Source organism: Boleophthalmus pectinirostris, unplaced genomic scaffold, assembly GCF_026225935.1.
Source record: "Boleophthalmus pectinirostris isolate CB_2022bp ecotype Guang Dong unplaced genomic scaffold, ASM2622593v1 HiC_scaffold_18, whole genome shotgun sequence".
Classification (NCBI taxonomy): domain Eukaryota; kingdom Metazoa; phylum Chordata; class Actinopteri; order Gobiiformes; family Gobiidae; genus Boleophthalmus; species Boleophthalmus pectinirostris.
The window spans coordinates 11,679,270-11,751,358 of NW_026571133.1; the positions used below are offsets into that span (position 1 = coordinate 11,679,270).

Sequence of the window (72,089 nt, forward strand, 5' to 3'; positions counted from 1 at the left end):
TCCACTTCTGTTATACGCACATGTGCACTCAACTAAAGAAGATATTAAATGGTCACAGTCCTGAAATGCTCTATTCACTTTTAGAGGGTACAAAGAGGAGACAGCTGCGTGTTCATTTGCTTCAGAAAATATTCTGTTATTTATTTATTTTGTTTAAGAAAAAAGGTTGGGTCTGATAACGCTGGATGACATATCTTAATTAATAATTTATGTGTCAGCTTTTAGATGTTATTTTTTAAAGCCACTGTATGGAACTTTTATTTTTTATTTTTTTGTCAAAAATGGCCCAAGGCCACATCTGCACTAATACATATTCAAGTTGTTTTCCTTGCAGATGCAGTGTTCGTCCCCACTAATCGGTCATGTGATGTTATTGTGGAAACATTTTAAACAAACAATTGACAAACAGGAAACAGCGTAGCTAGAACTACTTGCTAGTACACGTCCACGAAAAGACTATTTTCACGCTTGCCATCTTCCTTGACTCGAAATCGGCTGCTGCAACTTCAGACACGATGCTCCACTTCCTTGTGAAGACATGACGCCAGCCTAGTCATGTGACTAGCATTTCAGGTGGTTTCACATTACTGTGTGGAGGGAAGGCTTTGATTGTAGACGCAGAAACAACGTGTCTGGACGCAGATTGTTTCTGATACGATGATACAGTGATTAATTTCAGTGTAAACAGAACCTAAAATAAAAGAATGCACTGTGTTTTTTGGGGGGGGTTTTGGATTTTTTTAATGCACTGAAAAACGTGCATTCTTACTCTGAGCATGCTTGTATCTCCACAAACCTGACTCTTATTTGGCTCCTTGTTTCCATGGAAATGTTGTTTCCTGCCTACCATCTTCCACAGAATGGCATAAAACATGATCTATCGCCATGGAGAATGTCCCATGGTATGGTTTTAACTTTCTACTTCCATGCAGGTGACATGCTACCTATAGAAGTTACTTACTTAATGTACCTTTAGTTGTTTCCCTTACATTTCTCCATAGTGAATGTTCGTATAATTATGTAGTTAGTTTGTTACATAATACATAGAGAACATTGCTTTTTTCCTATTTAATTACACTGCCAATTGTTGAACACCAAGGCAAAGAGCTGAACCCATGTCGTAAACCTGCCTTGATTGCAGCTTACTTCTCATTTCTCATAATCCTCTTTCAGTTCCCACAGAGCCACAGCACTGATCATCACAGCCCGTAATAATCAGGTAAACAGAGGCATGTCTCCAGCCCATACCTGAGTGCACTGTGTCCTGGTGAAGAAGAGACCTCAGCCCCCTGATGTGATTCCAATAAGACACCGAAGACCCAAAAGGTGCAGGCAGGTGCAGACAGGAGCTGAGGTGAGATGAGGTGAGGCAGGGACAGGTGCTATAAAGAAAAGTGTTTGAAGAGTAAGACATCCATCGACAGCTTCAACTTTTTCAAAACAACATTCACAAAACCATTACCATCACCCAAATCTCTTCAAGGATTTATTCAAAAGACTTTGCTTTGAATTTTGAGTGTTGGGGTTACAAAAGTTTTTATATTTGTGAAAAGCTGAGTTCTTAAGGACAGTGGGAGTTCAGACACACCATGTACTGAGGCGAAGTCTATGCTATAGGTTCAAAGTAAGATGTGATGTTCCATATACTGTCCGATTTCAGGCTTAGTGAAGTGGGGGAGACATCTCAATGCTCGCACGCAGGGCTTTGAAGATGGAACACTGAATTTTGAGTTAGTACTAGAGTTATTCTGTGGCCTCAGATATGTAATTAAGTCATATACATTAAATAAACATGGTACACATTTAGCAGTATTTACCAGTATTTATTAGGGGTGTAACAATAACCAAAATATTGTGATATTGTCAAAAGTCTCTCAATAATATCGTGGGCCATCACAATATATCGAATTACAAGTTTCTTTGCTTAAATTCATTGTTATGGTGCAGCTAAACTAACAGCTAAACAACAGCTAAAAAAATAAAACAGAGGGAACTACATCGACCATGATGCTTTGCTCCGTTTTGGTATAAACTACATGAAGAAATAGCAGTTCTAAGCACTTCTTAGTTCTTAGTTACATGTCCTTAGTTAATCTTAGTTCTTTGAATTGACAGGGTATCCCCAGGTTTGACTACCCCAGATTTAAGACTTTTTTAAGACAGCAAAGGAGAAATTAAATTTGTCAACTGGATTGGACAATTCAGTTTGTCTACTTGGACAGCTGAGGGATTTTTCACACTTTTTAAAGACCTTTTTAAGACCACTTAAATGAAAATTAAGACCAACTTTGCACCCATACCAGCTTGTCAAAGCCTGATCCTGTCAGATCTCAGAAGCTAAGCAGGCTGGGCCTGGGTAATATTTGGATGGGAGACTGCTAGGAATTCCAGGTGCCACAATGGGGTGGCAGAAACTGTGTCCTTAGGCAAGACACTTCACCCACATTGCCTAGTATGAAAGTGGTGTGTAAGTGTTGGTGGTGGTCGGAGGGGCTGATGGCGCAGATTGGCAGCCTTGCTTCCGTCGGTCTGCCCCAGGGCAGCTATGGCTACAATAGTAGCTTACCACCACTGAGTGTGGAGTGACTGAATAATGAACTGTAAAGCGCTTTGGGTATCTTGAAAGGTGCTATATAAATGCAATCAATCAATCACCCATTATGCGGGCGAAAAACACCACATCCAATTCTAATAATGACCAACCAACTACTATCTCTAAAAAGAGCCACTGTGGATTAAACCTACACTTCCCCATGATCCATCCAACATCTTCCTCCACTGCACTGATTGTACTAATTTCCGCCGGCGCCAGAAACCCAAGTATTGTTATAGTATTAGACGTTCATTCACATTATGTGATTTCCTTCCTCCATTTAACATTGCACTGCAGCCCAGTTGAGTATATAAATATAAATCATTAACAGAAAAATCATTAACAAAAAGCCACGCCCCACAGGGGTAACTTAAATCAAACTGAACAAAACAAAACTAACCAAGAGGACCAACTAAAACTGAACACAAGAGGGGAGAATTACACTAAATAATTAACTAAAGCTACTAACTTAATCAAAAGTAACATAACATAATTATAATACAGAAAATAAGTGTTAAGTGATAAGAAAGTGACCTTAAACAAACTAGACCAGAGGTGCTCACACTTTTTCAGCATGCGAGCTGCTTACAAAATGACCAAGTCATAAAGATCTACCTAATACAAAGCCAAGCAAACTGCACCTCACCCACAGTTTGAGAAGCCCTTCTTTAAGAGAACTTCCTCTGGCACTTTACACAAAACTGTGAAAAAAGTGAAGGAAGATTTTTAAACCTGTTTTTTAAAGTTCCAAACTGGAGTTGCATTCTTTTCTGGTTTTGCAGTGATATTTACCAGCCTCTGCACGTTTACCAAACCAAACGCACATCGTGACAAACACAGATGCATTTGTGCACTGTTGTTAGACAAACTTCAGCCAAATGTGGCAGTAGGTCTGTTCTGTAGATCTGCTCTATGCTGTAGACCTGCTTTGTGCCAACACTGGAACACAAATTTAGACTCGTTTTTGCTACACGTTTCGTGTTGCTCTTCTAATCAACGCACTGTGGAAGGGGCTTGTTTTCGCTGTACGCAGGAAGGAGCGAGAGCGTGAAAAGGTGAGGGGCGGCGTGCTGACGTGAGGCAGATGGACAGTTAGGATGTTTAGGAAGTTTAACCTGCCCTGTGATGCAGGCTGGTACACGAGGGCACACGCTGTTGCAGACGAGCCGTGCATAGGGAGCGTGTGTATTTGTGATGTGCCGTAGAGTCTCCGCGGGTTTCAAATGAGACGCCCCACACGCTCCTGCACCCCGGTACAAGTTTATTGCCAACAGCAGCGGCCGTGATGAAATATGATCGCACTTGTTGAGTGTCAGACCTTGAGTGAGAGACAAGACCGAGTCCAAACGCAAGTCCGAGAGGAGACACGGCGATCTAATCACACCACCTTGGTGATCGACTGGTAGATCGCGATCGACGTATTGAGCACCCCTGAACTAGACAAATGAACTTAGTAAAACAAACTAAATAGTGCTCCCCCCTTTGTTCGGCATGGATGGTCTCTGCCGAGGATCCTCCATCTGGCCACTCGAACAAAACAATTCAGACTTATATTAACTAAATGTGTGCACCCAAGTTAGAATATAAGTCTAAATAAAGGAATTAAATGATGTGCTGTAATTAACATTTGATGGACCCGCTAAAAAAGTTACATAATGCACCTTTAAGCATACTGTAGAACATTTCCAAGCAAAACAATTACATCTCAAAAAAAGTTATATAGTGCAACTTTAAGTAAAATCCAACAGCAACTTCTCCCTTCTGTTATAACACACTGGAGGAGCACTTTTACTCGTATTATATCGAAACAACAGATGCGTATTACCAAACAGGAGCTCCTCTGCCTCCAGCCTGAGCTCAGCCTCGTCCCATCTCAATCCGGCTGTGACAACAAAGATAATTACACTCGCCCTGATCCCACTGAGCTAGCTGTCTCGTTAGCCTCCCATTGACACTTTTAATTGAATCGAGTGCATCCACATCATCTGGCACAATCACTGTATATTTCTAAGCGTATATACAAGCCAAAATCCATTCCGGTAGCTCTCCTCCATTTAAAAATCAGCACAAAAAGTACAAATTACACTTAACATTTCTCTATGTTTGTATTTGAATGTTCTCACAGTTTCCAGGTAATCAGCCAAGCTTTGTCGTTTCTTTTAGAGACGATAAGTGCATGGACAAACTGATACTTTTTCAGCATAATAGAGATCAGCTTTTGCACAATAGCTCCAAAGTGGCACAGATTTCCTTCACATTTTTATCGGATTGAACAGAAATAACTTTGACGCCTGCACTGATGCTGATAATGTACAAGGACATATAACAGAACTGCAAAGTCTTGTATTAAAATTATGAACTGGAACAAACTGTGATATCTTTATTTCAGTTTAAAGGTCCTATATTACGCAAAATTGACACTTGTGAGCTTCAAGTTGTGTCATAATGTTGTTACCTCATCAAAAACAGACCTAGGGTTGTGTTTTGTTTCATTCTCACATGTTTGAGGAATCCTTATTATTAGTCTGTCTACATCTCCAAAGCTCAAAATACTCCACCTTGTGATGTCATGTAGCTTTCAGGTTAACAGCTCCTTTTGCCTTTTGAGTGTTTTCTGTTTGAGAGAAGAATTTTGCCAGGGTTTGTGTGTTAAACATGTGTGAATGAAACACAACACAACTCCAGGTCTGTATGATTTTTGAGATGCCCAAATAATTGAATAAATACTTAAAATCATTCAGTGGACAGCGAGTTTTGGATGGATGTCAATGAAAACATTAAAGACTTTATAAAGTAGAGGAGAACCTCACCAGAGGAAACTTTTGTGTTTATAAAGGAGTTTCTGTCTCAAAGGGAAAATACAATGAAACTAAAAGATAGAGCAAAAACAAATCAAAAGTCTGAATTACTCAAAACAAAATGGATATTCTGCTTTTCGGAAGATAATATATATATATTTTTGCAGTTAGTGCCAAGTGCCCTTGACTGTTTCTTTGTCCAAAAATTTATATAAAAAAAGAACTTTCAGAATTTTGCTTCTTGACTGTTTCCAAAGATTAGCTAGACTGGGGCCACCGAGTGCCTCCGCTCATTTCTCTCCAGCGACTAGGTCAGGAATCAGAATACACTAGACGGTTTTGCAAGAATCTCGGAAGTGAGAGTCCAGGCACCAGTCAGTCAGCGAAGAGCCATATATTCTGTGTTGGCAACGATTCCTGAGATCGAGGATTTAAAGCCGAAACTTAGAGAATGTTTGGTGAATTTTATCAAGGGGAAAGACGTTGTCCTTCTTCCTATGGGATTTGGGAAAAGCTTAATATACCAGTTAACCCTGTTAGTGGTGCATTACATATGTCACGAACAAACAGCAGCGATAGGTTAAATAAAAAAGTACCCCCCTACTGTCGTGCGAACGAATCCTAATGCTGCAAGGTCAGATGGTTTCCACAAAGTGAAACCGGCTGATGAATCAGGCTAATCAAGAGATGCCCTCTCACCTTTAAACACAGATGAGCTGATGATGCAGTCTTCTGAGGTGTAACAAAACCTACAGGAGCCTACAACGCCAAAGTCAAATGAACAAAGAAACAGTGTGACTGTCTGCCAGCTCCTCCTGAGTGTGTGGACATCGTGGAGAGCGTCACGTGACTGAACAGCTCCTAAAAACGTCTTCAGTGCGTGTAATTTCACATAATGGCTTTGACATTTCAATGTCGAACACGCCACATCCACACGTGCTGCAAAACAGGGTGAAAGTTGGAGCGCTGTTCTTGTTGCGTGAGTAATCGCTGGGTCCGGTGTCTGTTCTGGGAGAGGAAGAGAGAGGCAGTTGTGACTCAAAATACATGAAGTAAAGAGTATACTGTATTTTAAGATTATAAAAATACAGACCACTATGATTACTACTTGTAAACAATTATAACATGCTATAAAGCTCTGAAAAGTCAATTTTGCATAATAGGTCTGCTTTCTGCATTCTTTACTGACATAAGAAATAGAAATTTAAGCCATTTGTATAATAGTTCATCACCTTTCTTTACGTAGGTTTTTCTGTAAGGACAATAAAGGTGTTCCATTCTATGTCTTGTAGCTGTCTACTTTGAGACGCTTAGGCAAGAGGTAATCTGGGGTCCCCTTTGAAGGAAATATTCAATTGTTGAGGACATCTTGTTTATAACTGTTACTTTTTCAGTCCTGTTGATAAGAAAGTCATGTCCTATAGAAGCCTCTGCAGCTCCTGACCCTAGAAGATGATTGTCACATTTCTCTGTCCCATTGTGGTGACTTTCAGTGTTACTTATATATTTGACCTTCATCATTTATTCAAACAGAGCTGTATCTGGAGTGATCTGTGCATGTTTGAGCAATATTGCTCATCAACCCCCATTTTCCTCTCCACTGGCATACGTCCGCTGCTTTGCAGCCACTTACTTCATTCTCTAGTGTGGTTTAATCTGTGATACATGCAGAATTTGGCAGCGTTAGGTAGACAACAAATGAACAAATGAAAAAAAAGCTTCTCGCCAGCGACTTGTTGTTGTGATCAGGGGTATAGTGGGCATGGTACGCAGGGGTACGCAGTCCACCCACTTTTCCCGTTGTGAGATATAAAAAAATAACAAATATAAAATAGCATACCACTTAAATGTCAAACTGGAGCTACTGGCAATGGTGAAAACAACCTGCACTGGCTCATGATATCTGCAGTACTGTTCTTTAGTGAGGGGACCAGGACTGAACCAGGACTAAACCAGGACTGAACCAAGACTGAGTGTCAGGACGGGCCCGGAGGTGCACCCGCGTAGACCGTTGGGTGATCGCGGGAGAAAGCTCCACGCCTCAAGGGGCTAAGAGCAGCTGTCTACCGATCATGCTTTGTGGACACCCTGCTCCGTGAGCTTGGGGTTCTGGGGTTCTTCCTCTCTCTCTCTCAAGTCCAATATTAGTCCTGATTTAGACCTGGTTTAGTCCTGGTTCAGTCCTGGTTTTGTTGGCATAATCACATTTTTGACCCCCTGAACGTTGATGAAAAGTCGCCAAACCGGTATCAAAATTCGAAAAAAAATTGAAAATATTGAAATGAATGGGAGACTGAAACACCAATTTTGGTGTAAGTTCACGAAATTCGTAACAGTGATAGAACTCAAGGAGACAAGCAAAAAAGCCAGTCACTGTGCAGGCCTATGACAAACTGGAAGTCGGCCATATTGGACCAAAAATTCACCACCGTTTTGACTTGGGTGTGTAAGTAATGAAATATAAAATCTAATAAAAGTGAACTCTATAGCGCTCCCTAGGAAAGACATGAAATGTCAACATTAGCGGATTTGTATCAAATTTGAGGATTAAATTCTACACATAATTACAAGCAAAAAAAGTCGATATGGACATGGGGCATTTTTCACGGTTGGCCAGTAGGGGTGCAAAGAATCCCCCCAAAAATAGTTAAAAAAATATTTTACACACAGGCTTAGTCCAATTGTGCTGAAATTTTAATCACTAATGCGTGATTTTGGTCTGATTATAATACAATATAAAGTATATGAAAAGTGAACACTATAGCGCCCCCTACCATAAACATTAACGTCAACATTATCTGACTTGTACCAAATTCAGGGATTAAATTCTATGCATGATTATGAGCAAAAAAGTATATTATGGATATTGGGCATTTTTCACGGTTGGCCAGCAGAGATGCTGACTCCTTGGAAGCATTTAAAGATGCATTATGTAATTTTTGTAATGGACGAGCTGTCGGCCTGCTCGGCTGTTGGGGAGAGGGAGTGGGGTGGCGGGGCATTTGCGAGTCCCTGGAGGTGGCGTGGGAGGGGTGTGTGCACCAGGGCGAGGGCCATCATCGCTGCAAGCAGCTTAAATTCTGTTTTAGCCCTGGTTTAGTTCTGTTTTAGTCCTGGGTCAGTCCTGTTTTCATGAATCGTGTACCTCCACTTAAAAATCCCTGTGCTCCCACTGGGCAACGCAGTTTTCTAATACTGTCATTGGACTTTTTTTATTAAGTCGTTTTAAATTAATATTGAGATTTAAAATGTGCAAATTATTACACACATGATCCACAGGTGTCATAGATTACAGCTATATAACAGTCACAAGCACTGGAGGTCTTCTTTAAAAATATATCCATTTCATGACTATGGCCACTACAAAACTGTATCATGCTAAAGAGTGCTCCTTTGTGAGTTTTAAATAAAAGTTACCATCTCATCACAAGTTTTTCAATCTAAACCCAATGCCCTTTACACCTGTTAGTGCAATTGGTTCAAACCAGCACAAAGCATTTTATGAAACACACATTTCTGTTTTTAAAACCAGTACTCTGTGTTCTCGCCCTTGTAAACACTGGACATCGGTGCGTCTGCTCTCACAGCCCTTTGCTCCACGGGCCATAAAAGCTAATGTATTTTCTCAAATAAATTGCATGCAAATGACAAGCACATCACTTTGGCTGTATTAGAAGGTAACGCCCCATGACAGGCTGTAATTACCCCAAAGACAGGGGCCTCAGCTGGGGAGGAAGAGCCAGAGACGAGGGCAGAGGATGGATGTGGCTCTATGCAGTATTTGTGTGTCTGTCTGTGTGCGTGTCTATATGTATATGTGTGTGTGTGTGAGTGAGTGTGTGTATAGGCTATAGGTTATCTCTGACTCAGCATCATAAGACCTCAGAAGGCACTTTTATTACCTAATCCAGTTTAGGAGATGAATCTAACCCACAATCTAATAATCTCAGAGATTATTCAGATTACACAGTGTACATGAAACCTGTTACCCACATGTCAGTAACAGAGCAACAGAAACACAACACAGAAAACACAGATCTTAAAGCAAACATCATATTTTAATTTTAAAGGTTAATTTGATGGAATACTGCAGCTTGGTCTCTGTAATCATGCCCCGTAGAAGAAGAAGAAGACGCTGCAAACATCACCACATCAAAGAGTCGGATCTCTGATGGATAGCTGCAGATCACTTTTGCAAACAGCACATAGTTTTACTATTTGAACCAACATAACGACACAGTGCTGCTGAATCCTTTGTGTTTCACTGATTAAGAAAATTGAATTATAGAATTAAATAAGTACAGAGCAGAGGTTGTATGCCGGTGGCCGTGAAAACCATACCATACCTTACCAACTTTATTTATAAAGAAGTTTGAAAACTTTACAGCTGGCCAAAGTGCTGTACACAAACACAGGACAGACAAGGACAGTCGCAGTACAAGACAATACACAATACAAACACAATACAACTACTAAAAACACAGACAACAATATGATACTCAACAACAAGAAATGTACATGTTACTTGTTAAAAACCAGTGAAACAAGGCACGCTTTTAGGAGTGATTTAAAAACAGGTACAGACTCCGCCCGTCTAATTTCTAATGTCAAATATTTCCAGAGCCTTGGAGCAGAAACAGAAAACGTACATTGCATCTCCATGAAGCTTGCATTTAGTCTTTGGGATGGCGAGTTGGAGCTGTTCTGCTGACCTGAGAGTGCGAAAGGGGGCATCAGGGTGGATCAAGTCAGTGCACTTGGCCATGCAAATAATTAAAAGTAAATAAAATAATTTAAAAATCAACTCTAAAAAACACTGGGAAAGAGCTGATCCGGATGAGCAGAGGTGGGACCAAATCTTTGTTTTGCAAGTCTCAAGTAAGTCTCAAGTCTTTGAACTCAAGTCCGAGTCAAGTCTCAAGTCAGATAAAGTCAAGTCCAGGTCATCTGCTTTGAGCTTCAAGTCAGTTCATGTCTTTAAACAAAAGTACCAAATATAGCTTACATTTTTGCAATTTATATGAATTTCAAGATAAATTGTACTTAAAAATCATAGTATATTTGTAAATGAGCATTTATAGAGCATATAAGAGTTGTAGAAATTAATTTAGTTAATTTTTCCTTTTCAAATGTTTTGTCAAAATATTTGTGTGAATTATTACAATCAGAATAGAAAGAATTCAGTTTTAAAAGTGTTTCTCAAGTCATCTCGGGTCGCAGGCCTCACATCTCAGTCAAGTCCCAAGTCATTGACCTTCAAGTCCAAGTCGATTCCCAAGTCTTAGTCCATTTTATCAAGTCCTAAAAATAGTGACTCAAGTCTGACTCGAGTCCAAGTCATGACTTGCAAGTCCCCACTTCTGCTGATCAGTAATATGACGTCTTAAAAATAAGTGATTAAAGATGACACAGACATGCATGAATCACTCCAAATACAACTCTTTCAACATGTTCTATTGTATTTATTGACATGAGCCTGTAAATCCTATAAAATGTATTAAATGTATTGTAATATTCCTAAAGTGTGCACAAGCTTTATCAAGAGCTACATTGTACTTGCAGTTACAATGACACACACATGAGCAAACACAGACAAAAATATTTTAAGATTGTCTGAAAACTCAACTGGGACACAGGTGTAGGTTTGTTTTCTCACCCCTTTCTGGTCAGATTGTGTTAAAATAAAGTTTAAATTAAGTCTAACAGAGCTTCTAACAGAGCAGTGCCCATAGTTTGCTTCAAATCTCCAAAAAAAATGTTCATCAGCTGCAAAGTATCAACAAATTCATGCTTAAAGGTGCACAGTGTAACATGAAAATCTCAAAAATAAGTGATTAAAGATTACCCACACATGCATGAATCACTCCAAATACAATTTCAGGTGAGCAAATGGCGTATTTTAATATTTATTTTAAACTAAAATTTCAAAGTAGAACAGGTAACAGTGCGTAAAATCCTGTTTGTGAGAAGCCAAGGATTTTTTTGTTACCATGAACTCCTTCAACTCATCACACGTGTTCTATAAAGCCTGTAAAATGTATTAAATGTATTGTAATAATCCTAAAGTGTGTTCAGAGCCTCAATTTACTACTTCTAAATCAATAACATGAAACAAAGCATGAAAAACTGCAGTCAAAGCACACCTTTTTATATGTATTTCCATGCACCTCTCCTTGCGCATATGTTTCATTGGGTCTGTCCATCTCTGACTCAGCACATCGGGCCTTAGGGAGCTCTTTTATTACCTAATCCAGTTTGGGAGATGAATCCTTCCTATAATCTAATAATCCCACAGCCATATACATGAAAGTCTGACCTTAGTTTTAACACGGGGCAGAACAAATGAAAATAACACCCACGTATACTCTATTATTCCTGTCCCAATAATTGCTGCTGTGAAAAGATCAAATTACCTCTCACACGTCTGCCTAATGGGTGGATATTAAAGGTGTCCACTCAGAGTATTTTAACGCTGGTTCTATGAATAAACGCTCGGACAAGTATTGTATTGTGTTGTGTTGTATTATAGTCTGAAGTCAATGTTCTGTTCTTATTATAGCAGCAGCAGTATGAGTCAGACCATCACAGTACTGTAGACATGTCCAAGCCCGCTCTGCACCGCCAAGTCATTTAAATGGAAAAATGTCATATACTGTCTTCATAGATTATATTATAGACAAAGTTTAAATGTCACCATATACACAAATTAAAGACCATTTCTCCAGCAATAAAACTTAAAATACTTAACTTTCTACTGTATATCTAGCCAAAGAAATGATGTGTTAGAGTTTGTGGTGCTTGGTCCTGGTTTGGTACCAGTTTAATCCTGGTGTAGATCTAGTTTTAGTCCTATATACTACTAGGGATGTAACAATATCGTGATATCGTATTGTCAAAGTTCTAACAGTAATATCGTGGACCATCACAATATATGGAATTACAAGTCTCTTTGCTTAAATGAAGAGTTATGGTGCAGCAATAGCTAAAAAAGACAGAGGGAACTACATAGACCATGATCCTTTGCTCTATTTCAGTGTAGACTACAAGAAGAAATAACAGCACTTTTAAACCTTAGTTCACTAGCCAGAACCACACCAACAACGATATAGTGCAAAGAAGTTTGTTGATAATGTACAAGCGGGGCAGAGATGGTTGGGTTGAGACTCTAGGTGGGGGCTCCGTCTCAGTCTTTAATTGGCCCAGCTGGAAAGGGACCCCCCTCGTAGGGGGAAAGACGAACAAAATAGGGGGTGGGTGGGATCGAGTTAGCCGAGACAAACTGGGATGATGGGAAAGGCTGCTACAAATAGGCTTCTGGGAAATTAGCGGTGTGGTCGAGGTGAGTGTATTCGCTGGTGAGAGGAGAGGGCGGTTGAGGCGTGGTCCTGCTCCTGAATCTCAGTCAATCATATTAACTACATTTGTTTGGATTAAGTCTTGTCAAAGCATTTTAAGAGGAAAAAGTAGCTTATTCACAGTTTTGCATCCACAAAATATCAAAATAAATATTGTACCGCGAGATGTACATCATGAAAATATCGTATGGAGAGATTTGGATATTGTTACAGTCCGAATCGTGAGCCTCCCCACCATATCATGAGCTTTCCCACGATATCGCAATAAATCTCGTACCATGAGGTTCATACTGTGACGATATCGTATCGTGAGACTTGGATATAGTTACATACCTAAATATTACTACTACTTGTATATTATAAAATGTCACTTTTTCTAACTTTCCATATCTAACCAAGGAAGATGCTCCTAGATGTGCTGGAATTTGGTCATTTACGGAGCGCTCACTCCTGCTCTGCTTGGTCCTGGTTTGGTCCCGTTTTAGTCCTTATATAGAGTAGCCACGGATTAGTCTTGATCTAGTCCTGGTTTAGTCCAAATTTGATCATATTACATTATAAGAAAGGTAAACATGTAAGGTAAATGGTCGCATTTTCATTTATTGGTTTTCCACCTTGAAGACACTCAAAGCGCTTTACATCAAGGAACTACTCACCCACCACACACACACACACACACACACACAGATTCATACAACAGTGTACGCAGACACTGGGGCAAGGTGGGTTAAATGTCTTGCCCAAGGACGCAACAACAGCATTCATCAGTGAGAGCATTTATAGTATGTTCACTGATGTAAAGTAGTCGTGCTTTAGTCGTGCTTTTAATTTGTTGAGTGAGCAACTGTCTTGTTATAGCCTGATTCATTAGCCGGTTTCACTTCGTGGAAACCTCGCAGCATTAGGATTTGTTCGCTCGACAGTAGGCGCACACTTCTTTTTATTTAACCACTCGCTGCAATTTGGTTGTGACGTATGTAATGCGCCTTTAACGGGGCTATAGCTGGTATATTAAGCTTTTCCCAAGTCCTGTAGGAAGAAGGGCAATAATGTCTTTCTCCTTGATAAAACTCTCCAAACATTCTCTTTGTTCCAGCTTTAAATCCTCGATCTCGGGAATCATTGCCAACACAGAATGCATGGCTTCATCTACATCCATCTCGACCTCTTTGTTTACTGTTGTGCTGTACCACAAAAGGGACCCAAATCATGGCTTCACAGCTCTTTGCCGATTGGCCGGTGCATCGTCTACAAGTTCTGGGGTTCTTGGAAATCGTCTAGTGTATTCCATTTCCTGATCTATTTGATGGAGAGAAATGAAATTCAGCAGAGGCACTAGGTGGCGCCAGCCTGGCTAATTGTCTTACCCTTAGATAAGAAAAACTGATTCCTGTTATGGTCATTTAATTATGATAAAATAACTTTATTGAATGCAGTACACATTCAACAGATCATATTGTAGTTTTAATACATGTTAGTAAATGCTTTTGTAAATTCTGTTCTTTAGTTCTGTTATCCACTTGTTTATTTTGTGCTTTTCTGGAAAGTCAATATTAGCCCTGAATTTGGCTAATTTAAAAGAACATTTTGTACACCAAATATGTTCATACCAGGGACAAAAAGTTGAGAATCATTGTCATAAAAACGCATGCAAGATTGATTTCTCTCCTTTACACAATTTCACATCTCTGAGCCATTGACAATCCTAATATTTGACATGTGGCGCTCCAACACTGTCTGTTTACCCTGGGTCTGTATCAGCAGCCATATTAAATGAACTCACTGAAACACCATGGCTTATTTCCACTATCTCCTACTGTAGATACATTCTCAAACAGACTGTTCTCATGCATAATTCCTGTGAAAAACTTCATACAAACATGCCAGGCTTTTGAGTTGGTTTATTCCCAAAGTTTGCCATTTTTAGACAACATTTCTTCAGGCAAAATGAAGAGGATAGGAAAATAATACTTAAAAGTAATAAAAAAAAAAGAAAAAAAAAAGGCAGCAGTCACCGTAAAGATATGTGGTGCAACTTTGCAAACAAAACAGAAAAGAACAGTCTAGATCAGATTACAGGGTCAGTATAGCAGTAAATTGGTTTCCCTGCAGCTTGATTGTCAGTGATAATACACTGTAGTAACATAGGGTGTCATTGACGTGTTTTGTTAACATGCAGAACCACCCCGTCGTTAGATTTTCAATGATAAATGGCTTTTAAAATGCGATACGAAAATATCCCTCAATTTAAGAAACAGTTCGACATTGTGGTTTGTCGGTGTGGTTAGCAGAAGGGCAGAGGCATCCGTGAATCATGTCCAAAAGCCATTTAAACAGTACCATAGAATAGTTTTCCTTCCACTGGACTTATCAACAACTACATATGTCTTGCAGTCTTTTAATTGATACTTTGCAGTGACATCACGCTGGGGGCGTACATCAGTTACAATGATGCAGACATTAGCAAATACAGACAAAAATGTGTTAAGATTGTCTGAAAACTCAGCCGCAACACAGGTGTACCGGTAGGTGGTTTAGTCTTAACATTATGTGTGAGACTTGTTTAAGCTCACAAATCATTTCCCCGGTTTCTCACCCCTTTCTGGTCAGATTGTGTTAAAATAAAGCTTAAATTAAATCTAACTTGAGTAACAGAGCTTCTACCAGAGCACTGCCCATAGTTAGCTTCAAATCTCCCAAAAATTTTCATCAGGTGCAAAGTATCAACAAATTCACATGTAACTTTTCTGTTCTCTCTTTCTCACCTGCTTGTATCCATGTCTGATTACGTTATTGGGTTGCCTAGAATGTTCCAGAGTATGGCATTAAACTTTATGGTAGGTGATGTCAACAGCGCAAATTACAGGTGAGACCTGTGGACAGGCGACTCCACTAATACAAAGAATGTATATTTTTCCAAGGTATTGAGAGCAATAAAACGTTTATTGCCATACTGTGGATCATTTCAGGAAACGCAATAACGTCCCAGTACAGACAAACAGGTAGCAACGTCCAAAAAAAGTTACACATTGCACATTTAACTTATATAAACCTTGGCGCAAATATATAAAACTATAAACAAAGATCAGTAAGGCACTTAAAGGCAAATTAAAACAACCTCACCCACCCATCTTTATATTATACCATAACTAAGAACATGGATAACTCAAAGGAAAAACAAGTAATGGTTACAACAGATTGACTTTAAATATTTCCCAAGTATGTTAACAGTATACAACACTATACAAGTACACATCAGTAAATTGTAATTGTAATTAAGGAAAAGTTATTTCAGATCAATTCAAAGAATACTGTGAAAATATTGAATATAAATAATTTTCAATAGAAATATTTAATACATTTTAATAGGAATATCAGGAGAAGAAAATTTGTATTTGATCAATATTCAATACTGATATTTTTTCCGCTGCCAAATTGTCTGTGTGCCGTTTCTGAACAGACTAATTAGTCAAAATGGAAATAGAAGAGAGTTATACGGCTGTAAGTTTATACAAACATGTAACTAATTATTTTATATCTCAGCTGCATCTTGTCATTACTTTTAGAAAAGTGAAAAGTTAATGTGTGATTTTATTTCAATTTAAGATAAAGTTTTGGGCCTTGCTACATTTTAAAAACTAAATATCAGTTACTGGCCACAGCAGCAAACTAAAAATCTGATATCGTTTCAAATAATCCATAGCGGCTCATCTCAAAGAGTTCATTCACAGTTGCACATCGACTACATCCAAGTTGGATATAAACAGAGACTAATTTTAGGACTAACCTTGGACTTAACCAGGACCAAACCAGATCTACGATCTGACCAACTGACTAAACTGGGCAAGACAAGAACAAGTGTGAACGTACCCTAAGAGATGCTCTACCATATGGGTTAATAAACTGACTATCAACATAAATGTACTTAATATAATAATCTGAGCGTTTAATCCATAATTTTAAAAAAATCTACTGAAATATAATAACTTTTCAATAATAATTCAATCATTTACTGACGTGCACCTGTATGTAACATGCTCTTGTAACATGTATTGTACATAGGCACAGTATACGGCAAAATCAAGTACAAATATGCATACCTTAAAACCAACTTTTACATTCTCCCTTTTGTGAAACACATTTTTAAATATTACTGCAATTTTTTCCCAAACGTTTTGTTCAGAGTCTCTTTATTGTCTATGAATGCACCAGCTTGATGCCCAGGCCAGTGTCCAGTGCAGCGGGCGGGAACCAGGCGAGCTTACACCTCCGAAAACATCTCAGACACACTCCACACAGCCAGAACAGATTCAGCCCGCAGCACCAGTTGGACAAGTGCACCATGGGATATGTAGCCTTCGGAAAGTGGGTCTTCCAGTGCTTGGCGACATCACTTCCTGTTGGCAGGTGCAGCGTGTAGTCGCTCCAGCGCTTGGACACACCGTAAATGGCGGAAACGGAGCGAGCCTTGTCTGACCACTGGCAGTTGGAATCGGGGTTGCAGTTGAACTCTACCCACTCAGCGGTGAAGTCTCCGAGGCATGGGATCTCGCCAAGCTCCGGGTCCACTCTGGTGTGGGTTAGCTCTGCCCCCTGCACGGCCACATACACGCCGTCCACTCTCCGGATGTCCCTGACCCACGGGAGGGAGTTTTCAGTGTCCAAAACGATGATTAGCCGTGCACAGTGGCCAGCGTTTTTCTCCTTCCATAACTCCAATAACTGGGCCAGGTGGAGACTCTCATTACCTGCAAAAGAGGATTAAATATATTATTCAGGACACCCCGGGGCACAAATGAAGACTTTGGAAGGCCGTTTGTGAAGGTTGGGCAATATGAAGAATTAATATGTTTGGATTTTTCTAAACGCAAGTTAAAAAGAAAAGGTTTCCCAGGTAGTCATCTGGACACTGTTTTTGAAATAAAGACGTTTGGGCTCCTGTCCAGAAGCCATTTTCATTTGTGATTTGATTCAGTCTTTGATGTCCAGATGATGTCCAAAAAGAAACATTTTCTACATTGGTCTTCTCCTTGACAAATGAAAGTTTACACAGGCTTGTTTCTGAATGTAAGTAGTATATTGTATTTTACATGTTTTTACTGCATTCATTGTGTGTGTTTTATTTGTGATAAAAATGTATAATAAAACTAGTACTGACATTATCATTTGAGCAGAAAACAATAATGACCTTATCCAGGATGACAAGATGGAAGCAATGGTTTCAAAAGTAACAGGGACAATGTTTTTGGATCAAGACCTTTTGACCGTCTGAAAGTCATGGACATTATTTTGTGATAAAAATCATATTGTATTGTATAAAACAAAGAGTGTTTTTATTATCACGGTAAGATCCAAATTGTATTTTGAGTATCAAGCCTTTTCCTTAGTACCAAAATCACAATAGTACTGCAACGTACAACCCTGAGTATGACCGCAAGTACACATCAACATTAGGACTGGGTATCATTCAGAAGTATGACACTTTCAATTCGATACGATTCAATACGATATATTTCAAATCAATTTGATATGGTTCATTAAAAAATAAAGACTAAATCATGGCTTTGATACTAAAAGTGTTTGTTAAACCACTTCTTGTGCAAAGTGAATATAAAACACACCCATTTTAATCATAAAAACTGTGAAAATGTCAAATGTGTTGCATAAATGAGATTCCTTCCACTAAACAAAAATGTAGCTATGTAACAAAATAATTTAGTAAAATATACCAAAAAATACTCTTGGTGATATATCGATACAGCAGTTCACGATATCAATACTGTATCATCACATTAAATTATATGATATATCGATATTTAAATTTTTTGCAGACCCCTAATCAACATTATTTTTACTTGAGAATTATGTTGTATTGTATTAAATAAAGCATTTTTGATATAATTGTGGTATCAAAATCTGCATTTAGTATCAAGCCCTTTAATTTGTAAAAACAAACAAACACAAAAAAAGTTAATAATTTTAGACAATACTAAACATAAATACCATCACCAGTATGTGCCTGTACCACACTTGAGAAGCCCTGCTCTGTGCTGTGGTGGAGTCTTGTTCAAGGGCGTCTGAGGCGGGACACAAAGCTGGTGATGGACAGTGGCTTTACAGGGATCAAACCCGTCACCTCGGGCTGTCTGTCTGTCTCTCTGCTGTCATGTCAAACCCACAAACAGCACCCAGTGGCTTCCAGATGGTACAGCCAAGAACAGGAGCAGAGGTGGGCGCTCTCAGCGTCATCTCCAGATAGAAAACACTGGTCACTTAAACCTGGGGAACGCTCCTTTTAATGAGTTTAGTGTTTTACCCCAAGTGCATGCTCTCAACATCTAATAAAAATTATTTGTATTTCTCGTCAACCTGGAAGTGAACACCTTAAACAGTGCTCTGATTGAAACTGTGGTGGACTGCAACCAATGCACCATTTGAATTTTTTCTGCCTAATGTTATTTCTAAATGGCATTTTCCATTATTATTTAATATTGTTCTTAATTTCTTTCAATCACTAAGCTTTGTAGGGGTGTGCAAAAATATCGGAATATCGATATATCGTATCATTTAATGTGATGATACAGTATCGATATCGTGGGCAACTGTATCGATATATCACCAAGAGTATTTTTAGGTGTGTTTTACTAAATTATTTTGTTACAGAGCTACAGTTTTGTTGCTTGTGGAGTAAAAGGAAGTTCATTTATTCAACACATTTGATATTTTTACTGTTTTGATGATTCAAATGTTTGTGTTTCATTTGAACTTTGCACAAGAAGCGGTTTAACAAAGACTTTTAGTGTCACAGCCATGATTTAGCCTTTATTTTTTATTGAACCGTATCGAATCGATTTGAAATATATCATATTGAATCGAAAGTGCACTGTATCGAGATATGTATCGTATCGTAGCCTGTGTATCGAGGTATGTATCGTATCGGCAACTTCTTAATGATACCCAGCCCTAAAGCTTTGAGGAACTAATTTTGTCAGGTCATGTGTTTTATCGCATAATGAAAGAAAATAAAGAGTTTTCAACCTTGTAAAGCTGTTCTAAAGGCATCTACATGAACGAAATCAAACACTGGATATTAATAATGTGCTAATGGGGTTTGTGAGAGATAGGATTTAAATACCCGCTTCCTCCTGCTGTGTGAAGACCAGATACCCCAGCTTTAAATAGGAGGTGATACTGATACTGTAAACTAATAATACATTTGATGGACATGTCAAGGTTTCCCCAGATGTAAAGAAAATTGTGGCCCCAGTAGTCCACTTTCCACCATCAATAGTCCTTAAATACGTTCTAAGCTATAAAAAGAAGTCAGAAAAGTACTAAATGTGTTCTAAAACTACAGTGTGGCGAGAAGAGACAACTTAATTATACAGAGGTACAACTCTTTAATTGAAGGTCCCTATAAGGAGTATAGAGTGTCACTATAGTATCACCATAGTCTAAGTAAAAATGTGGGAAGTACAATGGAAATGGTAGAATATATTCCTAATTCATGTGCAGATGCAAAGTTTTTTCATGAAGCTAAACCTCTAACTGTCCAATAATAACATCGACTCTTGAGATTAAAACGTAAACAACAACATCTACATTGCTTTTAAAACGTTACTAGTTCATGCAAGTTTTCATAGAAGACTGTTCATGGTCATCAGCTTCCTGTAGTACGTGACGTGACATTTTTAAACTTTTTGGAACTTTTCACAGTCCAAAAGATATAATATTTCGGTTTGAACTGCTAAATTTAAGTTGCTATGGTAACAGTCATAACTTTTCATTATTCTGTAACCTGCTGATATCTCCCAAATTAATGTGGAGAGCGGGTCAAAACGTATCAGTTTTTGTTTCAGACGGATAGGTCAAGTAATTACAAAGTTCAACTTGTCTATTAGAAAAACCTTGAACATTTTCAAAAAAGTGTCGTCATTATTCATTCACAAAGATGTCAGTTAAGACTTAGAGCCAATAATGATAATGTCTATTACTATATTTCTAGATTTTATTTTACTTACTGTACCTTTATATAATTATGCTTTCCTTGACACCAGTCTCTTGCTATTTTTGCTACTTATTTTGAAATTAATATTACCATTACAATTAATATTACATCATTTCCCTTATGGATCAGTAAAGTTTGTCTAGGTGTATGTCTATGTCTTGTGGATTTTCAGTCAGGATTAAAATTTTTTAAAACTATCAAATTGCCCATAGAGTTTTATTAGCCCATGCCCTCCATCTGAAACCATGTCATCCTATTCTAAAAAGTTGTGAAGGCGCCCAACTGTGAGAGTCCACTGGAAGTTTTTAACACTGTAGTTGCGATACTTTTTAGCTTGAAAATGAAAATGGAACAGTAAGTATAAGGGACTGGAGACGTTTTTGCCTAGACTTTCTTTAATGAGCCCCGAGACCACCTTCAGTACCAGTAAGATAATAAGACAGCTCTCACAAACAAACAACTCAAAAATAAAATGTCTCTCTAAATGTGGACTTCAAAAACAAACGGATCCCAATTTGGACTCTTGCCAAAAACAGAGCGAAAATCGTCAAACTGGGAACAATTATCCCCCAGGAAACATCGCCGCGCCGCCTTGGGTTTGGTGACATGGGGAAGCATTATCTTTTCAAGGGGGATTTTTATTCTTGTTTGCAGCGGGTGTGGAGATAATGTGTCAGTGTAATCTGGCAACAGAAGAGCCGGGGCTGACACAGTGTTAACCTGCTGCGGATCTCATCTCTCTTCGGGGGATGACGCTAAACTCTGCAAAACGTCTCCAAGTTTCCCAGAATCCCTTTTCTCTGCAGGCGAACTTCAGACAGATTCATCAAACTATTTCTCTTATGTGATCTTTGCAAATCAGTTTCTAATTGACTGAGGGGCTGGAGGAGAAGAAATGGATGTGGGCACTGTCTGATTGTAATGCAAATGGCTCTGGGAGGAGAAATACCTGGAATGTCTTATCTCCAAAATCTAAATTTGTAATGCGTGGCATTGTGGTGATAAAAAGCTATTCTTAATAAATTATACTTTTGCTTTTTCATAATAAGCTGGAAAAGACAATCTCAAACCAAAAGTGGAATGCTAATGGGAATTTTCATATTTCTAGATTTCAGTTAAAAAGCTGCATTATGTAACTTTTCTGGTGGAGGGTTTGCCACTTTCTTGTTGCTATAGAGATGTTGTTACTTTTAGGCATGCACTGATCCAGCTTTTTCAGTTCCGATACTGATTTTGATAATAGGGATGGGCATTTGATTAAATTTTCTTCATCGATCAAATTAATGATTGATTATAGATTAAACACTAACGTTTTTATCTTAAAACTATTATCATTATTATTACTATTACTAATTTGCATAAATAAACTAAATTTTACAACATATAAACCATAACCACTATAGAGCCACATCAGCCCTTTGACATTATAGGTTGTATAGAGGATTTTCCAAGGAACGAGAAATCCAGCGACTGTTTGTCCTTTTTCAAATGTTGCGAATGCGTGAAACCACCCCCCCTCCCCTACAGCTCCCTACGTAGAAACGCCTCCTCCCGCCTCCTCTTTACGCCAGAAACAGGTTTGTTTACAGCCGGTGCGCTGCACATGACTTGTAAACAACTAACTACAGTGTTGGTTAGGCAAGGTGGAGAAGTGAGGAGCGGGGGGAGCGGGTGTGCGGACATTTCGTTCGCGGACGAGAAGTGAGGAGCAGGGAGAAGAGCGGAGCAGGGAGAGAGGAGAGGAGAGAGGAGAGGGGAGCGGTGCACGGAGATTCCGTGCCCGGAGAAGCGAGGAGCAGGGGGAAGAGCGGAACGGGCAGCGGGGACAGGAGCAGGAAAGGGGTGCAGAGAAGGGTGCGCGGAGATTCCGTGCGAATGAACTAGCTACAACACGCAGCAGCAAGCGGACTCTTTCTTTGCACTGAAAATTTCAGACATAGGATATCGCTTTCGTGTCCTGAAAAACGTTTGACTAGCTCTTGGAAATAAAGTACGTTTTCATAATAAGCAGAAGTGACCTGTCCAGGAGTAATTTGTGGACCAGTGCGTCAGTCTTTAGACCCTGCGTCTGCTTCAGTCGCGCCATCGCTGGAATGAATCTATAAGAATCACCTCAGTTTGGCTTCGCTGCTTTTCCCCTTGTCTTCTTCTTTCAGCGACCTCAAAAACGGACTTTCTTTTGCGGCTAACTGCTCCTGGATTCTTGTCTGCCATTGCAACAAACTTTGTGCTAACTGCGAGGAAGATATAGGTCAAAAAAAGCCGCTAAGAACTGTTGCGTTGGTGGAGTAAACAGCGTCTGTGCGGCTTGCGTCTGTGGACTGCGTGACAGGCGTACGTAAACCACGTACCGGCGACGCGCAGGCAAGTCAGTTACGCTAGAAACGTAGGGAGATTGATTGACAGCCTGTCAGCTAACAGATAACGAGGCAGTGTCGTTATCTATTGGCAAATGTTTAGCTGGCCCCACCACGTGCAGAGTTGATGAATTTTTATTCTCTTTTTTTTGGTCATAATAATTACAAGGCTACTGCACCTCTATAATGCTATCATTGACAACTTGAAACAAAAAAAAATCCTCCATACAACCTTTATGTGTTTAATGCAGCTTTGCGCACATTTGTTTACGTTTTACAGAAACAAAACTTAAAATCACATGGCTAATTTGCATAAACTGTAAACGCTGAAAAAACAGCTCTTTCCTTGTGTTCTGATGGACTAAAGGACACGACTCAGTGGAATATGAATGTTCTCTCTGTGACAGAGGGATGTTGATGATGATGATGTTGAGTCTGTTCTGTGTGTGTGTTGTGTTGGAGATGGTTCATGTTTTCAGAGATCAGTTGTGTGCAGGTTTAGCGCAGCAGCTCTTTATTTAACAGTCATTTCAATCACTTTATTTATGTTGGTCACTTTATTCATTTTGGCTACTGTTGTGATAAAAAGACTTTGTGTTTGTCTTTTGGATGCATGCGCACTCAACTTTATTTTGCAGTAACCGTGGCGCAGTACACATGCACCATGACGAAACTCATGGTGCACGGATAGTCAAAAAACCTGATCATACCCTGGACACTGATGTGCATGTAAACACACTCATTGAGTTGTACACTGATCTCCAAGGAGGTACCAGAGCCGAGATGTGGGACTGTGAGGCCGTAACTCTAGTGTTTGTCCTGTCAGACGCAGCTTCGTCTGGCACACAGCAACCTGCATTCGGTTTGTTGATTAAAAATAAATGTGATCGACGAAATTCTTAGAGATGAATTATTGATTAGTCGACTAATCATGCCCATCCCTATTTGATACTATAACTTTTAGCATCTGCCGATATTCAATATCAACAGACACTAGTGCAAAAGCTGAAACTAAAATAAAAGAAGGTATAAATACTTCAAATGTGTAATGTAGCTTATATTTATGCCTCATGTAGCTACCAAACAGCTTTATAATATAGTATAATTCAAAGTTCAAACATTATGAGACTTTCTAGACCAACTATGACCAGTAAACATCTTATTAAATTAAACATCTTAGTAAATGTCTTATTAAATTAATTCGTCTGTTCAACCAAGATGTTCAAAGCCGATATCCGATCCAGCAAATTGTTCAGTATGGGCGGCAATATTTGATACCAGCTGCTTTGCGTAAAATGTTACACACAGTGTGGCATTAAAATGATCTAGCTCCATGGAGACAAGTAGGTGAAGCCAAAAGGTCAATTTATAGGTCAGACCACTTATAGTACCAATGAATATATTTCAAGGTATTCTAGCAAAAAAAAAAATCATCTGTAATTAAATAAATGCTAAATGGATTTGTTTAATGCCTAACTGTAAAACATTCCAGATAAATAAATGACAAGTAGGTGACAGCCCCTCCATCAGAAAAGTTACATAGTGTGACTTTAATATTATAATCAAAACTAACAATGCTCAATAAAAAGTTAGATAAAAGAAATCTAAATTTAAAAACATGTTGATACAGTTTTGTGGCTGTTTTCATTTAATTGTCCTTCAGCTGTGGACATACAAAATGCAGAAAGACATTAACCAAGGCTGAGTCTTCTGACCTGGTCCAATCCACTCTGCATAATTAATTGGATCATGTAAATTAAACACTTTAATTGCACCTGCATGTCAGTAAACAATGCATGTCATAATTGGTTTAAATTATGCATGTTTCATTTGGTGGGGGAAATTATATTGTTGACAAATTGCTCTGCACCTCTGTGCAAGACACTAAAAGAGACCGTAGATACAAATTACTACAATTAAGTTAAATAATAGCCACTTCAGATGTTGCCTTAAGAAATTGTGTTTTAATATATACTAGTATTTTGTATCCATTATTAATGTTGGTCAGAACCTTTAAAAGAGCAGCACACTGCTTCTTCTTACCAAGTAATTATGAACTACAAACTGTAAAATTATAGAGTTTAATTTTAAGTAGACCCCCCCCCCACCCCAAAAAAAATAAATAAAAAATCTTTAAAAATAAAATGTGACATTGACAAAAGATTATGAATATATTTTGTGTGCAAGTAATGGAATAAGGACATTTTTATTTCTTTTTTTTTTGGAGCTTTTTGTAGACTTTTTGCTTCAGTACATGATGTACTCTCTATTCTAATTTTCCATATCTTGAAACCCACATTTTCAATTATAGTTGATTTAAATGTCTTTCTTCTTTATAGTGAAATAAATACAGTCAATAGCCTTAAAATAAATATATATACAAAATAAATATACCTCAAAAGTTGGTTTATCTCACCTATTATAGAAATCTTAAGTCTATAAATGTCTATTAAACATGACTGAATATTTGGGCAGTAGTCAAAAAGTCTTGGTTGACTTAAGACATGTCCTGCAGATCAATTAGTTGACGAAAATAAGAGGCAGCAAAAGCTCTCAAAACGAATCAATATTTTTGTGTATCTGACCCCTACTGTACCCATGAGACAACTATTTATGCTGGAAAAAAGTACTGGGAATGTATGTACAATCCCTCACTCATCCAGGTAGAATCCATGGCAAAGGAGAAATTCAATTTGTCAACTGGACAAAAGTTTTTCACTGAACTCACCAACTCAAGAACTCAAGAACTCACTGTATTACAACATAGCCCAGCAATATATAGTGTATTTTCCGGGCTTTTGGGCGCGCTTTTAAGCCTCCAACCCCATCAAAATACGACTGTGCACCCCGCAATCCAGAGAGCCCTATACACAAATCCACTCTGGTGTCCCAGCACGACTTCAGTAAACTACAAAGCCACAACACCTGCGGGGCACGCAAAGACACACGGAGCAGACAGTGACCGTGCAGCGAAAAACACCCACAGCCACACTCATCACTCCACGTGGATGAGGAATGGAACGGAGGAACGAACCAAAAAAGCGAGTGCAATGTGCCACTTCTAGCCACAACTGAACAACTGCGACGAGTCACTGCGAACACGCCAACAATCCAGCGGTCCTACGTGTCACAACTGAACAAAGCCGAGAGTCACCGTGAATGCGCCAAACAAAGTCCCACTGACCCATCCAATTGTTGTGTTTTGTTTAAAGTTCGGTGTGGTTTATTTGGAAAAAAGTTTGAAAAGCGACCATTCTATGACAGTGCGCCTTACAATCCAGACGCCTAATAGTGTGGAAAATACGGTACTATAAAGCATTTGTGTGGAGTCCTCACCAGCCAGAGCCCAGGACCCAGTGGCTTTGTGCGTGTGCCCGCTGTAGAAGACCAGGTAGGTGTCATGACGCGGTCCGTCTGCCGTCCGAAGCTCCAAGAAGCTGCGCAGTTTGTTGAGTGTGGCCTCCAGAGTGAGACCGCTGGTGGAGTAGTCGCAGCCAAAGGTCTGGACCATGTGGTGGGAGAAGAGACGCTGGACACTGTTGAGCATCCCTGTGGCCCGGACGTTCAGCTGCTGCACCTGGTCTGGAGGTAGCAGGGCGGGCTGGCCATCCACGCTGAAGAGACAGAGAAGAGAAAAGAAAGAGTCATGAAATAATAACTACTGATCATGGATGGGTAATATCGACAAAAACATCTTAATATTCTTTTTGGTATTATGTTTTAATATTATTGATGTATTGGATTTATATAACACCTTTTTAAGATGCCCAAAGAGCTTTACAGAGAATTATTAATTCACTCCACAGAAAGTTAGTATTGTAGCCACAGCTGCCCTGGGGTAGACTGACAGAAGCGAGGCTGCCAGTCAATGCTGATGGCCACTTTGACCACGACCAACACTCAGACACTCAAATCAGAAAGAGTCTCACATGTCTCTCATTTCTATCATGCTACATAGGTCTACAAGAACAGTTGACAGTCAAGATCAGTTAAATACAATCAATCAATGAACCTGCCCAGGGATTACAGGTGGAAATGAGCACTCATGCTACAACCTGATGTACAGTGCTGTCCCTGTCTCAAATAAATGAATAAATAAAAATCTCCTTGTTACCTATACACCAGCACCTGCACCAATCCTGAATCCGTGCTAGTGCAGCCTCTGCAGTTTAGCGAGTGAGTTCTGGAAGTTCTGAGCTTTCACATGAGACATGGCCTTTCCACATACTCAGAAAAACATGTATGTATCCTCCTCTGTATGCACGTTTAGACACGATAGCAACCCAGATTCACTGTGCAGGCTACATATAGGTTGAATGATTCATCAGCTGGTTTCACTTCGTAGAAACCGTCTGACCTAACAGCATTAGAATTTGTACTTTTTTAATTTAACCAGTCACTGCTATTTGGTCATGATGGATGTAATCCGCCTATAATGAGGCTAACTGGTATATTAAGCTTTTCCCAAATCCCGTAGGAAAAAGGGCAATAATGTATTTCCCCTTGATAAAATTCAAACATTCTCTTTGTTCCATCTTTAAATCCTCGATCTCGGGAATCGTTGCCATCACAGAATGTACGACTCTTTGCTGATGCCCGAACTCACTCTTCCGGTGTTTTTGTGAACCATCTAGTGTATTCTGATTCCTGACACACTCGCTGGAGAGAAATGAAATTGAGCCTGGCTAACATACAAGTCCTTTAAACAAATCTTGGTTGAGATTTTAGTATTGCACAAAATGTGATAATGTCATAACATTAAACACAAAAAAGCGGAAATATCACTTTATATCCTCTTTTTGGAGATAATACAACACACATAAAAAATAAACTGATTTCTTTTTATATGGGTGAACACACCATGAGAGAGAGAGAGAGAGAGAGAGTGCCAAAAAGAAATCAGAACAACATTCTTGTGTGTAACTGCATTTTTTAAGGTGACTTGTGTTGAGTGGTGAAGGAGAGAAGAGACACACGCAAAAGGGAGATAAATGAGTGAAGAGTTGATAGTTTGACACAGAGGGGCGGAGTAACTGTCTGCAGCACGGAGGAGAACCCAAACATGACAGGAGGGGGTGAGGAAGAGGGAAAGAGGGGAGGAGGTGAGAGAGGAGGGGAGAAAGAGAAGGAGGGAGAAGGTAGAGAAGACAGGAGGGGTGAGAGACAGAAAGGAAGGGAGAGAGAGAGGAGTTGTGAGAGAGAGAAGTGGGAGGAAGGGAGAGAGGATGGAGAGAGAACGAGAGACTGGAGGGGTAGTGTGGGAGAGAGAGGGATGAAAAAGAGGAGGGGGTGAGAGAGGAGGCAGTGAGAGTGAGAGAGAGGACCAAAGGGAAAGGAGGTAGAGAAGAGGAGGGGTGCAGATGAGAGAGACAGAGAGAGAGAGATAGGAGGATGAGTGGGAAAGGAGGGTTGAGGGAGAGGAAAGGGTGCTACTATTCTGTCTGAACCTGTACGGCCCTTTTACCTTGTACTATTATTAAACTTTTTTTTTTTTCAAAAGAGAGAAAAGAGGTGAGTGAGAGGAGAGGTAACGGAGAGGGGAATGACACACACCTCTCAGTGTTGAGCTCAAAAGAAAATTTATTGACTGAGAAAGACTTTAGAAAGATGAAAGATTAAAAAAAAAAAAAAGTGGTGGTCTTTAACTGTTCAAATAAAACACATCAAAACCGGGTCTACACTGGGACTGAACCAGGACTAGACCAAGACTTATCCAAGGTTAGAACAGATCCAAATCAAGTCTATATCAGAACTAAACCATGGCAAAACCAGGGTAATCACAGCCCAAGATAGTCTTTAGCACAATGTCTATTCTTGTCCCTTATCTTTTCACAGTTATCTCAGTGTTACTTGTAAATTTCACAGTTATGTTTTACGCTACTGCTCTGTCTGCACTTGAATTACCCTTTTACCTTGTGCTATTATTGTTGTTAAAAATAAAATGATTTGTTTTAAAGAGATGAGGGAGAGAAGGAGGGAGGGAAGGAGGAGGGGAAGAGCACGCACCTCCGAGGGCAAAGCTCAAAAGAAACCTGCAGAAAGACAAAAGTCATCTTAACACGTTTGTCGCAGTTACACACACATCACATCAAAACTGGGACTATACTGGAACTAAATTTGGAGCTAAACTTTATACTAGACCAAGACTAAACCAGGACCAAAACAAATTTACATCAAAACTAAACAAGGACAAGTCCAAACACAGACTATCGACAGCCAAGTCAAGGGCAAATCTTATACAACTGCACACTATACACTGGTGTCATGAATTGCCAGAAATTTAACCTCTGCTTAAGTTGTATGTGGGCAGTAGGAAGGAGGGTGGGGGTCACAGTTGTATGTACCATGTTTTATTTCAAACCCCTTGCCATGAAAACACAATCTGGGAAATAAGTGTAGTAAGAAAAAATGTATACGCACTTTTTCTTCCAATGCACGTTTTCTGGGAGAAGCATTTATTACTTTAACAAATTGCTTACTTTTCTTCCATATCTTTTTTCCGTCATCTTTGTGTTACATTTCACAGTCTGCATTTGTATTTGCTTTTCACCCGACCTGCTGCTGTTTTATTAAGAATTTGTTCAGTTACCTGGGTGAATAAATTGGCAGTCCAGCTACCATGGAGACACAAGGCACACAATGGCAAACACTGTTAAAAAAGATTTAAGATCTTCTGTCTTAAAAACTCAAGAAAAAAAACAATCAACAAAACTATATAAAATTCAACTGACACCCATACGTATTAAATTGATCCTTTGCAGAGACATTACACTGGGGGTGTTCTACATTTATCTCTATGTTGACATAATGCACAGATTAGCAGAAAAATTGGTCATATTGGTCCTGTTTAGGTGTTTGATTTTCAACAAAAAGAGTGACTCAAAAAAAGTGAAAAACTGTTGGCTAATGCTAGGGTGTGACTGTAATTTTATGTGTGAGACTTGTTTAAGTGCACAAATCATCTCATCTGTTGTAGTTTCAACCAAATCAGCTCTTATTGGTCAGAATGAGTTAAAATAAAGCTCAGATTTAGGTTCCGTTTACACTTGAAACGAATTATTGTATCACTTATCACCGTATCGGAAACTATTTGAGTCCAGACACGTCGTTTCTGTGTCCGCAATCAAAGCCTTCCCTATAGGCCTTAAATGCTAGTCACATGATTAGGCTGGCGTCACAACGTCACGTCGGTGGCAAACACAAGGAAATGGAGCACCGTGTCTGAAGTTGCAGCAGCCGATTTCGAGCCGAGGAAAATGGCAAGCATGAAAACAGTCTTTTCAGGAACCGACAAGGCGGTTCAGGTGTTACTAAACATAACTGAATTTTAAGACGAGCATGGCGGCTCAGAGTGTGGATGACCAATGACACGAACCCAGCGAATCAGGAAGGCACAAGTCTCAGTAACGTGGTCCAATAAGGACAGCAACTTGAGCGCCAACATTAGGGTATCAACGTTTTCAGGCATCCACACAGTCAGATCTGTACTTGGATGAATTTGTGTGAGCTCGCGGCACCAGATCGTTCTGTCGCTCGAGCTGTTTTTCATCAGATTAGTGTGGACGAACACTGCATCTGCAATGAAAAACGACTAATACATACTGTGGATGGGGCCTAAGTCTATCTTGAGTAACATAGCTTCAGACAGGGTAGTGCTTCAGTTAGCTTCACACATCCAGGGCATGTTAATGATCAGCTGCAAAGTATCAGTACGATTGGCCAAGAATGTTGTGACGTTATCTGAAACCCAACAATAAGTTGCCAGCAGCTGCAAAATGATTTAACCAACTTCCATTTCAAATCGAAGTGCTGACATTGTCCAGTGGTTTTGAGTAGAGTTTTTGAGGCGCTCCTGTCCTTGAATACACTCCCAAATGACTCAGCGGGCCTACACTATCGTATTGGACAGAATTGATGTGTGGTTCCCTGGCTGACAACCTTGACGCTCCTCCTATAAAGATATACTACACTTAATGCCGGACACCTCTGCATGGCCTGGCGCGCATCCCCACTCACCTAAAGCCATCTAATCTTTTCTGCTCTTGTGGCGCCCGGGGGAACCAGGCCTTGAAGTTTAGCATTCACACCACATCGCCGGCTCCACTTCTATCCTTAAAAGTCTTGTTCCTTTTATTCAGCAGACTGTTCACATTTTGGTATGCTTAAAACGCATTTTAGGGCTGCACAATAACATAAAAAATATATATATCATCACTGCATTGTCAGCATATGTTAAAGGCACTGTACTGCGTTTTTCCCATGTATTTGAGCTAAATATGTCTTGCCCCAGTATGGTTTGTATAAGCGGCTCTTGAGGTCAAAATATCTGTCTGCTGTGCGTTAGCATGCTAGTTGTTGTTAGCTTTACCATGACAGCAAAAGGCAGCACTGGTCTCAGAGTTGTGAAAAACGCTTATAAAAACTTATCGTGGTGAATAATTAAGGCTCAGCATGAATACGGCAAGTGACCCCAGCAAACAATTTAAAATGGTAAAAATCAGCACCTTAATCATTTTGCATTAAAGGGACAGTCTATAATTTTGGACATAGGACCTCAGTTTCTAGTGAGTCAGAGTGTTGGAGAGGTGTAGAGACACTTTTTTAATATTCCATCCAGTCCTTGTATTTGCAGAGGTCACTGGTGCTAGGCTAGTGCATGTCAATGGCCATAGTTAGTCTGCCACTAAAAACAGTCTTACCCACTCCACAAAACACCCAAAAGAAATCTATTATTACACCAGACTATTGATGTAAATGTCTGTGTTGATAGAATAATGTTTGAAATAAAACTAGCCTTGCATCGCATGAATCGCTGCATGTTGAGGGACTATTTTCTCAACAGCAGCGGAATTTTACTTTGCCGGTAAGATAGGTGCTCGGTAATATCAGTCTGCCGCTGCCAAGCTTTCTATCAGGAAGTACAACTCGCTGCTGCTGCTCAAACATAAATCCTTCAAATGCAAGGTTGGTTTTACTTCTAAAATTATTCTATCGACCCAGACATTTACATCAACAGTTTGGTGATATACCTGTTTTTCTTCGGGTGTTTTGTGGAGTGGGTAAGACTGTTTTTAGTGGCAGATTAACTATGGCCATTGACATGCACTAGCCTAGCACCAGTGACCTCTGCAAATACAAGGACTGGATGGAATATTTTAAAAAGTGTCTCCACACGTCTCCAACCCTCTGGCTAACTAGTAAATGAGGTCCTATGTCCAAACTTCCAAACTGTCCCTTTAACTGGTGGGTCTTTCACCTGTCCATGGAGTTGATAATGCTTACTCATGCTTACTTTGTTGACATTAAACTAAATTATCTTGAAAATTGCCTTGAAAACCATGCATTCTTCTTGTGAACAAGCTGCCCCTCCACAGATCTGACCTGTAACTTGATGGCATCACCTTCTAGTTTCCATGGAGATAGATAAATTCAGTACCTACTGTGGAAAAATCTAGGCAAAGTAATAACATGGAGACAAGCAGGTGATGCCATCATGTAAAATTACAGGTCATATCTGAAGAGAGCTGGACCCACTCACAGTAAGAATGCATTTTTGAACAATAAAAACAGGTGCAATTGAATAAATGCAAAATAGAAAAGACTAATACCATACTGTGGAATATTCCAGGCAAAGCAATAAGGTAGTGCAGCCTCCACTGGAAAGGTTATGTTCACTACTGAATCAGAACCAAAAGCAATAACTCATATTTACACCACAATATTCAATTACGTTATCACATATCTTTGTTTTTCTCATATCAAAACATACCCCCCCACATACACACACTGTTTACAAGCACTAGTGTTTGCCTTCACCCCTGCACCTCACCCCTGCGCCTCACCCTGCGCCTCGCCTCCTCTCACCCCTATCTCTGTGATCTCCCCGTGGGGCTCTTGTCATTGTAAAAACATGATCTGGAGCCATCAAACAGCCCATTATACAGCCCTGCATTCACATCATGTTCACGGCCCTCCCTCTGGACTTCACACATACACTAGCCTTGCATACAGATACCTCCGCCGGTTTCTGCTCGCCCAGGACTCAAGCGTGCATTCGAAATCAACCGAGGAGAGTTCACCACAGGTACTATGCCCTGCTATTCCCACTGTGCGCTACAGCTAATAGTCAGCTGAAAGGTTGAAGATGCACAGTCAATTATTATAGATAAAAGATCAAATGGTATGGGTTTTTTCATGACCAGTGAAGATACCAATTGTTTAGAATCCAGAGAAACTGACGGCTGATAAGCTTTGCCAATATCTTTGGGTTGATAAGTAGAGCGGATTTTGATTTAACTAAAATTGTGTATTTAAAATTTGGTACAATCTCACCCACCGCTCTTTTTGAACAGAGTCAGTCTAATCACTGTTTCGTGAAGTTACCTTTTCATACTGAAATATACAAAGTTTTATGCATATTCTTTAAGCAGCAGGTGTGCCAAAACAAAATCTCAGTCTGTGTGGAAAGTGAATAGCTGATATAATGGCTATATAGTTCAAATCTCTGTCTGATACAACTGCAAACCAATATATCGTCTATCTCTATAACAGATGCATTTCAGTAATTTTTCAATACTTTGTTGAATAGAGCCATAATTAAAATCATGATTATACATCTGATTAATTACACAGCACTAGTTCCTCCCTGACCCTGTGTCTGGGAGGGTTTCCTTCTGGCACTCTGGTTTCTCTCATCAACCCAACCCATCCATGCTACAGCTGGTGGTCCTGAACAAGCCAAGCTCTAGATCTGGAGATGAGTCCCAGAGCGAAATACGGCAGCAGCTCACTGCTCCTGGCAGTCTGCCCTAGCACTGAAGGGTCAAACTGAGATAATGAATTTCCTTCACAAAGGATTAATTAAGTATACCTTAACCTTGTTTTTTCTTATTTTACAATTTAAATGTTAAAAAAGCAAACCTTAATGTTAAGTACTCTTTTATTATTTATGTCACATTCATTTTACTTCATAATTTAAGTGTGTTTCTATAAAGCTGCTCACTTACTAGAGTAATTGTGATTTATTAGACAATTTGACAATTTGAATGAAAATATATGGTCACTGTGACTGTAATTCCAAATAATCATCTAATAATCAATCAATGTTTCTTCTCAGATTAATCATAAGGTTAAAATTGGATATTGTCCCTCCACTTTAGAATCATATGCTTCCCTAAAAGTACTAAAACTAAACTAAATTAACCTAACTAGTACTAAATCATGGAAAACACAAATGTGGATCCTGTGCACTGCAGTTCCAACCAGAGCCAAAAGTCTACTAAAAACCTTCTCTCCAAAATACATGTACTATCCAGATACCACTTCTGAGATTTTCCAAGTACTCCCCAAAATACTAAACACTAATACTCAGCTGATGGACACAGAGCACAGGGCGGTATCATCAAACATAAAACGGCCGATAGAGAGGGCAGTGGGAGAGGCAGTGATATTAGCGGCTAATGGCTACTACTTGCTGCAGCTGAAGAATTTGGTATTCTGTGGAGGAACCACTGGAGGAAGGATCCCTTAAGGGCCTAAACATTAGCGTGTTTATGCATAGTTATTGGCCTATTTATCCACTTGCTTCTTGAGCCAAGAGAAAAGTTGGAGCGAGTGATCATATTTACAAATGCCAGGGGCGACGAATACGAAAGGGAGTGATATTGGGAAAAAATAAAACGAACCGTGCACGAATTGAGTTGACGTAATCATACTTTGTTTTGGCTCCTAAACATGCTTGTTGTCTGCCTGGTAGTTGCGTTTCATTTCATAAAATAGTCAACTACAGCCCTAAACACAAGCACTAAAGAAATGATCGGTCGACTTATATATATTCTGAAAACGTATTGATTCAGTCTGGCTTTTAAATCTCAGTAATGCAGTGACACGTTGCACAATTTATTTTATTTCATTGTTTAATGTTTTGGATGTTTTTATTTTGTGCTGATTTAAATGTGAAGCACTTTGGTCACCTAGAGTGTTCTAAAGGGCTCTATAAATAAAGTTTGACTGATTGATTAAGACATGCCCAGTGCTTTGATTTAAAAACTAAAAGTAAACAAGTTGTGGCAAAGACAAAAGCTCTCAAAACAATTACGATCACACCAAAAGCTACTATGTACACAGTAGGGCTGCAATGATTAATCGACTGATCATGTCATGCCAACGAAAAATATAATCATACCGTAGCTGTATTCTGATAAGACACGTACGAAAAGACAAAAACGAATTTAAACAACACAATTTCAGGAGTTTGTGATTAATATGAGAGCTCACGGTCCTGCTGAGTTTAATTTTCGACAAAAAGGTGAGAAAACTGCTGGCTAATGCTGCCTACCTTGTGACAGTAATGTTATTTGAGAGGAACTTGTTTAACAGCACAAATCACTTAATCTGATGTAGTTCCACATAAGTTAGTTCTTCGTGGTCAGACATAAATCTGAGCTCACAGGGAAGCTTCATGACATCAGCTGCAAAGTATCAATAACAGACTAATTTTAAATATTCTCTCTATAGAATCCTTCAGTCACTTTATTTTAATCTTTATTTGCTTTAAAGCGTAATTAAAAAGTCTCAATGTACAATAGAAACTCCCCAAACTCCAACTAAGGTAATAAAAGCTTAAATATAATCACAGAAAATAGTTCACAGCAGAGGGACCATAATTAGTGTCTTTAATAGTCTAAAATTAGTGATATTTCCCTGGCTGTCTCTTGCCCTGTGCAGTTGACAGCCTATTCACTTTTACAGCTTTAATAAGAGAAATTTGAAAGACCCCAAAAAGAAAACCAATTCAAATTTGAAAAGGTTAGAACGTAATAAGTCTCTAATACTAACAATGTATGTACCAGATCATAGTGCCACGACAAATGCTCATAAACAAACACACAAAACCAAGGAAAACAAAACAAATTGCAATCAAATTGAAATCATAATTGGAATGGACGCAAAGAGCAAATCTCAAAGGCTGCAACTTTTTTTTTTAAACTACCATAATTTCCTCCACAAAAAAACAAACTAACGTGTCTTATTCTGCATAAAACTGCTACATTTAGATGTGTAAAAACATGTTCTAAAATGTGATGCTTGTATTACTTTCTCAGTTCCTTGGCTTATTTTCGAATTCTCTTAGATGCACTAAAATGTGAATTTTGAACGGAATCTTATTATTTAAACTTGAAAAGAAATTGCAAATCTAATCATAATGCTGGTCAGAAATATCATACTTACATACTTTTTCCAAATCCTCCAGCCCTAATCACTGCATAAAACTTTGAATGAAACTAGTGACAAAAACCAGGGCATCTGTTTTATTTTCGAAGAGCAGCAGCAGCAGGGTAAACCAGTAAAACAGCATTTCTTTGAGAGAAACTGATATGGGACAATGACAATTCAGGTACCACAGGGCTGTAACTGCCAACTAAAGAAAATCTTGGTCAGCAACAGACAAAATGTCAAATGTCCTGCAGATCAACTAAAAGGGGGCGTGGCAAAACCTCTCAAAACTACTGTGTACAGTATTTTTCACACTATAAGTCACATTTTTTTTCATGGTTTGTTTGGTCCTGCAACTTATACTCCGGTGCGACTTATATATAAAAATGTTCACAATGACAGTAGTGACAGGGCGCTCTAGGCTTGTGTGTCAGTATCTGCTACTCCTGTTACTACTGTATCACTGTCACTTCACTCTACTGCGTATGTCTCCTGCAGAAAGAGCCGATGTCCTGCTGCAAGTAGTGAAATATTCAGCCGAAAATGGTAATCAAGCAGCTTAAAGAAAGTTTGGAGTGAGCGAAAAACTTGTGAGGGACTGGCAGAAAGCAGGGATGGAGAACACAGCTTCACGGTAATGGGAGGGTGCGCCATGCAACTTTCCTGGAAGTCACTGGATGGATCAACAAAGCACGGACTAACAACTGAAACCATCCTGTTGGGATTCAGAAAGGCTGTAATAATTCTAACTGGAACTGTTGCCGAGTCTGACGACAGCTACGCAGAAGAGGAGGTGGAGCTCTGTTTACTGTGGAGTTGCTCAGAAGTGACACAGATGATGAAGAATTCAGTGGATTTAGTGATTGGGAGTGAGATGGAGAGTTTGGTAAACTTATGTTCTGCTGTTTACGCTATAGTTATCTGAATAACTGTTAAAATGTTACGTTAACATATTAACGCCTATTCAGCCTGTTCTCTGTTTTATTGTTATGACTATAACTTGCCTTTCAAAATGAAATGTCGGTTCCTGGTCTCTGATTTTATAGAATAAATTTCCCCAAAAAAGTGGGTCTTATAGTCCGGTGCAACTTATATGTTTTTTTTTGGCTGGTGTGACTTATACTCCAGAGCGATTTATAGTCCAGAAAATATGGTATATCTATGTATCTGACCCAAACTGCACTCACAAAACTACACTTTCACTGGAGTTCACGCAAAAACAACTATTTATACAGAAAACGTACAAGGAAACAACAGATTTATGTTAAGACAGATTGAACTTGTGAATCATGATTGTCTGGTGTATGTAAAGAGACAGATTTCAAACAGACATTTTCAGCTAATTCACTTCTGCTGTTGTCCCATATTACTTATAATAATAAAATAATTACTCAACTAAGACACCATTGACCAATGAACTGACTTAATGACTGAAGAACTACAGCCCAAGTAGAAAACAACTCAATTAAAGACTTCTAAAATCATCTCTAAGAAAAGCTTGAGGGCTCAACTTTAATCCAACTTTTTGAAGTCAATTTTATTACAGTAGTAAAAGTTTGGGATCTCAGTTGCACCATCCAGATCATTAAAGACTTCTGAAAGACCATCTGTACTCGTCCACGCCTCACAACCATCATTCAGATAAGGCTCATTTGTCGAGGAGTGGGGAAAATAATATTTGGTTCATTGTACAAGGGACTCTCTTCAACTTTCTTCGCTACTTAAACATGCATAGCCCTAGATAAACCATAAAAGTTTGCACATATAGAGAAATAGAAATACTAAAAGAAATATTGTGGAGGCTCTCAAGTCCGACAGGCATATAATCGCTACAGGCATTTCTTTACACTGTGCAATATCCTTGAAATGTTATTTTTTATAACACAACTGCAACATTTTGAATATTGAATGCAATTTTATGTTAAAATGTCTCAATTTCCATAACAGAAAAGAGAAAAGAAAGAAACATTTTTTTTGCATCAGCAGTCAGCCAACAGAAATTTGCACATAAATTCCACAAATGTAATGCAATTTAAAAAAGAAATGTGCCATCATTGCATTATTTATTCCTATTTTAGGGCTGTGTTTCAATGGCATTTCAGTCATGATCACAGTTATTGCTTGGTTCTTGTGAGCTTTAAGCAATGTTATAAAGTTGTTACCTACTCAAACACATACCCCGAGTTGTGTTTTGTTTAAAATCCTGGTGTATTACTCTGTTTACATCTCCAAACTCAAAATGCTCTGTTCCACATTGTGGTAGTTTTCAATTTAACACCTACCTTTTACTTTTAGCTCAGTAGAGATTGGCAATTCCAGAGCTGAAATCTGCCAAATGACTCCAGTGAAGGTGAAGTGTGGAGTCTAAAAACACTGTCAAGGCTGTTTTTGTTGATGTTTATGTGAAGCACTTTGGTCAGCCAAAGTAGTTTTAAATGTGTTATATAAATAAACTTTTTGACTGAATTGAAAATTGAATTAATTGAAAAACACAGTGGAGCACTTACACTTGTATTACCACATGACACCACAAGGTAGAACAGAGTGTTTTCTGTTTGAGAGAAGGAGTCAGCCTAAATACGCAAGATTTGCGAGTTAAACATGTTTGAATGAATGAAATAAAACATAACTCTAGGTATGTTTTTGATGAGGACACATTATAACATAGATCAGAATATACCATAACACGGGCCCTTTAATAATAATAATAATAAAACGGTTTTATATAGCGCTTTTATTGCATTTTTTACGATCACAAAGACGCTTTACAAGAATTACGCAGTGCACCTTTATAGTATAGTCATTCACATTACCTGCAGTACGCCGTTGGTACAACCAGAGCATATCCGACGCAGGTTCCTCCCAAACAGCTTCCCAGTTCGTAAAACAAGGCATGAGTCAGCGATTCCAGAGGCAGCACCACCAGCAAAGCACTGAGGAAGAGCCCATTTGATTGCTGTAGAAATGAAAGGATTAGAGTCACTTTTATTCTGCAGTTGTAATCCGAGCAGGAGAAACCACAGACAGCTAATTGGTGGCGACACTCTCAAGACAGTTTCACAATGTAGGCCTGGCACAGTGTTATTACCGGCAGACAAAACATGACAGGAACAGACTAAATAGACACACAAGCACCAAGCAGACTACACACAAAAGCGGTGTTCAATCACAACCGAATATTAACTGCAGAGGTCATCGCTTATAACAGTCTGGACTGTCTGGCTTTTTCTGTGGACTGTTTACATACCAACAAATTACCAAGCTGTATCTGCAGACAATGGCATAATGGGACACTCAACAATATACTCTGCGCCTGCTGTGCTGGGTATAGTGTTGAATAGTCTTTTGTGGGGAAAAATGTAAAGAAACAAACAAAAAATGTGATAGGTTTGTTCTGATTGAAGAAAAAGGCTTGATTAAAATTTTAAAAATAAAAGAAAATTCAACAAATAATAGTAGTGTGGTCTTTTTGATTTTGATTGACTATTCAAACTCATGAAAAATTTTCTTTATTCATGTGATTTTTTTGGTTTTGTGTTGATACTAGTTTTAGCACTGATTAGTATTTGGAAGCTACTAACACAAATCAAAAAAATACATGATTAAAAAACAAATACATTCGGAATTTCAACACAATCTTGTTTTGTTGTCTGGCTTTACATAAACGTAACGTAGGTACATGAAAATACAAACCTATAATATAAGTGAATTTTAGGCCAGACTTAAAGATATTTTAAGTAGCCACTACAAAGAGCTGCTTGTTATCTGGTTTAAAAGTAAGGGGGACGGAGCTTATGGCCATTCAAATTAATAATTCAGGCTCAGTTCAATGAAAACGTGTACATTCTGTGTGCTCCCAGATGTTTTGGCTTTTACAGTACAACACAGAGATTGTATTATGAACATAGGAATCTTCAAAGTGTCTCTTTTCATAAACATGTTTTGGGCCTAAAGTCTTCTGAAGTAATTTACTTTGAAGTAACTTTTTCGAACTTCAGATTCTTTTGAACTTTTTTTCCCAGACAAATTCAAATCAATTGCATCTTAAAATATAAATTAATAAACCAGAAAACATTTTGGCTGTTTGAAGATGAAGCACTTACAAAGTTCTCAAAAGCATGAAATAGGATACAATTACACAGGGGAGTAGGCAGGGCGGGACAAAGGGGTCTGTTGTCCCGGGTTCCAGGGTCTTAGGGGGCCAGAATTGAACCCCCTTCCTATTAATTTATATTAGAAATTTCTGTCTGTCTGGCCTGCATCTACATAAACTAAAGACAAAGATAATACAGATAGTGCATCCTGAAAAGCCCATAGCTAATAGTAATAACTCTCATTCAGGCACTTTTCTCAAACCGCATCAACAATGGGTAGATTGAAATTAGGACATTGGCCCATGAGACTCTTACAAGACAAGAGCCTAATAAGGTTGCATAAGTTATTGCTTCCCCTTTCACAAGTAGACTGGGATAATAAAGTGCTAATGAAATCAGTTCCGCATTATAAGCAGACTCACCTGGGTTTAAGAAGGAACTAAATATACAATACAGATTGATCCACAGTGACAACTTTGCCAAAACTACTTATTAGGGCTTTCTAATATTGCCTCTGCTCCACGGTCACCTTCTATAATATAGAAGGTGAATATAGAATCTATATGAAATCTATATGATCTATATCAATCTATATGAAAGCTGGAACAATATTTTTTGGGGTCAGTAATTATTGTATTTAAATTTTCTTTGCACAACCGAGAAATGTTTGCTTATTTTTTTGGCTACGTGATGATATTTAAGCCATAGAAGGTTCAATGAATAATTTCTATGAGTCATTACAGATGCAAACTAAGTACTAAAGTGTTTCATTCTGCTGTTTATTTATTGCAGCTCGTTATTTTTTAACAATATTGTAGTTTTAGAATACATTTTGTGGTTTAAATCTGCTTTGGGTTATTGTGTCAGTGGCATAAATTATTTTCAGTATTATGGTTTATCGTCTGTATTTACTTCAGCAATATTTAACACTTCAAACATTTGTTATGGTGACATGCCGACCTACATCACTTGATCTGTAAATAATATTCATTTTAGGTGAATGATATAATAACAATCACGTCATTGTGGTCCATTGAGGTGGTCTGGTTGCATAATATCAACAAGGAACTACAATTTAAAATTCATGACAATTTATGGGTTTTACAGATGGCTATGTTTACATGCACACCTAAATCTGATCATTATGATTTCTGGACCTTTAACAAAATGTAAATAACTTGCAACTTGTGTGCATTTAACCGCTAGCCACTGATTTTAAAAAAATATATAAAAATCTAAATTTGTGAGACTAACAAAACTGTGAATATGCCACTTTGTCCTTGACAGGTCATTGATTCAGTCATAAAACAAAGTATTAACATTTGAAAATAATTATTTCTTCTGTAATCTGCACTAAATCAAAGCAAAAAATAACGGTCTATGTAGTTTTCTCTGTTTTTAGTTATTACTGCACCATAACAATGCATCAAAGCAAATAGACATGTAATTCGATATATTGTGACAACCCACGATATTATTGATTAAGATATCACAATATTTTAGCTGTTGTTAGATCCCTACCAACAATATACATAGTGCAGTGTTATTATTACTATGCGAAATGTGTAAAGAGTAGAGCCATACCTGCCAGGACACAGCCCCCAGTATGACGGTGGACAGTATAGTGAAAAAGACCAGTCGCTCGGAGATGAGGCAAAAGTGTCGAATGCCTCTGGAAGCCATGACCTGGTCCAGGCTCCTGGTCCCAGTTCTCTGCGTCCTCCAGGCCTTCTGACAGTCGCTGAGTTTGGTGTGGAAGCCCCAGATTGTGATGATCAGAATAATATGACAGATGGACCAGAACAGGCCAAAAAGGCAGAACCCAGGGATGACCAGATACCACTGCTCCAAATAACCCAGCTGCAGAAAGGGAGAAATCAAACACTCATTTATCACAGTCTAAAAATAGCCCTGATTCCAGACACTAGCTCATTATTAAAAATATTGATTATAGTTAAAATCTATTTAGCGACAAAGAAACACAAACTCAATGGCCCTAGTGCAGGGAAATGCAGTGGAAAGTAATTCAGATTAAAAAACAAACCATGTAATTTTGCTGTTGTGTGAACATATTAACCAGCTATTGACTGTGACTTCAAACCTGCTTTTAGGCAAGCAAATTAACATTTTACTTATTAAAGGGGATTAAATTAAACTTGCCTTTAATTCTACTTATTACATAACTGTTTAAAAATATAATCAAGGCGCACTCATCACCAAACACCCTTGAATGTGGACTAGTATTTCCTACATGTACACACTCTTGTCACTGGACTATGAGTACTTTACAATAACACTTTATTTTAATAAATTTTTAAGGTGAATTATCATGGGTTAGTTGGCGTAATCAGTCTATCCATACATAAAATTACAAAACATAATTTCTAAACATACCTTCAGCGCAGCCAGGACGAAGTAGTACATCTCAATGACACTGAGAGGCAGCAGAGACAGACGCCTCCACACTTTCCCCAAAGACAACACTGGCATCCAGCGCTCGCACGGCCCCAGGCCACTGAAATACACGTCAAGCACAGGCTCACACAGCTGCCTGCCCAGATAGCACCCCAAGGCAAACGGGTTGGCTGTAATGCCCAAGGCCTGAAAGAAAACTAGGGAGGTAATCAAGGCAAAAGTGACCAGATTGGGTAAGGCTAGCAGCGACTTCATCCTTAGGTCCACGATGAGAGCTCCCAAGGCAACCACCAAGCCGACTATAGCTGCAGATTTCTGGAGGAGCATCGTCGTGCTGGCAATGGCGAACCCCAGGAGCTCTAGGAATTCAGCTGATGTGAGTAAGGCGGGTTTGTAATGCACAGAGTTACATATTCGCTCAGTCAGTGCCCACAGTGCCTTCATTATAACACATGCTAAAAGTAAATAGTTTGCTACAAGTTCCTTTACATCTGAATCCAAAGCAGGGCTGTTGAGGAAGCACAGAAGACCAAGCAAGAAGCCACCCCAAAGATGGAACAAACTGAGGCTGGCTTTCTCCATGGCAAAGTAATAGTAAAAGATGCTGGCAATTCCCATTACAAAAAGTCCAAGGATAAAGATGACCAAAATCATAGGCTCGCTGGTGACCTCCCATCGCACATACATGCCGACGCACACTGCCACCAGGAGGTTGATACTGGACAGGTAACCAAGGCATTGTACAGAGGTGAAGACGTCCACCTCTTTAGGGGCTTCGGCCGGGGTCAGCTCCTCTTCCTCTTCCTCTCGAGCCATTATGCCCTTTTGATCAAATTGAAAAGTGCAGCTGCAGTCTGTGTCAGTGAACTCTGAAGGCAGTGACCATGTCCAGATTCTCTTCAAGACCAATATGGAAGATTATGACATCAACCCCTAAAAATAAAATGGAGAACATTGTCATTCACCCAAGCATAATACTATAATACACTTTATAACATTAAAAATAATCTTTGGATACTTTTGGATATTTAGAATTTTTCAGTATCTTACAGAATCTTACAGTGACATGATGATGACATTGTTTTACTTATATCTTCTGTTACATTAAAGTTACGCCGCAGGAACGCACACACTTTTAAAGTTTCAATATTTCTACACAACAGTCATTTAAAACACTCAATGCTTTAGCGTCATTTCGAAAGGGCATCGTCAATGTGGATCAGTGTGTTTTTGAGTAAATCAGCTCCTTGAGGCACTCGACAGTAAACTAAACTTTGACTATGTGGCACAGCAGCAGCAGCACAAAGTTTGCTAACTCACTAGCCACTTAGCTCGCTAACGACGACTCGCATATCGCGTCAACGCATTTCTAAAACGCAGCAACAACTGCAGATATACCGTATGAAACAATCCATAAAGATGTTCACGTTATTGTGTTTTCAGGATAAAATATAGCTTACATATTTCTGGTTTAGATGATGACAGCAGCTCCGCTTCCGGGTATAACGCTACGGTGTCTGACATGGCTCATATTACATGATACGCGATACTGGTTTCTCAGTCTTTGAGAAAACAAACAACATGATACGCTATTTTAGTGCTGGGGGCTTTGAAATGTTCTAATATTTTCATGAATTAATAAAGTATTTATTATTAACACGGCTAACACCGTAATTGTTAAAATTACCTCTGACAACTGATTTAGTAGGCTATTGTATTATAGACTAGACTAGCCCATTGAATCATTTGGCACCTAACTATATATGAGGAATAATTGTGTTCAAGATAACTCAAACAACTATGTACATGCACTTAAATTATTGACAATTCTTCATTTTAGCAAACACTATTATATGTCCATTGGTCTTTCGTTATTGACTTTGAGACATATAGCCCAGCCCTATAGTTTTTGTGAAGCCCAGTATGCAATAAAAACAAGCCATGTTAATTTTAAATAGCCTGTGGTATTGTATGGTATGGCATCAGTAGGAAGTAGCTGCCTGTCTGGAGGGCATATTCTCCTACTGCAGACTTTTATTTCTGTTTTTATTGCAGTGTGTATCTCAGTGTGCTGCTTTGATGTTCTCAGAAAACACAACATGGGAACAGACTGTTCTTTAGCCTCCTTCTCTTCTCACTATGCGGTCTTTGCTCAGTACTACTGAGTAGGATCTCAATGAGATGGCAATGAAAATTGTATGGCTTTACATAAACTATAATGCACCTCTGTAGTTTACATCATCTCTATTTTCTTCTTTTAAACCACCTATTGTATCTCTAAAATATAGGTAGATTCTGAAAAGAAGAACAAAAAATCATAGGTTATGTATACAAAGCACAAAATGAATTGTTAATCCAGTATATAAGTGTAAATGATTTAAATACAAACCACATTATTGTAAGTCCTTTCATTTCATATGCAGCATCTTATCATTGCAGATTTGTTTATTCTTATAACTTCTCGTAGACCTCGCCCATACAAAAGATTTGTGAATTGTTGTATGCCTCGAGTTCTGATCATAAGAACAGATTCTCATTTCATTTGGAGAGAGCTGACTAATCCCTCAGTGTTGCTGGTGAATTGGCCGGTGCCCACTCTGTAGTTGAACAAATGCTTGCTAATAAAGAGATGGCTGTGGCTGATTATGAGAGAGGGGTCACTGGGGTTTGTCATAATTTGTTCTTTAACTCATTCCCCATCATTTATTTCTGATAATCATTATACAACATAACACAATCCTACCTAATTACAACTTTGACACTGTTCTCATGTATAACTGAACAATTCTGCAATCAAATGGTTTCTCCAAAATGCAATGAATTAGCTGAAATTGATTTGTAAGTGACAGGGCACCAGAGAGGGCACAAGAGAGTGGCGTGATACCAGAGTTCATGGCTAGTTCAAATACACATTGTGCCACTTCAAGGTTGAGAACTTGCAGACACAGCAAAAGGACATGAAAGGATGTGGAGAATGCAATGGGACGTTCATATTGCAGAGTTTATATGAGGGCAGGAGCAAAACACTGAGGAGGATTCTGGAGAGAGAAGGAGACAGGCTCTGGTGAATAATGCAAAAGTCACTCACATTCAGACACCTCCACTCCACCAACCATTTCCACAGACAAAACAATTGATCCAACCAGAACACGCTAACAAACACTGTGCCAATATCATCCAGTGCATTTACATTTTCTGTTTGGGGGGTGTCATTATCTGGAATGTTCCACAGTATTGCATAAACCATCAGTTTAGCATTTTTTTTCTCAAATATACCTTGAAAAACATGCATTCTTTCTGTAAACAGAGGCACCTCTCCATGGACCTGATCTGTACATTGCATCAACTGTTTTTCTAGATATTAAAGTGCCCATATTATGCTATTTTATGATCTACTAGTATGTTACAATGCTGCTGTCTCATCAAAAACATACCCAGACTTGTGTTTTGCTTCATTCACACATGTTTAACACACATACCCTGCAAATTGAGTTCCTCTCTCAAATAGAAAACACTCCACTTTGTTCCACCTTGTGATGTCATCAAAACACAGGAAGTGCTTCCCTCTATCTTTAAACTCCATACACCGTCACTTCAATCATTTGGATAATTTCAGCCCTGGAATGCCAATATATACAGAACAAAAGGGAAAAGGTGGCTATTAACTTGAAAACTATCACCTAATGACATCAAGTTAACAATGACAACAAGTTAGAACGGAGTATTTTGGGTTTTGAAGATGTAGACAGACTAATAATGCAGGGTTACTCAAACATGTGTGAATGAAACAATACTACATTTTTGGGAGGAGGTACCAATATTCCAGGGGTCTCCAACCTGTAGCTCACCAAGGGATTTCTGAATTATACATATTTTCCCGAATAACTCAAATTTGATGAATTAAAAGCCTATTATTGTAAATCTATCATTTTGATGCCTGACTTTGTGTACTCAAATAATGGTTTATGTTTGATCTAACTGTACCCCATCTAAGGCTTGCCATGGCTCTTCTGTATACTTTAATTCCAGCGACTGCTGAAATTAGTAGCTCTCTGGAATTTTTGTTTTGTAAACGTAGCTCACCTGAGGAAAATGGTTGGAGACCCCTGCACTATTCTAACACGACTGAAAACTCACAGGAGTCAATTTAGCATAATTCAGGACCTTTAGGTTTAATAGGCAAAGCAATAACATCTTCATAGAAACAATTGTATATTAATATGTGATCTCAGACATATACAGTACATCTTATTTTTGCATTTACAGTAATAACTTAAAAGCTACCATGCAACCCCATCCATCAGTAAAACCTTGCCCTTTATAAAGGATTAAAAACAGCATTATGCAAACCCACTGTAATGGTCTCTTTGGGTGTCAGCAGGAACACCAGTTTTGTCTGGAAGTTTCAAAAGTCAAAAAGGTTATTAAAATTAAGAAATTAAGAAAAAATTATTTGCTCAATTATCTTCAAGTGTATTTTGTTACGTGCTACATTGTACAGAGGGACTGTCCGTTAAGCACAAAACAGCCTTTTTCACAGCATTTCCAAAGTCATTTTAATCTAAAGACGGGTCAGTTTATATTTTTAACCATATTCCAGTGCTTTTTGCTTCATTAAACAAAGGGCGCTGTGCCTTCTGTGTGCTTTGTGAGCTGCTCTAACCCAATAGAAACATTTTAAGGACACAAGGACATTACCTACTTAGTTGATATTAGTCTGTGTACTTGCAGAGGATAAAAAGTATGTACAGTTCTTATGAGGTAGAGAAGGATCTAAAAAGTACAAGCAGAAGTGGAAGAAAGAGAAGAAGGAACCAAGGTAAGAGTAACATGAAATTATATCATTCAAGTATATAGACAAAAAGTAGTGATCCAATAAATTACCGTATTTTTCTGACAATAAGTGGCACTTTTTTTCATGGATTGGGTGGTCCTGCAACTTTTACTCCTGTGCGACTTATATATTAAAATTTTCAAACTGACAGTTGCGAGAGGGTGCTCTAGGCTTGTGTGTCAGCATCTGCTGCTCCTATTACTCCTGTACCACTGTCACTTCGCATTCTACTGCACATGCCTCCTGTAGAAAAAGACACTGTCTTACTGCAAATAGTGAAATATGCAGCCGAAAGTGGTAATCGAGCAGCAGAAAGAAAGTCTGGAGTGAGTGAGAAACTTGTGCAGGACTGCTGGAAAGTGGGGATGGAGAACACAGCTTCACGGCAACTTTGATGGTGCGCCATGCAACTTTCCTGGAAGTCACTGGATGGATCGACAAAGCCTGAACTTCAGTGACAACCAAAACCATCCTGTCGGGATTCAGAAAGGCCGGAATAATTCTAAATTAATGCTGAGTCTGACCACAACTATACAGAAGAGGAAGCGGCGTTCTGTTTACATCATGGATCTATGGTTTATCTCCGAGGGTCGCGCAGAAGTGACACCGAGAATGATGAGATCCTGAGTTTGGTAAACTTATGTTATGTTGTTTATGCTATAGTTATCTGAATAATTGTTAATATGTTATGTTAACACATTTACGCCTATTCAGCATGTTGTTCTCTATTCTGTTGTTATTTTTATAACTTGCCTTTCAAGATGAAATGTCAGTTCCTGGACTCTGATTTTATAAAATACATTTCCCCAAAAAGTGCGACTTATAGTCTGGTGCGACTTATATATGTTTTTTTTTTCTTATTCATTGCGCATTTTTTGGCTGGTGCGGCTTATACTCTGGAGTGACTTATAGTCTGGAAACTCAGTTACATTATACATTACAAAGTTTTCAGTGAAACCAGTTTTTCAAGTTCACTGTTTCAACAGAGATTGGCAATTCTTTAAATTATCCAAATGATTCTCATGAAGGCGTGTGGAATGTAAAAACACAGTGGATCACTTTCTGTATTACCACATGATGACATCACAAGGTGGTATGTTTGTGATGAGGAAACAACATTATAAAACAGATCAGAAAATAGAGTAATATGGGGCCCTTTAACTGAAGCATAAATTTGAAGTTGTGCTGCCTTCAACTTTCTATTTTCCACAATAAATCACAACAAACCTGAACAACAGGTGAATAAACTCTCCAAAAACAAAAGCATAGTGTTAGGTTTAGCTCAGTGTTAGTGGGGTGTGAAGGAATGCCTGGCTTCCTCCTCAGTGCACAGTCAGGTGAGAGACTGTTTTATATGCTACAGCAGTACTGCTCTGACACACGTGAGGCCCGGGCTGCCACTAGAGCGCTGTTCAATCACAGTTTCATCTTCACAAAATCAATGTGATGTTCGGAGTGGCAGACAGCATCACCAGCCCAAATCAAAACCCAAAGCTGCTTAGTATATCCATCAAGGCTGAAATGAATTTTGGATAAGGGTAAAAAAGACATTGACTTGAGTTAGAAGAAAGGCAATGAGTTGAGAGAGAGGACAGAGCACAGAGGAGGATTTGGCAAAGGACTATTGCAGACTGTAGTGTGCGGCATAAGACCACCTGAGCATTTCCATACAATTCATCCAATCTAGTGATAACTGCAGCTGATGCCATCAACATTCCCTAGTAATGTGATGTTAACTGTAGGCACCGCTCTGTCTGAAGCTCTTGTGTTAGACTTTAATCTGATCTTTCTTTTAACACAATCTGGCCATTAAAACGTGTCTTATTTGAAACTGCAACAGAAAAACTAAAAGAACAACTGCTTTGTGCTGTTAATCAGCTAACCCCATGAAACCAGCTGATAGATTACTTGATTAACAGAATAATTTTATAATATTGTTCATGTTTTGTATGAGGCACACTGCAAAAAATTGGATATCTTTACATCTCTACTGTTTAGATGCTAACCAGCTCTTGGAAAATACATTCCAATTTTAAGACACTTTCCCCCTATAGTAATGTGGTATATGAATGAGAGCTGGTAGTTGTACAGACCATTAACACTGATTTTTAGACATGACTCTGCCAGTCAGCTGTGGCTACAGTAATATTTACTGTACTACTGTAACTCAACCACTTTATTGATTCACATTCAGGACCCCATGCAATTTAGCATTGGACCCATTCTCCATTACTACTGGTGCAGGTCGAGAGCAGAGGGCAACTACAAACCACGTCAGGACTTCTTTAGCTGGAGGTTTTTGCCTATTGTGCATGTTTTAAGTTGATAGCTTGTAAATGAGTGAATGATTTTGTGTCCTCAAAGTATACTGCAGAATTTCAATGTATTTTTATTATTGATTGCATCTGTCAAAACATTATGCTTGATTGGTGTGTAGGCAAACAAATTGACTTTCTCATTACCCCAGGGGCATTCTTTATTCAGCAAATTCAAAAATGCAACCATCACACTCCAAAGCGCTACAAAGGAGATAAGCATGAGGAGAATACTGACTGATCCTATAGAAAATCAAATGATAATATGTTTGGCTTTTTCCTGCATACCTTACATCAATATTCACAACAGCCGGAGACCTTTTTCTTGGACTGAGAGAGGAAAAGGAGGTGTTCGTTGCCAGAATGTAAAAATAAATCCCCCCTTTCCCTGATTAATGTTGAAAGGAAGAGGAATCGAGAGCTCAAATTCACTTCCAGCGTAAAAGGCAACCCATCTGGATGCGACAAGGACAGTGGCTCATCTGCTAGGACACTCTGTCATTTTACAAGGATCAATTCAAGCCACTATCGCACTGTTTCATTCCCTGTCAACACGGTGCACATCACACAAACATGGGGCTGTCCTTCAGGTCGGGACCAGGATGAAAAGGGATTTTGGCATCGTGTATACGTTTTTTTTTTGTGTGCAAGATGTTTTCAGGTAAATAATGGCACTAGGTAATTCTGTTATTCAACATTCCCTGGGGATGTGATGCTAACTGTAGGCATGCTCTGTCTGATTCTTTGTTAGACTTTAATCTCAGCTTTATTTTAATGGAATCTCTCATGTTTTGGTGGAAATTCGAACAACTAAACAGGAGCATGAACACTCGTATTGATCACAAACTCCTTAAAATGTGTTGTTTAAATCCATTTTGTATTTTTTCTCAAACTTTCAGGCAATCTCAAAACTTTTTGGGAGCTTGTGTTAATGTGTGGATAATGTAACCATGTTAACAGGTGAACATTTCGTCATACACATATATGTAGAACACCCCCAGCATGACGTGATTGCAAAGTATCACGTTGGTTACTTATAGAATGAAAGTCAAAATCCTGCTTTCATTGATCACTCAAAGCCATTGCAGTTAGCCAGGCAGGCGTGACCAAGTGCCTTCGCTCAATTTAATTTCTCTCCAGCGACTACCTCAGGAATCGGAACACACTAGACGGTTTGCAAGAGCCTCGGAAGTGCCAGTCAGGGTACCAGCCAATCAGCGAAGAGCCATACATTCTGTGTTGGCAACGATTCCCAAGATCAAGGATTTAAAGCCGGAACAAAGAGAATGTTTTTTGAATTTTATCAAGGGGAAAGACGTTATTGCCCTTCTTCCTATGGGATTTTGGAAAAGCTTAATATACCAATGAATCAGGCTACATTGCAGTAGCTATGATCCCAAACCCATGTGTATGTGTACACTGCAAGACACTTGAAAAATAAGTAGATTCAAACATATACATTAATTTTTTTTATGGTTTCCTGTTGCAAATATCATGAATGTTAGAAATGCTGCTGGTCTTCCATTATCCCATAGTTTTATATGAAAATAATTTAAGCATTTTATATAAAAATCCCCAAATGACCCAGGATGCCCATTTTGGATATCTTAGTCTTTGCTTTTTGTCCTTAAGCAGTAAGTCTACAGAGAAATGCATTCCACCCCAATTACGTGGACTTTTTCAATTATCAATACCAGACTTTTGAAACTTTTAGGTGGTTGAACACACTGTCTGAAAACCCAGAGAATAAAAGTTCCAACACAAATACCTGACTGAGTTCAGATGATCAGTCTCTATATTGGCATTTCTCATTGCCGTTACACTCACCTGAGAGCACAGAGCTTCTTTATTCTCTGTGATCTTTGAATAAAACAACCAGTGGAGAGCAGTGGGGCATCGCACATCTAATTTACTTCTTTGGCTTGGATCATCAAGCGATGTGACAATGACTTTTTAATAAGGCGCCATTTTACTCCCACTGGGCTGTGACTATGAGAAGTTTGATTCATTAATTGTGCCAACAGGGTACAACCTTTTGAAGAAGACAGTAGTGTTTGTGAGTAATACTATACTCTCTTCTGAAGTTGACTATCTGCATAATGGTCAAAAAACAGAACATTTTATTTGCTTGATATGATGTCTAAGTCGGCACCTTATTTGAAATTGGAAAAATAACCTTGGTTATGCTCTAAAGCAGAATTTCTCAAATGGTAGTAATATGGAAATTGGTGATACTGAAGGAGTCCCTCACTGCACTATATTACAGTATTACAGTAAATGATGAAATAAGATCTGGTTAAGATCTGCTTTACTCAGTGAAATCCTGGTTTAGTCCATTTTTTGTCCTTTTTCACTAGTAAGAAAGAGGGCATCTTTTAGATATACCAAGGTGTGCTAAAATGCTCATTTAATGTTATACTTTAACAGATATATGAATATATTACAAAACATTTCTATTCTATAAATAAATAAAATACAAGACATTTTAGGGACTGCATCAAGATTGGCAAGATACTATTCCCAAACAAAATCTTTTGTATCTCTGGGTTTCATAGTGATGAAATATTAGCACTCTGCTACAGAAATAAGTCAACAAAAATCTTCTTTGAATGGTGAAAAGTTCTGAAAATGGCATCTATAAACAGGCTTGACTTTGCTTGGTTTCTTAGTTTTAATTTTACATCTCTGCAAAAGTATCCTTGCGTACTCTCTTTCCTTAAATTATTGGCAACATGATTCTAATCTCCATTTTTTTTTTTTTTTTTCAGATGATTACACTAAAATGCTCATTAAACACACACATGCAGTTTCACAAATCACGCATTTGACTTTTGGCAGTGCCTCTTCTGTCCATGTCTTGTAATTGTCCTGGATTAGTCAGCAGTTTGTGGAGTGTGAACGCTGCCCAGGCTTCTCCCCACGGCTCATGGATCTCAGGCTCGAATCCGTTCAATTCTTTATCCTCCTCTCTTATCTGCAGCTCCACCGCACCCACACAAAGTGGACTTGTACAGGGAAAAGTGCCAGGCAACAGGGGCGGCGCTCTGAAGTCTCGCTGTGCTTTCTCAGGTTTAACAAATCAGCATCTGTTGGCCAGTCTGGCAGCCAAAAACCCACTGACTCCAGCCAAGATAAGAGAGACAGGAGGAGAGGGATGCAGAAAAACACCATGAAATGTTCGGCAATTTCAAGGAGGGGGAGAAGGATTATGCAAGGAAAGGTCACATAGGAGGACTGCTAGGTTCTGTCTCGAAGCAAATACCAGAACGAATATTTTTACTTTAGTATTCAAAAATAGACCGACTCCTGCACTCTGTCTAAGTTGCAAAAAGTGTACCATTTGCCGGATGAAGGCCTAGCTGCTGAAATGTTGCTACCACTGTAAATAAAGCTCACTTTTTGCAAGTTAGAGTGTGTGAGTCTTTCTAGTTCTGATTTTGACAAGCATTATGCACGCCCTCTCCATTGCACCTGGCTTTAGAAATACGATGTGTGAAGCAACCCTCTTACTACTTTCTTTTTGGGTCTGGTAGAGCCACTCATCAAACTGAGGCTAAACTGGAGCCAAATCAGGACTAAACACACAGAAGAAAGCCTGCCAATCTCCACCATCGATCCCTTCTGCCAATCACACACTGCATCCATACTTCTATACAAGCTGGGTGAAGTGTCTTGCCTAAGAACACAAAAACAGATCTTGGAAATTTGTCCTTCATCCTTCTTCTGAACAACATTCTTTGTCGCATCATGCTGTGTTCTTCTTGTTTGAGCAGATATCTAAAAACACATCAGCAGGTGTCACCAAACTGTGGAAGTCACTATTGATTCAGTTCTTTATGTTCACGTCAAAGGAAACATTTCTTTGCTCTGAAGGTGTAATTGTTAAAGCGCGGCTGACATGAGTTAAACTTGAGAGTGTGAGCAGAGAAACCAGCGTGAAACTGCTTTAACTGTCAAGGAAATATCAGAAGTGGAGTTTAGTGTAGTGGATAAACCAAACACCTTTCAAACTTAAAGGACCTATATTATAAAAAAAAAAAAAAAAAAGACTCTTGTGAGCTTTAACCCATGTTAGATTGTTGTAACCTCCCCAAAAACATACCTGGAGTTTTGTTTTGTTTCATTCACACATGTTTGAGTGACTCTTTATGATTAGTCTGTCTACATCTCCAAAGCTCAAAAAGGCTCTGCTCCATCTTGTGATGTCATGAAGCGGTAGTTTTCATATTAACGGGACAGTCCAAAATTTTGGACATAGGACCTAATTTCCTAGTGAGCGTTGGAGACGTGTGGAGACAGTTTAAAATATTCCACCCAGTTCTTGTATTTGCAGAGGTCCTTGGTGCGAGGCTAGTGCATGTCAATGGCCATAGTTATCCTGCCACTAAAAACAGTCTTACCCACTCCACAAAACACCCAAAGCAAATCAACTATTATGCCAGACTGTCAATGTAAATGTCTGTGTTGATAGAATAACTTTAGAAGTAAAACCAACCTTGCATTTGAAGGATTTATGTCTGAGCAGCAGCAGCGAGTTGCACTTCCTGATAGAAAGCTTGTCAGTGGTGGACTGATATCACCGAGCACCTATTTTGTCGGCAAAGTAAAATTCCGCTGCTGCTGAGAAAATAGTCCCTCAATATGCAACGATTCATGTGATGCAAGGTTAGTTTTATTTCAAACATTATTTTATCAACACAGACATTTACATCGACAGTCTGGTGTAATAATAGATTTGCTTCAGGTGCTTTGTGGAATGGATAAGACTGTTTTTAGTGGCAGGATAACTATGGCCATTGACATACACTAGCCTAGCACCAGCGACCTCTGCAAATACAAGGACTGGATGGAATATTTAAAAAAGTGTCTCCACACGTCTCCAACACTCTGGCTAACGAGGAAATGAAGGTCCTATGTCCAAAATTCCAGACTGTCCCTTTAACCACTACATTTTATGTTTTGATTATGATTCAGTAGAGATTTGCAATCATTCATGAGAAAGGTTTGAGAGAAGAGCTGTGCAGGGTTTGTGTATTAAACATGTGTGAATGAAATGAAACACAATCCCAGGTATGTTTTTCATGAGGACACATTATGATGCACAGATCAGAAAATAGCATAATATGGACTCTTTGAGGATGCTGGCTCATGTCCCAATCACAACACCACATACTTTTTCCATTTTCAGGAGCAATTTGTTACTGATACTTTGCATCTGGTGTCATCAATATTCTCTGGGGGTGTGATGCTAACTGTAGGCCCTGCTCTGTCTGTGTTTTAGTTAGACTTTAATTTGTGCTGAAACTACAACAACTGAGCCGACTTGTGCTGTTAAACTAGCCTCTCACACAAACAATTCCAGCCACAAGCTTGATTCAGTTACTCACATTTAGTAGTTTTGCTGAAAATCAAACTTCTAAACAGGACCTTGAACAATCGTATCAATCATGGCCTCCTGAAAATGTGTGTTGTGTTTTTTAATTGAGTTTTCAGACAATCTTAAAATGTTTATGACTGTGTTAGCTAGTGTGTGCATTGTGTTACCATGGCAACTCCTAAACATTACACCATTAGAGATAAATGTAGAACACCCCCAGCACGATGTCACTGCGAATATCAATATGTGGAGATGACTACATACAGCAGACTATGGAGGTGTCACGTGCGCTTCATCTAACTGAGAGTGTCAGGATATAAACAAACACACACGACGAGGCATCTGCTTTTGCGTGCTTCGCTTACTGGCAGTGAAAAGGCAAACAGAAAAACACAGGTGGATGGCTGTAAAGAGGCCATAGAAACTGTGTATTTACTGCAGTCTGAGCTGGAGGTACAGAGCCTGTTACAGTTACTAATGATGATCAATGAAAATGTTAGCACAAACTTTTACGCAAGTCTTCGGTCTGGCTGTTCTGATTGACTCTTGTAAAAGTGCTTGCAAGCAACAATAGCGAATATCAAACATTATGGATTCTTACAATTTGAGGTTTGGAGCTGCTACTTTGCAAATAGTCATAACAGACTCACTCTGGCCCCACGGACATGAAAAATCAAGCTATGATAAATAACAGTGCGTGATTAGAGCTACTTCGGGGGACTTGGAAATGCAGGAAAAAGACTGTTATAAAAGTGTGCTAAATCCTCCGGTGTGTGACTATATTAAGCGATATTGACTCTTGTGAGCTTTAAAAAGCTGTTACCTCATCAGAAACACACCCAGGGGTTGTTTTTTGTTTTATTCACACATGTTTGAGTCACCTTTATTATTAGTCTGTCTACCTTTTACCTTTAGTTCAGCAGAGATGAGCATTTCAGGCACTGAAATTATCCAAATTATTCTAGTAAAGGTGTATGGAGTTTAGAAACACAGTGGAGCACTTTCTGTATTACCAAATTACATCACCAGGTGGAACAGAGACTACGTTTCCACTGAAACAAATCACTTTATCACCTTATCATCGTATCAGAAACGATCTGCGTCCAGACATGTCGTTTCTGTATCCCCAAGTCTTCCTTATCCACACAGCTTTGAGCATATTTATTTACGTTTACAGAAATGAAACTTAAAACCACATGGCTAATTTGCATAAACTGAGCGCTCAAAAAACTGCTCGCTGTTGTGTGCTGATGTGGTTCAGCTTCTGTCGGACTAAAGGACACGACTCAGTGAAATATGAGTGTTCTTTCTGTGACAGATGGGTGTTCTGCTGATGGTGAGTCTGTTCTGTGCTTCTATTGTATTAGAGATGGTTCATATTAAACTTTTCTGAGATTATACGTTTGCAGGTCATACACACAGACCATATATATGAATGGACATATATTCTAGCCTCTTAGCATTTTGGCGGTGAATTACTTTGCACCACATAGACCTACGTCAGCATATCAGCGTTTTCAAGCATCCACACAGTGCCGGATTAGATCTGTACTCAGATGAATTCGTGGGATCGAAGATTGTACCGTCTCTGGAGCCATTTTCCATCAGATTAGTGTGGAGGAACACTGCATCCGCAAAGAGAACAACTCGAATATGTACTAGTGTAGATGGGGCCAGGGTGTTTTCTGTGTGCAGGGTTTGTGTGTTAAACGTCTGTGAATGAAACAAAACACAACTCCAGGCATGTTTTTGATAAGGAAACATTATAACATAGATCAGAAAATTGTGCAACATAGGCCCTCATTTGTTTGCGATAATATAAATAATAGATTCAAATTGTCAACCACGTGTGAATGTTTTAATATTTTCTTCTGCAGAAACCTACCAGCGTGTCCTTACACACTCACAAAATCTAAAGTCAGACCGGGTCAGAGGCACTGGCAGCTCTTTGGCACCCATGGGTCCCTGCCTCTCGTTTGTGAGCGTTACACAAAGCTTCACAGGAAACACTAGCTGTTCTTCAGATCATTCAAAGTGTGATGACTGAGCGAGGTGTGAGTCAGAGGAGAGGGTGAAAATGGGAGGCAGGATTTGTCTCGGTTTGAACAAAATGGTGTCATATTCCTTATTCTGTTTGATGAAGATTACTGTGTTTGAGATATTGCAGCACTGGATTTTGGGATTATAACAGAAAAAAAATTAACATTATACAAAGAGTTATGCCGGGATAATGCTGATTTTACTGTTACCAGTTTCAAGCCTGGATAAACATGAAAAAAATAGTGACACCTAGTTATATTTCATTTTTTATATTATTATTGTTCATATCTTGATTTACGAACAAAATAGCAAAATAAAAAACAAGACCAAAAGGACAAGCCTGACTTCAGCAGTTACAGAAATTGTGTTATGTCGAGGGAGCAGGAAGTGCACCTACTGTATGCTCACTTCCTATTTGGAACACAATGACTAGAGGGTTAGACAGGTGATTTATGACAGAAGGAATGAATACACACACATCTTTGACCAATCACACAGCTTCATTGTTGCTAGGTGTTTCCATTGTATAGTGGTGTTCATGAGGGAGCTCGGCTCTCCATAGACTGGACAACACATCACCATGAAGGCAAGCAGTTAAACATATATAGACTTCTCAATAGGGTCCGAACGATATATCGGTTGGCCAATGTGAGCAGATGGAGAAATATCGGCTATCTGCCTAAATCTTGCCGATATGTGCCAGTAGTCCTCGTGGGCATGTTATACCTCGTTATAAAGCTTAGACTCTTTATATTATGTCAGTTTAATCCAGTTTACAGACAGATAAATGTCCTAATATGTGGCACTGCATCAGTATTTATCTGCTGAGTCATTTGTCTGTGTGTGTGATGCCGTACTGCCCCTGAAAGCACCCCCAGAATCACAGTGACAATGAGACGCTGGCTTTATATGCTCTTATGTCTGATACATGATACTGACAATTAATAAAAGTGAACTTTAACACAGTTTAGGCCAGCAACAAAACTACAGCTTGTTTTTATCAAACTTATTTGTGAAGACTTGCGATCTGAAAGGAGCCTATGTGAGCAAATGCGTCGGTTTTGAAGCTGCTTTTCATTCTTTTTCATTGGTTAGTGCTTAGCTGCTGTAGCTCCCACACATAAACAACCTGTTTTCTTAGATTGGCCTATTTTTACTGTAAAGTGACTATAGTGGCTGTGCACATGTTACTGGACCTTACTGACACTGACATTTAAATAATCTGTGAATAGAAGTGTGAATGATCAGCATTTACGCATATAATTAATTACCATGGTGCACACACATTTCCTACTAAAACCTAATAGTGGTAGTTTACTTACTTTGTTTACTGGCTAGAATGTGATGCAAAAATGCCATTAGGCCAACCTACTGTCTTTAAATATGACTGTAAAGAGGCAGAATAACAATAAATGTTGCCTGAACAAACCCAATTTAAAATCCAGTAAAGCCAGACCTAAGTTTCATAATCAGCTGAAGATTTAGTTAATTTTTCCATAATTATCATTAAATATATCGGCTTTTATATCAGCTATTGGCTATCAACACCTCCAACTCTCATTTTATCGTTATCGTATCGGCTGCAAATAAATAAATAAATAAATAATAATAAATAAATAAAATAATAATAATCCATATCGGTCCAGCCCTACTTCTCAATACAGATCCCCGATAAGTAAAGATAAGGTACTGTACTTAACTTATTTTTCCATATTTATGCAAATTTGTCTTTCCCCAACTGTTTGCATCTAATTATAAACCCAGAATCAGGAAGTGCACAGTTAGCATGCTAATTATTGTTACCATTACAATGATGGCAAAACTCCTGTGTAGTCTCTAAACCTGTGAAAAGTGCTTATAAACTTGCAGGAAATAGTTGTCATAATCATCATCAGAATGGCTAAGGTAAGTGAGGAATAAGTTTGGACCAGTGCAAACCATTTAAAGTTAACTTCTGTTTTTAAGATAGTAAAAAAATTCAGGTACAGCACCTTCAGTAAGAGCTAGTCTGTTGTGTCACTTCCTTCATCCCATCAGCCATTTGCTCATCCTTGTTGCTTAATACTGCATACGAATCCTGCCACGAGGTGAAGGTGAGTGAGCTAAGCACTTTCATGCATCATTAGAGCAGTGATAACAGCGCACGAGGACGGCAGAGAGAGACGCCTGATTGGTTTCACAATGACTTGTACAATACATTTACTACAAAGGAATATTACGCTGATAATGCTACACGCTGTATCAAGCTAATCCTATACCTGAGCAGAGTGCGATATGGTGTTCAAAGCTCTGTCAGCACATTTTGGAACATTTTCAGTATTGATGAAGCCATTTGTAATATGTACAAGTACGAGACTACAATTACCAAGTATAAACACAATGGGACTGACTCAACAAAATGGTATTACAATCTACATGCAACTTCAAGAAAACACAAATGGACTTAACATGGTATCAATTTCAGCATTATGTTGAAGTAGCCAAGTAAGGACTTAAGTAATTTAACAGTTAAGGTAAATACATTATCAAAAGTAATGCATTTTAGGGTAGTATTTTTTGAATCATAAAAGTCTAGTGTTTTCTTTCTTGAAGTCATCTAAAAGTGCTCCTATGTATTTTTAAGTATTAACACTTTCATCACCAGATCCAAAGCAATTCATTTAGTGCTCAAATTTCGTTCACTACACACTTTTAGCCTAGCCTGATTCATCAGACGGTTTCACTTCGTAGAAACAGTCTGTCCTTAGAGCATTCAGATTCGTTCGCTCAACGGTAGGCGGGTACTTTTTTATTTAATCAGTCGCTGCTATTTGGTCGTGAGGCTAACAGGACTAACTGGTATATTAAGTTTTTCCCAAATCCCATAGGAAGAAGGGCAACAACGTCTTTCCCCTTGATAAAATTCACCAAACATTCTCTTTGCTCTGGCTTTAAATCTTCGATCTTGGGAATTGTTGCCAACACAGAAGGGATGGTTCTTCACTGATTGGCTCGTGCCCAAACTCGCACTTCTGTGGTTTTTGCAAACTGTCTAGTGTATTCCGATTCCTGACTTAGTCGCTGGAGAGAAATGAAATTGAGCGGAGGCGCTAGGTGGCCCCAGTCTGGCTACTTTTAGCCTGTATGTAACTTGTGCTCTTATTGTTTTAAAACTGACTACACACCAACTGCATTTGGATTAAACCTGCATAATTTTTTGCTCATTCTGAAACAAAAACATATACATATGTATAACAGAGCAACATTACTTGAACTGTGGTGCAAATTGTCTGAACCTCATCTAAAAACCAGGGGAACTCGGTGACATCTGGAGGCTGCACTAACCCTGTGTAATGACTGGCCGCAGGTGCTGGGGTTTTAGTTGAGAGTATTGATATCAGTGGGAGTCCATTTGGGTTTATTTACAACTAGGTTCAGTCACAGGATTTGGCAGCCAATGTGAGGATACTTTACTTATTCAGCCCGAGAACATAAACAACTGGATCATCATATACGATGTTTTCAAAACAGTAATAACAAATTAACATCACAATGGTCGTCAGTAAATTCAACTTTTCATATATGCAGAGATAGTGTTTAAATAAATGTTAAATAAAAATCTTACTCTACTTTTAAATATTAAGCATATACGTGCAGATGTTCAACTACAGAATAAAGCTGTATCTACACATCACCTCAGCCCATTGAGACCAGGGCTACATAAAAGCTTTTTTCAATTGCTTTGACACACTTCTCTACTGAAAAACAACCTTTGCAAAGCAGTTCAAACAGAATGCTACACAGAGTTACACTTTTTTTTTTTTAAATGTGCAAAATACAGTTTTATTTTCAAAACTGAATCATCCCCTAAAAGCAAATTTATTCTCACGTGGCTGCTTGTATATTCTCCAATCTCCGCTTACGTCAAGTGTTTTTGTCGCTCTTGAAAACAGGATCAAGTGTCTGTGAAAGTATCTTCTGGTTTCTGTTACAGTGCATGATGTGAAGAACATTTATCTAATTTCAGAATTAGAACAAAGAAATATACAAAGAATAATAATATAAGCTATGACAAAATAAGTATAAGGGCCTGCATTAAAAAGGTAAAAATAGACGTTGCTATACAATACAAAAACATGAGTATAGAATAAATTAAAATCCAGACCTTGTAAGGCTCCTGGCTACCACTGCATTATGTCAGCTGCACCACTATTTGAGAATGATTGCTCAGTTTCTTCCAAGAACAGTGTACTTCCCTGCGGTCACTTCACATTGTTGTATTATGTGTGTTGCTACAGGCCAACAGCTGAGCTACAGTATCCACAGGGAGCCTATGGGGGAGCTGTGTTACTTTTTTAAGCCTGAAGTTTTCCCTCTGGAGCCATTACAGATATAGTTTGTTCAGCGTGTCCTTTATGAATGGAGAAGGGTATAGGAGTAGTATTTTGTATAGTACACTTCGTGAGAATATGCCCTTGGCTGTGGTTCCTCCATTTAATCCAAACCAGTAATGTTAAGTTTCAAGGGCCTAACAGAGTACTAAAATGTTTTATCTTTAGTCGTCAATATTTTAGTACTTCCAGCTTTCTATCCAATGAGAAAATGCACTAAACTCTTTCGTTCACACCAGCTCACATGCGTCATATGTTGTGAAACAGTGTGGTGGAATGTAATGAAGTAGTAAAGTACTGTGCTTAAAGCTGCACTGTGTAACCTTTTGGTTGGGGGTCCCTCACTTGCTTGTTTCCATATGTCCTTGATCTGCTTCGAATGCTCCACAGTATTAAATTAAACTGCTCTTCCTTGCAGTTATTCAATTATAAGTGGTTTTAAAGCTGAAAAATACAGACAAAACAGGCATTCTGACATTCTTCACAGATCTGACCTGTAACTTGGTCTGGTTTAGTCTCCAAGAACATAGAAAGGCTTAATACCATACTGTGAAACATTCCAGACTAAGCAATAATCTCTCCATGGGTTAGGATTAGAAAAGTTTAACCATGTACCTTTAAGTATACATTTTAGGTGTATGTACTTCTTTACTTAAGTACATTTTTAAGTGGATACTTTAACTTCACTATATTTGAGAGCAGGTATCTGAAAGTAAGAAAGTAGACAGTATTTTTTGTTATAGTTTGAGGTTGATAAAAAGGCTGAGTGTTTATTTTGAACACATTCATAGTTTGAGCAAATAAAAAATACTAATAAAAAGTCGTTAGTCGTTTCTATTGAGCAAAATTCAGCATAAATCTTTATCAACATCACCACATTTAAACTGAGAAGACCTCAAAATCTGTCTGAAATACTTTTAACTCTTTAAGTAAGTTTTGAAACAGGTACTTTAATATTTTACCTTAGTTGATCTGTAGTTTTACTAAATCAAATACCACCACTGGAAATAGTCCACTATAAATTGTAGGTAATTCTTGCCGAACCATGTGGTTTCAGAATGACTAAAAGTTAAGACAGTTGCCATGGCAATTAACAATTCAAAACTAAATAGCAGAGGTGGGGACTTGCAATATAATGGGAGTTGGAGCTGCCGATAGCCGATATAATCACCGATATATTTAGTGATGTAAAAATTCACTGTAAATGTTGAATTGTTTAAAAAACTTAGGTTTGGCTCTGGTGGATTTTAAATTGGGTTTATTTAGGCAACATTTATTGTTATTCTGCCTCTTTACATCATATTTACAGACAGTAGTTCGGCTTAATGGCATTTTTGCATCACATTCTAGACACTAGTGATGGGTATTCCAGTCCTTTTTAGAGAACCGGCTCTTTTGGCTCGGCTCACTAAAAGCTGCTGGTTCTTTTGGCTCCCAAGTGGCTCTTCAGATTGTTTTGTTGCAAGCAGGACTAAAGCACGTCTAAAGCAGGACTGAATCAGGACTGAACCAGGTCTGAACCAGGACTGAAAAAGGACTAAACCGGGACTTATTTATTTTATGCTAAACTACAGTCAAATATGCTCGTTTTTTTTATTTTTATTTTTTTTAATCCTACGTACACGCAAATTTCTCAAAGTTTCGTTTTTAGCCGCTGCCGCTGTCAAACCACGAATCTGCACGCGGCGTGAAGAGAAAAAAAGTGAGAGAAAGAGAAAACACGGCTCCCAATAAGGATCAGGCTCCCGTCGTTCCCTTCAAAGAGCCGGTTCTAAGAGTCATTTCGTTCGCGACGGACCCATAACTAGTAAAGAAAGTAGGGCTATTAGCCTTTAGCCGTAAATACGTGAGCGCCGCGGTAATTAATTATATGCGCAAATGTCATAATTCACACATCTGTTCACAGCTCATTTACATATCAGTGCAGGTCCAGTAGCAAATATACGGCCAATATAGTCACTTTAGAACAGACCAATAGAAAACAGTCTGTTTATGTGCGTGAGCTACAGCAGCTAACCCATAACAAATGACAAAAACTAGCTTCAGAGTCGACATATTTCCAACACTCACCGCTCATACAGGCTCCTCCTCACATCACAAATCTGCACTAATAAATGTCCTTTTAATCCAGACTCAAACCGATTGTCCGTAAAAAGAATATAATCTCAGTGTTTGGATCTGTGTCTGCAGGTGTAAACAAACACACGTGAGTGACGCGACTCTGTGGTGTGTTCAGGGACAGTACGGACACACACAGACAAATGACTCCGTAGATAAATACTGATGTGGAGCCACATATTAGGACATTTATCTGTCTGTAAATTGGATTAAATGAACAGAATGTAGAGAGTCTAAGCTTTATAACGAGGTATAACATGCCCACGTGAAATATCGGCCAACCGATATATCGGTCGGGCTCTACTTGAGACTTGACTTGATAAAATGGACTAAGACTTGGGATTTGACTTGGACTTGAGGCCTGTGACTTGAGAAGACTTGAGAAGCACTTTTAAATCTGAATCCATTCTATTCTGATTCTGACGCCACTCTAAGATCTTGTCAAGACATTTAAAAAGAAAAGAACTCTTATATACTCTATAAATACTCATATATAAATATACCATGATTTATTTATTAAGTACAATTTAGTTTAAAATTCATATAAATTGCATAAATCTAAGCGATATTTGCTACTTTAGTTTAAAGACTTGAAATGACTTGAAGCTCAAAAGCGGACAACTTGGACTTGACTCGGACTTATGGGCCAGTGACTTGAGACTCGACTTGGACTTGCCTGTATTTGACATGGGACTTGACTCGGACTTGAGGTCAAAGACTTGAGACTTACTTGAGACTTGCAAAACAATGACTTGGTCCCACTTCTGCTAAATAGTATATCTTTTGAATGGTCAAAAGTCCTCAAAATGGCACCAAATACAGAAATAGTATATGTTGTATATGTCAAATGACAACATTCATCTGTGGGAGCTGGAATCGCACCAGGATCTGACCAATGGTGTTTATGTCGAACACTGGATTTAAACCGCCAACCTTGGACAAAGTGGACAAACACTCTACCAAGTTCTGACAATAATTATTTTATCTTAGATTCCATTGGACTGCCTAGCGCATAATACTGCTACTGCATTGTTGTTTTATTTGTGAACAATGCCAACATACATCTTGCCAGTTGGCTTGTGTAAGGACTGGCATTGTTTCGTCACATCTCAACTAATGGAATTAAATTTACATAAACTAATAGAGATTTTAATGTAATGTAAACGTCCTGAGTTAGCATTCACGCTATATTCTGATACTACAGTGCGTTAGATAAATTCACCAGTACAGCAGGTGAGTGAGTTTATCCATAAGTCTTTTATATACCATTGTAAAGAGACAATATTACGCTATAATGTTGTTTTCCTCATCATAAACATACCTGGAGTTTCATTCACATGTTTAAGACAGGAAGTGCTTCACTGTGTTTTTGACTATAATCATTTGGATTATTTCAGATCTGGACTACCACTATATGACATCACAAGGTGGATGAGAGCATTTTGAGCTTTGGAGATACAGACAGACTAATAATAAACCATAACTCAAACATGCATGAATGCAACAAAACACAACTCCAGGTACATTTTAGATGAGGTAACAACATTACACCAACATTATAACACGGTGTAAAGCTCACAAAAATCCATCTTGTGTAATATATGACCTTTAAAATTATTGCCTGATGTTTACTTTATGGAGGTGTTGCTTGGTTTCAACAACGATGGTGAATTTTGAAGATAATGTTTGATCAAATCTGTTATATTGCCTCATCTGCCCACAATATATTAGAATTTATTTAAACAGAGTAAAGGTTCTGGCAATAAAATATAAAAGAATGTCACATTGGAACTGGTTTGAGGTAACCAAAGATTGCTACACATTTTCTGTTGTTGAATCAAGGTCTTAGTGGCAGAGTTAGTGGTTTCCAGAGCAAGAACAAGGACTTCTATGCTCTGAGAGACTGTGTAACATCACCAGTGACAGCTCCTGCTCTTCTGGGACCCACCTGACTACACCTCCCTACAGTTTGAACCTAGTGTAAGGACACTGCTGAGATACTGTCAATAAAGAACATTTAAAAGTACCTGTGAAATTACAGTGAAAAGGTCAATCTGACAACTGGTAGTGAACATTACCACTATGCTGCTCACAATATTGAGGAACATTCCGAGGCAACGCAATAACATTATGATTATGGAGATAAGCAGGCGGGCAGTAGCCAGGCTGGTGCCACCTAGTGCCTCTGCTCAATTTCATTTCTCTCCAGCGACTAGGTCAGGAATTGGAATGCACTAGATGTTTCGCAAAAACCCTGGAAGTGCGAGTCCGGGCACCAGCCAATCAGCAAAGAGCTGTTGTGGAAAAAGACTCCGTTTATAGACACTGATGAATGTTGAAGCAAAGATGCAGAGTTTATTTCTTGCAAGAAATAGGTCTGACAGAACAACAAGCAGCATGTCCCCTCGACGTCAGACCCCGAATGATACAAGCACCAAGTTTACATAGGTTGAGATGACCAGAGGACATACATTTCAATGTGAGAAGGTGACGACTCCTACTAAGGTGTGGCCAGGTTTCTATTTGCCTTCCTGAGCTGGATGTCACATGTGGAGTTAAAACAATAAGAGAGACAAAGGTCTGAAACCCAACTGCTTGATTGGATTTGCATCCATATTCACCTGCCTTGATCACTTCCTGACCAGCTTGCTTCCAGATAAGATTAGCAAGCAAAAGGGAAAAGAAGCATTTACATTTGAAGGGTCAAGGAAGCAGGAGCATTTACATTGAAGGGTCTTTCCCAACTTAATGAGTTTCAGTTACAAGACCAAATGTTGTTTCTAAAAGACAAAATAATCACACAATATTTTAATTTCCTTTACAGGCACATTACATATGTCACCACCAAAAAGCAGCAATTGGTTAAATGAAAAAAAAGTACCTGTCTACTGTCAAACAAACGAATTCTAACGCTGCGAGGTCAGACGGGTTCTATGAAGTGAAACCTCTTGATGAATCAGACTAGGTGGGCAGACCCTTTACCAGAAAAGCTTCACAGTGCACCTTTAAAATTGACAGCAGAATTAAAATTTTTGTACTGTCCCTTTTGCTTGTGCACCTCAGTGAATAAGAAATATTTAAACTGGTTTCAAGATTAAGATTTATATAGTTATATTTGAAAAAGCCAGCCAGCTAACTAATCTACTACTACTATTTCTGCAGGATCATCTGTGCTTGTAGCTAAATCTGGCACAGAACATTTTTGCTCTCTGAGATTAGATTTTATACACTGTCCTTGTTTAAAAAAATAAATAAAATAAAATAAATAAATAAATAAAATTTAAAAATCCAGTTTTTATTACCAACATTCTAAGTGCTTATTTTTTCAATAAATTGTGTTACAAAGCGTGTTCCTCTAAAATTGCCACAAAATATAATTACAAACTTTTAATTAGAATGACTTCCCTATTTGCATATGCACCAAATTTCTCATTTAAACAAGTTTTATTAGTTCTTTTTGGACTACGATAAGCCTTTGTGCCGTAAGCTAGAACCTTGAAGTTACTCAGTCATCTATCGTACATTTTAAAAACAAGATTAATGTTTGTTGACTCTAATCAAACTCCCTGCGCTGAGTCTACACCTCCTAACAGTTGCGTATGGTGCATAATTTCTCCACTTTTGGTAGAAACTCATTACACATCAAGGCCCAACTGCTCCGTGCTTGATGTAGACTGCCTCTTACATCATAGAGATTCACAGGGAATGCTAAATCAGGTAATTAGGCTTGGCAACAGGCTGAGCAGTGTAATCATTTCATAAGACCAGTCACTTTGCAGAAAAAGCCAAATTACACACAAAAAAAAAAAACAGTGGCTAGACGCTATGCCCGCTAGTGTCTGTAAATTAATAATGTCTAAATAAATACATGTTAGTGGGTGCAGTTGCCATTTCAGCTTATAGCGGAGTGAAACTTAGTGAATAGACATATAAACTATGACTTAGACCTTGGCAGAGATGTCAATAATGAGAAAATGTGGAAAAAAATATGTATTATTTATTTTATTTTCCTTATTTTCCGAGGAGTAGAATGAGTGGAGTGGTTGAAGAGGCTGATGGTTCTGCTGCTGAGGTGTAAGTAAAGGAGAGTGGTGCTTGGATTGACACACAGCAGATTTAAGTAAATAATAATGTAGCCAAATGTACATATTATGTTGCAGTTTCTCCTTTCAGCACCATGGACAGCTCCCCCCACTCCGCTCTTTAAAATCAAATCAGGAAATGCTTGAAACGTACCCAAACATCATTATATAGAATCAAATTGAACAAAGTGATGATTGGCACAACTTTTGCTAAAGTAGAGACTTTAAATACTTTTTGAACGATCGACTTTAACATTGAAATAAGACCTGCAGCCTTCTCCAAAGACATATGAGATCTAAAGCAGTTCTTTATATTTTTCCAGACTGTAGCAGTAGTTTTTTTATGGATAGGCGAGCAGACTTAGGACATTAATATTTAGTCAATAACAATTTAGTAACACCACTTTTTATACATAATATATTGCAAATTTGTATATTTATTTTACTGACATTAAATGCATATATTCTAAGCAACTTTGGAGTCAAATTAGAGAGACCTAAACCTACAGAGTTTATTAATATTTCTATATATTGGATTGTATTTGACACCCTGTTTGTGGAAATGGGGCTATTTGTGGGTCATTTGTTCATTCAGCTAAGCTTTCAGTAATATTGTTGTCTATGTAATTATTATTATGCCTCTAGAAACCATATGTGTAATGCACTTACAACACAACATGTACACTACTTGTCAAAAGTTTTAGAACACCACACTTTTTCTATTTTTTTTTTTTACTGTTTACTGTTGACCAAAATGTATTCTAAGCTTTTGATTCATGAAAGTGTCCAACTTTGGCAGATATAACAGCTGAACACACTTGTGGCTCATTCTTTTTTACAATAGAAATCAAATATTCTTCAGAAAGTTCTTTTCCAAGTCTGCTGCTGAAGTTCCCATAAATGTGTGGCACTTGTAGGTTTCTTGGCTTTTACTCTTCTGTCCGGTTCATCCCAAACCAGCTCAATGGGGTTTAAGTCTGGAGACTGTGCTGGACACTCCATGTTTTCAAGCTTTACCATCTTGTTCTTTTTTCCTGTGGAAGTTTTGGCAGAGCTTGGGCTTGTGTTTTGAGTTCTTATCTTTTTTTTTTTTTTAATCTCTGACTGTTCAGTTCTTACCTTTGTACCATTTCAAGCTCTTCATTGGACTTGCAGGACTTGAATTGCAATACATAACTGGGAAAAATTAGGGTGTTTTAAAACTTTTAACCGGTAGTGTACATTCATGAAGAAATATTAACAATAACAACGCACTGGTCAGAAAGGTGCACTTATAATGCAGCCTCACTTATAATACAGCCTATGAAACTAACATACATTCAGACAGATAGTGGCTTCCTCTTTTCTGCATCACTCTAGGAAAAACAAAAAACAAAACACAACACTACCCACACCAGTCCATCTTTCCCACAATCAGTTAATAATTTTGCTCCATAAAATGCTTCTTTATGAAAGAAAAATAGATATTTATATAACTGCACCCAAACTTCCCTTTAAACTCAGCCCTGTGTTAGAACAGGACACTCACCTCTCACAGATGCAAATCAAAACCATGTCTAAAGAGACATCCTGTATTTCCCTGAAGCGGAGTAGGTCCAAAACAGACACATGATCCTCCACATGTGCGTAAAAGTGCTGTTATTCCACTGACACTGTCTCTCCTTCATAAACACACAGACGAGGCAGGCTCCTTACCGCCCCAGTCGCTCTGACTCCACTGCTCCATCCAGATCCTCCATTTCACTCAAACTAGCCCTGAAACTAACTCACTGTTTAATTAAATGACGGCCTGTATTTCTAACTAACATCTAATCATTACAAACGCAAAGCTACTCACTCCTCCTGCTGCACATGGGCACTTCACCTCACAAGTCCGATTCCCATGGATGATGATTTGGGTTTTTTTGGAGCTGTTGTAAGAGCGCATGTAGAAAGTCTCACTCTCTACACGTGTTTCCAGACTTCTGTAGAAGGGCAAAACTACATGGGACGTTCAGAACTGCAGTTGTTTGTTTGTATAGTCTTAGAGATTTTTATTCTGTTTAGAACTGATTGTATTATATTTAGTTGTTTATCTTATTCACCCATCCATTTTCTTCTGCTTTATCCGGGGCCCAGGCAGCAGCAGGGAGGTCCAGACTTCCCTTTCCAAACACCTCTATATCTGCAATCTTGTTCTTTATCTTATTCAAGCAAGTATTTTTTATATTTTAGTGAAATATGTGTCATTTACAACTGAAAAGCTTTCAAAAGTGGCAGGAAGGCAGAACACTATGAATACTTTCTATGTATTTGTTTGGTTAATAATCAAAAACTCAGGCATTCATATTTGGCATTTATGGTTTATTAAATGAATGACTAGCCCCTATACATTATCTTTTATGCAATTACCTTTCAGTAACCTCCAAGTTTCCTGACTCATGGGCACATTCACAAACACTGTCAGACACGTTTTGCAGACTTACACAAATTTGCCCTGAGTCATTCTTTCCTTTGCTGCTTTGAGTGGCATTATGAGAGTGTGGCCAATCACCAACACTAGAAGAGAGAAGAGAGAGAGGGAAAGTCAGGGCGCAGCGTCTGAGCGAGGTATGCGGACCTGTCGCCACGGTAACACTCCGATCGCGAAAACTCTTATACAGCTGTTGTGATGCGGTGCCATTATATTCAAGTCATGAGCTTTGAAGAGAGTAAGGAGAAGTCACACCAGTGTAAACAAAAGAACTGTCTATTCTCAAAGCGCTGTTATTCTGCAGAATTATTTTTGACCCATGTTTAGAAAAGCAATCTTATCTATTGCTATCCTTGCTGGTGTTTCCAATTTTTTTCAATATTTAAAATTAGTTTACTCATTTCTACTGTACCATCTTAGCCTGATTCATCAGCTAGTTTCACCTCTTAGCGTTAGAATTTGTTTGCTCTACGGTAGGCGGGTACTTTTTTCATTTGACCAATCGCTGCTATTTGTTCGTGACGTAATGCACCAAAGTCCGTAGGAAGAAGGGCAATAATGTCTTTTCCCTTGATAAAATTCACCAAACAGTCTCTTTGTTCCAGTTTCAAATCCTTGATCTTGGGAATCATTGCAAACACAGAATGTATGGCTCTTTGGCTGGTTGGCTGGTACCTGAACTCGCACTTCCAGGGTTCTTGCAAACCATCTAATGTATTCCTGACCTAGTCACTGGAGAGAAATGAAATTGAGCGGAGGCACTAGATGGCGCCAACCTGGTTAATAACATTTTTGGATAGCATCCCAATATTCTGTCACATTTAATACTTATAGAGGGGAGAAAAAACTTATTTATTTTGTTGAAGTGTATATTTTGATGTTTGTTGTAAAAATGTATTTAATAATTTGTAGGTTATAATCTTACATTTATTATTAAAAGACAATACAATAAATATAGGAAAGAAGGCCTCTTCCTCCTACCATTAAAGGGCCCATGTTGCATTGTTTTCTGATCTATGTTATAATGTTGTTATAATGTTGTTTCCTCTTCAAAAATTTGAGTTGTGTTTTGTTTCATTCACACAAATCCTGCATATTTAGGCTGAGTTCTTTTCTCAAACATAAAAAACCCATGCAGGAAGCGTTTATAAGAATAATTTTGATACATTTAGCCCTGAAATGGCCAATCTCTTCTGAACTGAAGGTAAAAGTTAGCTGTTAACATGAAAGCTACTGCTTCATGACGTCACAAGGTGAAACTGAGCATTTTGAGCTTTTGCAGATGGCTAATAATGCTGGATAACTCAAACATGTGCGAATGAAACAAACCAAATGAATAACAAACTCCAGATATGGTTTTGATGATGTAAAAATCATGGCTTAAAGGGACAGTCCAGAATGTTGTACATAGGACCTCATTTCCTAGTTCAAAAGAGTGTTGGAGACGTGTGGAGACATTTTTTTTTTTTTAACCCTTGTAAGGTCTTCGGGTCTGTGGGACCCGTTTTCAGTTTTTAACTTCAGAAAAATTATACAAAGAATTATTTTTTCAGCCTGAGATTATTTGGTCTTGGCTCATTTTGAGTGAGGAACATGAATCAGAAAAAAAATTAACTGACCCCCCCTTGCTTCCACCCCTTTCACACTTATATTACATACAGGGTCT

At 38.6% G+C, this 72,089-nt stretch overlaps 1 protein-coding gene across 1 annotated transcript; it reads right to left on the bottom strand.

Moving 5' to 3' along the window:
* Positions 1-14,629: 14,629 nt before the first annotated feature.
* tmem168a (transmembrane protein 168a) lies at positions 14,630-44,381 on the bottom strand. The gene is made up of 6 exons (XM_020920032.2): positions 44,296-44,381; positions 42,815-43,768; positions 42,005-42,280; positions 39,140-39,282; positions 26,448-26,725; positions 14,630-17,494 (listed from the first exon to the last, which is right to left on the bottom strand). Exons 2-6 carry the CDS (start codon positions 43,649-43,651, stop codon positions 16,944-16,946), a joined length of 2,085 nt encoding a protein of 694 aa, XP_020775691.2. The 5' UTR covers positions 43,652-43,768; positions 44,296-44,381; the 3' UTR covers positions 14,630-16,943.
* Between the last annotated feature and the right edge of the window lie 27,708 nt (positions 44,382-72,089).

Coding starts and splice junctions, on each gene's coding strand:
- tmem168a (XM_020920032.2), bottom strand. CDS start 43,651: ATGGCTCGAGAGGAAGAGGAAGAGGAGCTGACCCCGGCCGAAGCCCCT. Junction 39,283..42,004: donor TGGGGGCTGTGTCCTGGCAG/GTATGGCTCTAC, acceptor TCATTTCTACAG/CAATCAAATGGGCTCTTCCT. Junction 26,726..39,139: donor GTACCAACGGCGTACTGCAG/GTAATGTGAATG, acceptor CTGTCTCTTCAG/CGTGGATGGCCAGCCCGCCC.